General features: G+C 34.8%; 1 protein-coding gene across 1 annotated transcript; it reads right to left on the reverse strand.

Annotated features, from left to right (window-relative positions):
* Window positions 1-28613: 28613 nt before the first annotated feature.
* On the reverse strand, window positions 28614-56542 carry LOC145248801 (ubiquitin-ribosomal protein eL40 fusion protein-like). The gene is made up of 5 exons (XM_080110454.1): window positions 56479-56542; window positions 40105-40216; window positions 33475-33561; window positions 30311-30413; window positions 28614-28759 (listed from the first exon to the last, which is right to left on the reverse strand). The coding sequence occupies exons 2-5, from the start codon at window positions 40205-40207 to the stop codon at window positions 28666-28668; spliced, it is 387 nt and encodes a 128-aa protein (XP_079966580.1). The 5' UTR covers window positions 40208-40216; window positions 56479-56542; the 3' UTR covers window positions 28614-28665.
* Between the last annotated feature and the right edge of the window lie 15547 nt (window positions 56543-72089).

The following is a 72089-nucleotide window of genomic DNA, read 5'->3' on the forward strand; positions in this document are numbered from 1 at the left end:
TTTGCGAAAATCAACAGGACACCCGACACCATCTGCAAAAAGTGTGGCCTCAGCGAAGAGAACGCAGAGCACGTCATCTACCCACTACCCATGCATCAACCGTCCGTCCCATACTCTCATCCTCCCCACTCTCACTCTATCCATATGGGAAAAATGGGAAACTATGCCATAATCTCCCCCCCCCTCGATACATTCGCTTACACCTGCACCAGAAAAACTCATGCCATAAATCTCACTGGCACGACTATAATTTCACAAAGTTTCAGTTTTAAAAGGCGTAGCAGTATACCGTTACAGTATTACCATAATCGTCGTGCACAAATAAAACATGCCGTACTCCTCCACGACGTCCAATGAGCAATGTCGCCAAATTCAGCCGTCCCAGCATCTGGCGCTCACTCTGATGAAGCCTCTGGACGTTGAAAGGTCCTGTCCGACGACTCACCACTTCCCCAAGTTGTGTTATGATCAAAGGGGAACATAGCACGTCACTGGTCATTAAGGTCCGGGAAAAATGTTCGTTTCAGCCAAAAGAAGTAAAAGAACAACTGAACGCCTTAGTTTAAATAAGACTTAAGTTCTTATTAGTTAAAAAGGAAAGAAGATACATTTCCGCAAATCTTTTAACGGGTTTGAACGTCGGTTTCGGTAGAGGTCACCCATTCGTCTCCCCACTCCACTCATGTGCTTTGTTATCAATGTTTCAGGTCTGCTTAACACTATCTTACATCTTGTCAGTACTTCCTGACTTACAGTTACCATCACAAAAACGATCCATCTTACTGGCCGTGCTATTGTACTCATCGTAGCCTCACTATCTCTTCTGCCTGGTCTATAGTGATTCTACTTTTATCGGGTTAAATCTACGATTGTTCCTCCATTAAGCTTGTGTCTCTTGCTAGGGAGGTTAACAATTTTACATCTTTCTGATGATGTGCAAACTTCTAAATCACCTGGTCTTTGACTCTCCTGAATCTTGCTATTTTGGAAAACAATCCCAAATTGTTCTTTCATATCTCACCGAGCAATAGAAAAAGGTCAGATTTTATCCGAATATGCATTTTCTCATTTTCTAATTTGGTCAATCCCTGAAAATCTCCATTTCCTTCCGGCCGGAATTCACATTGGCCATGGCAATACCGCCACATTCCTTGGTCATCCCGTGCCATACAGCATCAGAGACTCTTATACAGCCACACTCGCTCTGCGTCCAATCAAATCCTTGACTAGTACATTTTCATACCTTTGACGCAGTGCACATTGCACTTTTCATACATCTTCTATCACAAAATATCAAAACAGCTCTTCAATTATTTACGAACTATCGTCTCGTCAGCAATCTGACCCTTCTCTCTTAGTGATTATTTAATTTTCTTTTTACATTTATTTATTTATTCACCCTGAAATTATTTTGGCGATAGTCTCTCTTACTAAAAATTCAGAATACTATCAGTACCTCCTTTTCTTTCTCCTTTTCTTTCTCCTAGCGCAATGTTCTCAGTTATTCCCTCTTCACCATTTGTCGCAAAATCGGTTCGCACATCGCGACCTGGCGGCGTATATAGCTCCCCATTCATAGGATTTGCACGGTGTTATATCTCTAATATTTTAATTTGTAGATGCATCTTACTCTCAGCATCTTTACAGCCACACTCGCTCTGCGTCCAATCAAATCCTTGACTAGTACATTTTCATACCTTTGACGCAGTGCACATTGCACTTTTCATACATTCCGTGTCATCATTCAGTCAATTCACGATGAATTCCAAAGTTGAGTACTCCTTATACTTTTCATACCTTCCTTTCAATATTATAAGTCGATTCACTACGACTTTCAGTGCAGAATTACTCATTACACAAACTCATAACTTACATTTCAAATCACTTCAAATATCAGTGCAAACTACTTATTGCACTATTCTGAAAACTTCTGTTTCATATGCCTTAACTATTTCACTCCGCTAAGCAAAGTACATGAACAATCTACGCCCCCCCCCCGATAGTTAGAATCTTGTGAAATCGACAACATCCAAAAGGACTAAAAACGAAAACATGCATCAATCTCACACACGGTGGAATTAATAATAATAATAATAATAATAATAATAATAATAATAATAATGATAATGATAATAATAATAATAATAATAATAATCACCTCAGTGACTTAGCGATAGTCACTGAGCCGATTATAATTATTATTATTATTATTATTATTATTATTATTATTATTATTACTGTTATTATTATTATTATTATTATTATTATTATTATTATTATTATTATTATTATTATTATTATTATTATGGTTCTTATCGAAATGTAGATGCTTTTGAATACAAAATATGGTGTGAAAATGTTCAATAGCAAAGAGGAATTTTGAAAGATAATAGATTTCAGCATCAAGCATGATAACCAACTTTCGAATTTAAAAAAATAAAGTTAGGAATTTAGTTTTAATAAATAACTATTTAAATAAAATATTACATTTTGCAAGTTTATGACTCAACCAAAAAAAACATAATTTATAATGTAAATATCTCTTAATTGTTTATAAATTGAACTTATGGTTGGTTAGTCGGCATCTGTCAAAGTTTGGCGACGTTGCTCATTGGACGTTGTTGGAGGAGGAGTGCGGTATTGTTCCGTGCAAGACGGTTATAGTATATTTGTACTATGCGGTGACGTGTAATGGCATATTGGTGCCGTGACCAGGATTAGAAAATGTATCCCAACCCACGTCGGGTTATTGTCGAGACACATGCCTATATTTTATCTACCTACACTGCTATTTTCTAACGGTGCATTTCTCTGGTTCTTTTCTCTTGGCTTTTGGTAGCACACTAAAATTTGGGGTCAGGATTCTCCATCTACAGTCACCCTCTATTTCGCTCTATAATCTCTCATGTTCGAACTGTCCACATTTGGTACAGTTGAGCTATAATGAGCAGGATGGTTTCCCATAGCCAGTGGGATACTCTCTTGCCCACTGACCTTCACTCCTACAGGCCCAGCATATTGATCCTCCTCTGCTTTGGGTAAGTTCATGCTCTGCTCCTGGGATCAACCCCCACTTCGCAATCTTCTAGAACCGTGGCCTTAAGATTTGCCCTTTAACTGTCTCTACTCTCCACCTTTCTTTCTGCACTCAGTGCTCCCATCTGCTCCTCGCACATTACTATGCGTTCTCGTAACAAAACAATCATATTCCTGGCTATCATATGCACTTCCTCTAAAGCTATTCTTAAAGAACTTCATCTTGATCGCCCATAATTCCATTTCTCCACTGTTAATACTACCATCCGTATAACAGAACTACATTTAACAAAATACAGAACACAAAACTGAGCATAGTAAAAAGGGGAACCAAAAATTGACTTACCGCATTACTGACTGACTCCCATTGCTCTCTTCTACTGCTTGATGGTTTCGGTGAGCTTGCCCTGACCGTAAAATCGATTGGTAAAAGTTCTCGGTCTGACAATGCTCTCAAAGTCCTTTTGTTAAATACACCCCTTCTTTTCTCTTTTATTTTCTTTTTCTCTTTTTCTTTCGAGGAAAAATTTGTTTGAATAAAGTGTTCGTCATATCCTGGTCACGGCACCAATATACCATTACACGTCACGACATAGTACAAATATACCATAACAATCCTGGTCACGGCACCAATATGCCATTACACGTCACCGCATAGTACAAATATACTATAACCGTCTTGCACGGAACAATACCGCACTCCTCCTCCAACAACGTCCAATGAGCAACGTCGCCAAACTTTGACAGATGCCGACTAACCAACCATAAGTTCAATTTATAAACAATTAAGAGATATTTACATTATAAATTATGTTTTTTTTGGTTGAGTCATAAACTTGCAAAATGTAATATTTTATTTAAATAGTTATTTATTAAAACTAAATTCCTAACTTTATTTTTTTAAATTCGAAAGTTGGTTATCATGCTTGATGCTGAAATCTATTATCTTTCAAAATTCCTCTTTGCTATTGAACATTTTCACACCATATTTTGTATTCAAAAGCATCTACATTTCGATAAGAACCATAATAATAATAATAATAATAATAATAATAATAATAATAATAACAGTAATAATAATAATAATAATAATAATAATAATAATAATAATAATAATAATAATAATAATTATAATCGGCTCAGTGACTATCGCTAAGTCACTGAGGTGATTATTATTATTATTATTATTATCATTATCATTATTATTATTATTATTATTATTATTATTATTATTATTATTATTATTATTATTATTATCCCTGGAACGCTAATAAAATACAATAATCATTCATTTTCACTTTTAAAATTATATCTCTTTGGTTTTAGTTTTAAATTTTTTCGTCGTTTGTGTTTTGTTTTTGAAATTATTTGTTTATTCCCTATGTTCATAATTTATTTTATTTTTATTGTAGCTTGTTTTAAACTTATGTAATTTTACATAGATATTTTTTTATTTTTATATTGAAGAAAGATCAGTTTCAGTATTAATTAAATTGTATTCCATTCTTTTCTTTTTTTTAATGTTTTAATGTTCTGTTTAAAAGAACTCTCATTCAGTATCGACAGTCTGATTGTTTGACAGATTTTACCTACATTGCTTGACGTCATTTTTTAGTTAACAGGCCTTCTCTTTCGATAGTTTCTCTTTACCCCATGTTACAGATAAACCGTTTTTATGGGGAATGAAACTTCATTAAATTAATCATTTCCGATCTTACATTATATTTTTTCGATTTTCAAGTGACAATCTATCCATCTCATTAACCATTATTCACGAGTTACTTTTTGGCCTGATACGTGCTGACTCATTAATAAAAAATGAAATAATGTAGATAGAAATCAATTTATATATTGAATGTTTTTAGTGAATTTTCTTTATTTTCTACGAGAGATCAAATAGGGACTCTTTTATCTAATTGTGACGTAAGCTAATATGATTAATGTATAACTTAAACTGATTAATACCTGTTTTATGGTTTCTTGTATTTACCTATTTACTTGCCAATATACAAATCCTATTTTTAATTTATTATTTTCATAAATATATTATTCGTTTTTACAAGCCTAATTTAATAAATAATTTTGTTCTTTTAAAAAATTGTACGAAAAAATAATACAAATAAATATTTTACCATTGATTTCTTTATTTTTAATTTTCACTTTCATCGCTTTCTAAATATTGAAGCATCTGCAGAAAAGTAGGAAATTTATTAATCAAACTTGTTTATCTTCTTATGGTTAAGAGGAAATTGCAGATTATTAAATATACAAATTTTTTAAAAATATATTGCTAAAATATTGATTATTAGCAAAGACCGAAAATACGTCGTTTATAATTTTTTTAATATACACAACACGTTTTCGTTTTGTATATTTGTAATTTTGTATTTATGGTCTTCCATACTTAATAAGATTTCGCTCGGGTTCGTCAACTGAAGAGGAGAATAGTGAAATACATGACTGAGGATAAATCTGCCTAAAAATAATTCCTTAACGAAATGCAGAAAGCAATAAATTTAAATAAAATTTATTGATAATTGTACAGAAGTGCATCATAGTTCTTCAGATTACTGTTCTCATCTTGAATTTTATTTTCAAAACATTTCGGTCGATGTAACCTCCGACTTTCTTCAGGTGTATCTTATTGAACTGATAAATCTTTCTGCCGAACTCGGGAATCTTTCTGCCGAACACGGGAATCTTTCTGACGAACTCGGGAATCTTTCTGTCGAACTCGGGAATCTTTCTGACGAACTCAGAAATCTTTCTGTCGAACTCGGGAATCTTTCTGCCGAATTCGGGAATCTTTCTGCCGAATTCGAGAATCTTTCTCTCGAACTCGGGAATCTTTATGACGACCTCTTTTTTTTACAAGGTAGTCACCACTTATCAAGGTCCGGAAGTCACTCGGGATAAGGGTTATTGTGTGTACAGTAATCAATGGGATAGTATCGTAGTAATCGTTAGTATTGGAGATTTGATAAAGTGTCTTACTTAAGGGGGCGGTTCATCAGGAATTTGTTTATGTTAGACTTGAAGACATCCAGGTTGTAGTCGAGTGGGAAACAGGCAAACGGAAAAGAGTTCCACAGGCGTGGACTTCTGAAGCTTTGTTCATGGAATCTACGTTTTGGTTTTGGCACAGATAAAGAGTGGGGAAAATTTTTGACAGTGGTTTCAGCTAGACGGGTGTTTATCTTGAAATATTGGCCAGGGGGACCACAGATTGGAGCTCAGACGAGCACTTGCCATGGAAGTAACGATAAACAAAGACAGGCATTTAATTTTATTTAATCATTTATATTTTTATAATATATATTTACTTATTTATTGAATTTATTTATTATTTAGTGGTTGTTTTCTTTTTTTGTTTTTAGGAGCGCGTCTTAATTCGTCAAGTGTGTGAGACGCAGCCGTTGAACATCACGTGAGACTGGACCGTTGATCGAGGTAGGAAACGCTGAAATCATTAAACGTCCAGTTTTTAGTCTATTGAACAGTTCAGTTAAACGCAATTTAGATAATAAGGCCTCAGAGCAGTGAGGGGGAACGATAAGCGAACAACCGTAGAGAGGTAGGCCCCGAAACGGTGCGTATTCTCTCCTGACGACCTGAAAGTATCTGTATACCAGACGAGAATCTTTCTGTCGAACTCGGGAGTCTTTCTGACGAACTTTCATTTGCTTCTAAATTACAAATAATTATCATCATATTGTCAGTTATGTATATCATTCCTATAAATAGCGAAACAATAGACTTATAAATATATTTACGTAGTATTCCCTGCAAAACGATGTACTTTTGTTTCACAAAATGTAAGAATTCGATTCTAAATTACCAATTTAAGTGATTTACGTTTTAAAACAGTTTTCGAAATATCTCACATCTTTTACTGTTTTAAGAATTTGGTATCGTCGTATGCTTTGTTGCTCAACTAAGAACACGTTTATTCCTTAGAGGCGTTTTTGTAATTAAACGTAAAGAGCATTTTCATGAATTTGTTGTCACGTGTGCGTGACTATATTTCAGAAATTCATCTGGTGACGTAACTTGACCATAATTTTCCAATTTATTAAAGAAATCTTGTCTATAATAAGCTATTATAGTGTATACTTTTAACTAGTACAAACGTTTTATTAAATTAAGTCTTATTGATATAGAGCGAAATTTCACTATGTGTTTAAGATGGACATAGACTAGCGAATGTCTTGATAAAGATTAAATGCAAAAAATTTGATCGGTCAAAATTTGTTTACATGCAGTAAAGTTTGATTAACTATTTTAGTTTCCGGAAAGCTTAATCGATTTCACATAAGCATGGATGTATTGAGACACTCATTCCAACTTGATGGCTTTTTCATTTATAATTTTAGCTCGATTAGAAATGAAGAATAAATTTTGCTAAATATTGTCTTTAAAATACCATCTTGATACCAAGATTATTTTCTGAAAGACGGAATAAAAAACGAAAAATATCAAATTCAACTATAAAAAGAAATTGATTGTCGAATAAGGTACTGACCAAATTTTAGTATGAAAATTATTTTGATAAAGAAAATATTAATGAAAATTATTTTGATGAAGAAAATATTAAGGTTCGACTATCCATCTTGAAAAATTATATTTGCCGAATTTATATTCTTTGAAGAAAAAAAAACAGTAAAAAATTGGAGAAAAGGGAAAATACTTCGCAATGGGCAGAAGCCAATTTGATGTAGGCATTGATCAATAAGAAAAGCTCAGGATAGAATTATTTTAGTTGATAGATGACGTAATTAATGAGTTTTGGATAAAGAAACTGATCACATGACAGGATAAATGCTCATCCTACATCCCATTCGATGCCATCTCCATATTTGTTTCAATATTAACAAAAGATTTTCGTATATAAATACGAGGGGCGTGCAATAAGTAATGCCCCTGACCCACTTCCAGTTGTCTGATCTAGTGGAAATTTTGCATGTGCAATGATTCATATCTCTACGGGTTATGTGGCAAATTACAGCTCTGAACTAATTGTGGTTTCTGTTTTACAGGTGTTTGAACTGAGTCAGGTGCGAAATGGAGCCTGTTAAAAGTCGAGCAGTGATCCGGTTTTTGTATTTGAAAGGACGCACACCACAGTAGACTTTTGATGAAATGGAAGAAACTTATGGTAATAATGCCCCATCATATGACCTTGTAAAACACTGGCATCGTGAATTCAAACATGGCTGGAAGTCTGTGGAAACAGCTTCCAGACCTGGTCGCCCCCCCCCCTTCTGCCATTGATGAGGCATCTGTCCGTCAAGTTGAGGCTGCCATTTTGGAAGATCGATGCATTACTATTCACCAAATAGCCCAAGATGTCAAGATTAGTACAGGGTCTGTGGAAACTATCATTCATGACCATTTGCATATGCATAAGGTGTCTGCCAGATGGATTCCCAGGTTGCTCACACCATTCCAGAAGCGAGAACGCGTCGAGTGCTCAAGGATGAATTTGGATATGTGCCAAGAAGATGATTCAAAGTTTTTCAAAAGACTGATTACACAGGATGAAACCTGGGTCCATCACTATGATCCAGAGACCAAAGCCCAGTGAATGCAGTGGAAGCACTTTGACTCACCACCTCCAAAGAAGGCAAGGGTGCAACCCTCCGCTGGCAAGGTCATGCTCACAGTCTTCTGGGACCAGGACGGAGTAGTGATGACAGATTTCCTGGCAAAGCGTACCACAATTACAGGAGCCTATTATGCTTCACGTTTGAGGAAATTAAGGGAAGCTATCAAAATCAAGAGGCGGGGCAAGATCAGCAAAGGTATCCTCCTCCTGCAGGACAACGCTCCGGTCCACAACTCGCATGTATCCAGATCAGAAGCACGGACGCGTGGCTATGAAATCCTTCCCCATCCTACTCTCCTGACCTTGCACCCTCTGATTTTCGCCTCTTCCCAGCCATGAAGTTGTTTTTGAAAGGAAAGCGTTTCCCAGATGATGCAGCCTTGATTTCTGAAGTCACATCGTGGTTGGAGGACCAACCTGGAGTGTTCTACAAAAACGGTCTCCAGAGCTGCATCAAACGATGGGAGAAATGAATAACTCTGGGTGGTTCCTATGTAAAGAAAGACTCATAACTGTGCCAAGTTTCGTTGCTCTACTTCTATGGGAAGTGGGTCAGGGGCATTACTTATTGCATGCCCCTCGTATAAACCTTTTCTTAAGCATATATAAATATATATAAAAATATAACTATATAAATATAACCCTTTTCTTAAGCAACACATCATTGAGAAGACTTTTAAAACAATGCTAAAACTTATTTTAATTCATGAGACCTATCTTTTTCATGAGTTCAGTTAGTTGCTTATATATATATACTAGCTGGACGACCGGCGTTGCCCGGCCGTACAATATGCTTAAACATGATAGTTTAATTTACACAGATTGCGTATGCGTCATTATAGAATCGATCCTCTATTGATTATTATATATTACGAGGAATAATTTGCCCGGTGGGCCAATTCGTAAAAAAATAATAATAATAATAATGTCGTTCATCAAATTCCGTCTGTGTTTGTTTACAATATCATGTCAGCTGATATTTGGGATTGACGATCTTAAGAATATTCTTTCTTCTCTTATAGATAAAAAAGAAGTTTTACACGGGAATATTTTCTGTTACACCGACCAAGGTTACATAAAATATTCTCCTGTAAAAACTATTTATTTCAATTTTCGATATCAGGCGTATCAATTACTTTTGTGTGAAATTTGCAAAAGATAGGCTCAGCCGTTTCGGAACCCATGAGGAAGGAACTCACACACAAATTGACTTATATATATGTTGTAATCATGAATGGAAGACTTTTATTTTTCATGATTAAAAGTAAAATACGTAAAACACGTTCTAAAAAATGGGGGAGGAGGAGGAAAGAAAAAATAATGGAGGAGTCAGCTGACCGGTTTCGCCCTCGCCTTTCAAAGCTGCATCGAGAGATTTAAAAAGGAAAAATCAAAAATATGTACATTATTAAAATAAAGTTACGTTTCGTTCTGTTCATGGATGAAAAAATGAATAAATAAGGGAAGCGATTAAAATAAAGACACTGACAATCGCCCAATTTCGTTTCAATTAGGTCATCCAACGTTCTTTGCGATACCGATGCTTAACACGATTACTGATTATTCAGTCTTTGAAAATCCACCGATTATCGATTAATCGGTCGATTAACAGATTTTCTAATGCCGATTTATCAACAAATTTTGTTGTCATAAATGATACTATTATTAATTATATTGTAAACGTAGAAAAGTTAACTTTTTCTTTTTTTTTTTTTTTTTTGCTTACTGGTTAAAATTCACAGAAGAGACATAACCGTATACACCGTACTTTAAAATAACAGGCATGGCGCGCCTTTGCAACTGGGTTGAATAGAGGTAAACAATTTCTCTCCTTTGCCTTATTATTTTGTACTTTACATCACTTTTCAAGAAAATTAATGTTTTATCTTTCAGTTTTCATGATGGGGGATTGTACGGTAACGTGCAACCATCTGTAAACCGAAAATAAAACATTCTTCATCAGTCATACTCGTGTTCCTCATTTTTTACCCATTCTACGATTACATATTTATTTTTATTTTTATGCTTTGTATAATGCATATTTTATTGAGATAAATTACTAATAAGTTATCAGACATAAGTAATTTAAATACATAAAAAATTAATTAAATATTGACAACAACCATCAACCATTATAGCAACCAGTTTCTGCTGGAAGTATTTTGATGTCTACCCCAAGAATAAGAATGCATCTGTCTGCAAGTTATGTCAAACCATCATATCAAGCGGTGGAAAATCAGCAAAATATTTTACAACGATTAATTTGCTAAACTACATAAAAAAAGTTCATCCAGGAGAAGCAAAAGTTGCAGGCTAGAAAAGAAAACACAATTAATGTTTAAAGACGGACATTCCAGGAACAATTGGTAACAATTATGATCCTTCAGCAAAACACTAAACTATTACAGAATCAATATTGGTCAAGAAGAAAATTTGGAATATTAATAAACACAGGTCACAAGAGATCCATTATTTGATAGAAGAAATGATTCCTGTTGATATTCAACCATGTTCTGTAACATCTGACATTGGATTTAATAAGTTTATTGCAAAACGTTGTCTTAATTATTGTATTTCATCCAAAAAATACTGCACTGATAAAAATAATTTCAGATATATTTATAAAGTTGAAAACAAAAATCCAATCGCGTCTTGATGAAATTAGCAGTATTTCTTTGACTACAGACATTTGGACAGTTACTACAAATAATGCCACCTTTCTGAGTTTGACAGGTTATTGGCTTTCAAATGACGTTGAACAGTGCAAAGCTGTGCTTAGAGCTGTTCCATTCCCTGGTACATAAACAGGCAAAGAAGAAGTGATGAATTGTGCAATGTTCTGGATGAGTATAAAGTTTTCAATAAAGTTTTTTAGTCTTGCGAAATTCAGAAGCAAATATGGTTGCTGATGTCAGGGAATTGTGTTTAGAGTCATTATCATGCTTCATACATACATTGCAATTCTCAATAAATGACTCATTATTTTCCCAACAAGTTGTTAAGATAATCATTTCAACAGAAATATAGTCTCTCACTTTAATTACTCTCTATTAACAATTAGCAAATTAACTGAAATATAGGATCAGCTTAATTTGAAAAAAAAAAAAAAAACTCATTCAAGATTTGACCACATGGTGGAATTCAACATATTATATGCTGAAAATAAATTTAGAACAACGAAGAGCTATTGTAATGTGTGCTGTTGATAATAAGATTCCTACCTTAACAACTTCACAATAGGGACTTGTTCAAAAATTGTCCAGTTACTGAATTCATTTAAAGAAATCATGAAAGAAACAAGTACAGAACCATATCAATGATAATACCTACAAATTTAGTTCTGAGATGATTTCTAACAAAGGCTGTCCAATTTACTTCTGATATTTCTGACTTTAGTGGAGCCTTTCTTACCATTGTTGAACAATTCAGTGAATCAATGGAAACAAGATTTTCTTCCGAGATAAAACTTGTGTGTCTACTTTCCTTGATCCAAGTTTCTTAGAGCCAAGATTCAAATTTAAATTTAAAAAAATGACATGAAAAACACTATTAAGAATTTGATTCTACATCTACTTTCTACTGATTATGAGAAAGCAGAAGCAGAATACATTTCTTCAAGCTCTGCTAGAAAAAATATCAAAACGAAAATAAAAATGTCAAGCCATTTAATAAATTATCTTCAGATAAATCCAAACTTTTTTAATTAATTGCAATTCTGTTGATGACTGTGAAGATCGATGCGTGATTTACCCTACTTTGCACAGGAAGACAGGATTTGGGTTTTGATGGTGAGTGTTCGCTGCTCGTTTGTGTGCGCCACTCTGTAGCTGCTCGTTCAGGCTCGTTGTTGAAGAAGGCCACCCCACTATCAAATATGGAGCGCCAAGTGTCTCTGTCCGCTGCCGAAGTCTCCAAAAGATTGCAGCACTTGAGCGTGAGTTTGATGCAATCTATGTAGCGTTTCTTCGGGCAGCCGTGAGTGAGCTGACCAAAGAGAACTCTGTTTGAGGGCATCCTGATGATGTAGTGACTCTAGAGGGGAAACTCCAGCTCTCCTGCGAATCTCTGAATGGGACACCTTGTGCCACCAATGTAGGCTGAGGACCTACTGTAGTCGTCTGATGTGAAATGACTCCAACAGCCTGATGCGATTGTGATACAGAACCCATGCCTCGGAACCATACAGGAGGGTGGGTATGACAACTGTATTGTACATAGCGACCCTTGGGTGTAATGAGTCTTGAGATTGCGGTGGGCAAACACTCGGTCATTCAGGTGGCCAAAAGCAGAAAAGGTGAGATTAAGGCAGCGCTGAACATCATTACTAAGGTCTTTATGAATGAGGGATTGTGAAGCTGATGATATTCTTTACAGGGATACCGTTGACGGTGAAGATGGGAGCATCAGTTGGAGACAAATTTAGCAGGATTTCCCTCTGCTGAAATCCGCTGAAGGTATGGCTAGGGAATGCAGCATCATCAGCATACTGTAATTCGAAAATGAGCTCTTCAGAGGTTTTAGTTTTGGTCTGAAGACATTTCAGGTCGAAGAGACTGCCATCAAGATGATACTGGATAGCAACAGCGTGAAACCAAAGTGACGACAACCAGGAACAGGTTGAAAATGACTGGAGCCGCGATACATTTCTGTTTCACTCTGACATTCATGGCGAAAGTGTCCGATTCTGCACCTAACATAGTAATGCAAGCATGCATGCTAGTGTGAAACTGCTAGAGGACTGACAAGAAAGTAGGATGGCAACAAAACTTCCAGAAAATGTTCCATAACAACTCACAGTTCACGATGTCGAAGGCTTTGGTTAGATCGATGAAGGACAAATAGAGATCACGATACTGTTTGCAGTATTTTTCTTGGAGGAGACGAGCAACAAAAATCATATCAGGAGACCCAGGAGGAAGTCAGTTTGCCACACTTGAGGATCTCAGTGGGTATACTGTTGGGATCAACTGCCTTGTCTTTTAGGCTGTGAATGGTCTCCTTCACTTCACTGAGAGATAGTGGGTTGATAGATGGTAGAGTGGGGAGATCATCAACAACAGAGAGATCGTGGCATTAATTTTATAAAGCAGCTCGTGGGTATTTCCATCTTCAGCCACCATTTATTCTCCATCTGATGCAATTCTCGCTGCACCATGGTACTAAGCGAAGAGAAACGACTGTGGAAGATGCTGGATTTCTAAAGAAGGGCATCATGAGCAGCATTTTTCTCACGTATGAGGGATCTGATGTCCCCTGCACAATCGTCGAACTAGTCCTTGTGTCGCCTCTCAGAGTAGCCAAGGATGGATTCTGAGGCACCATGAACAGCAGTGGAGATTTCTTGCCATTCTGCCGTGAGTGTAATAGTGGTTGGTCACTATTGAGACAGCAGTGGGGGCAGGGAGGGACTCGGCAAGAGCATCACACAATTTGGCTGAGATTGCCAGATCCCATAGAATAGACAGGTCGAGTCGTCAGTGTGGCTTCTACCAATGGGAAGGTGGACATATATTTAGCGAATCAGATGGTGATCATGGCACAGGTCAAGAGCACATCACGCAGATCACAGTCTGATGATGAAATCGATAAGATGCCAGTGTTTGGACCTTGGGTGCATACAGGACATCTTGTACATGTCAAGTAGCTGAAAGGTAGTGTTAGTAATGGTAAGACCCAGTTCTGGACAGAGGAACAGAAGTCGAAGAGCATTTCTATTTCCAACTCTATGTCGTCTAATGACTCCTTGCCATATCTCATATTTTTTTGCCAACTCTGGCGTTAAAATCGTCCAGCAGAATGATCTTATCGCTACCTTGGGTGTTCCTGATGGTAGCCGTGAGGTTGTCATAGAAACAGTCCTTCATGTCCTCCTCCAAGTCAAATGTGGGAGCATAGGCACTGATCAGGGTGGTATAACAACTCCTGGTCAGTAGAAGCTGTAGGGTCATGAGACGTTCATTGATAGCGATTGGTGTCTTAGGTAGAAAGCAAAGCAGAGATGACTAAATGGCAAAGCCGACACTGTGAATGCAATGGGCATCCTCCAAGAGACCTTTCCAGAAAAAGGTGTAGCCTTTGCCGACCTCCTCAAATAACCCCTTACCAGCAAACCATGTCTCACTAAGGGCAGCGATATCAATGCTGTAGCAGGCGAGCTCCATGGCAACTAGGGCAGTGCGATACTGAGGGCAATTTTCTGTAACAGAGTCTAGAAGGGAATTGACATTCCAGGTCGCGACTGTCAGAGGTCGCTGTTTGCTATTCTTTATATTTTGACTGCAAGTGGGATGTTCCAGTGGATGCAGTTGTCCACCCAGGAAATGTTGGGCAGACAGTGTTTAAATCACCTTTTCTAGGCCCCTCCTCCATTAGGAGGTGAGCAGTGCATTTTCTGAATAGGATTGCGTAGTCACCCTGATTGGACCAAAGGGAGATGCTGTTCCGGTCCCAAACTCTCAGTGACCATCTTGCCAGAGCTGCCTAACGTGCAGGACATGAGCTAGAGGCTTTGTCACCCATTATCTCATCACCGTAGATTTTGGATTTGAGTGATGAAGAAGATATCCGTGCAAAAAGAAATTGTAAGTGTAAGCGGGGGTGCACAAACCCCAGTCCACTATCTTGGCCGCCTTCAGAGGGTTCAAAGTGGCATAGATGAGATGACTGGCTTATTCGTTGACTGCAGCGTATTGTTGAAAATCCAGTCTGTCGGAAGTCCACCTTTGCAGGGACGCCCCACGGGTTGATACTATTTAGCCTATAGCTGGGTTAGCATTTCACCATCTCCAGGGCGTATCCACATGCTAATATGCCATGATGCTAGTACTATGCAGTGCTGATCCTCCAAGGTTTCTGTCAAGGACCTAACCTTTAGCCTTTGGCTCAAGAAAATAACCTAGACTGCAAGGCAGCAGGAAGTCAGTTACTTTCTAGAGCGCTGACCACTCGCCCATAGCCAGAACCCTGATTAGCAAAATAGTTTCTACCATGGGCAGGTAGGGATTGGCTACACATAACCCTGATTTGGGGCTTAAGTGGGTACTCGATATTGCCCAAGGATCTCCCACAGGGTAGTGGAGAGAAGGAGACACCTTACTTCTTCTGTTGATAATAATTTTCACTCCGCTATTAATAAATTAATACATCAATAAAAACAAAACATATCCAATAGAAACGATAGATGTAATGGGAAGACCCCGGTCAAGATCTTCTGTTAAGAAAAGTTCCTAAAGGAAAGCTGTTTTAAGGACGCCAGGTCTCTTTGATGTATATGACGATGGTGATGATGAACACATAAAATAAATTAGTACATACATAAGGGCAGGTAGAGTTTAATTAAACCTGGAGACTGCAACTGCCATTACAACAGAAATACAAAAAACACAATCTAAAAGCAAAAGGATTAAATCCTTCATTCATAAAATTTGATCATTACGTAACTTCACCACTACTCACAAGAGATGATGACGGTCCATTTCAGTGGCGGAAGAACACACCGAACCTTACCACTGCTGAGTAAACTGATTTCAAAATATTTAAGCGCACCACCTTCCTCCGTGGAGAGTGAGAGGCTCTTTACAACAGGTGGTAATGTATATAAACCTATGAGGAACTTGTCATGTCATGAGAACGGAGAAACTCTAACGTTTCTCTAATGTTTCTACATTAAAACTTGAGAGTATCTAACTTTAAATATTGATGAGACTATGAGAGTAGAGGAGGCAGGCAGCAAGAACAGAAGAGGAATTAGAGCACCAGCAGGTGCAGAGCGGAGATAATCACTGCAGCATGCTTCAAAGCAAAACTTCAGCTTATAGTCATTTACTTCAGAATTATAATTTTTACTTTGTAGTTTGTAATTTCATTTAATAAAATATAAAAAGGCAACAAGTCATAACAGCCAGACACTTAAAAAATGTCAAGTTAAATTGGCAGTTACTGGGTTCATGTGTCAAAGCTATCTGATGAGTCATTTGGCATTGATAAAATGGTTTAAATTTAATAGGAAAGAGAAAAGTAATTAATCAGCCAATTACCGATTAATGAGCCGATTATCTGCAATAAAGCCGATTACTGATTACTTGCTGATTAATTAGTACAATTCTAATTGAGAATCTGCATGGAATTTCTGAATGGAAGCCTTTATTTAATCGATGGGAGTAACATGTTCTCATTCCATCAGCTATGATCGAGTAGAAATCCTAAATAATTCACAATTTTTGAGTGTCGCCTGCACTGAGGATTGAACCTTCCATCTCCAGAAGAGTGTAACTTTACAAAAGAACTTTTACTCTATCCACTGCACCATGTGTTAAGGGAAGGGTATTGACAAATAATTTAAATCCTAACCAAAACAACAATTCACCAAGAAGCCTTTATTACTGTAGTTTGATGGGCATTAATTTGCATATCAATGACTTTACACACCGAAATAAGATAATATAAGGTCAGAAGTCAAGATGGCAGGGATTATGTTCGAGAGAACCAGACTGAATGGATCAGAACTAAGAATGTCATTTGAATGCTGATAAGAATTCTTTTTTTTTTTTGTTTTTAAATTAAAGTTACTAAACTTGATTCGTGAAACAAGATTATAAAAAAATATACTGAGTCTAGAAACTATAGGACTGTTGGTTTAAAAAGTTTTCTTGCGCAAGATTTGTTTACAGAGCCAATATGTGTGTGAAGGTCAAGGCCAAATTGGTGTTGTCCGAAATGTATCCCTTTGTTTGTTTCTGCACAGTTGGTTGAGGTGCTTATTCCCTACTTTGCCCAAATATAGAAATTGTGAGATGTGTTAAAACACTTCACCAAAAACCCTTGGAAAGCTGACTAGAGATCGACTCTTAATAAAACACCTTTAGCAGTGGTGCACACATGCTTGACAGCCCCAAGAACAATTTGAAGAGAAAATCAAGTCCTGGCAAGTTGTTGTAGCTGTCCTGCTTCAAAGCAGTCATGACCTCACACTCCATACACCTGCTCTTGCAACTAGCTGCTCCAACTGTGAGAAATAGTTAAATACTAGCTAAAGTACCAGATGTTGCCAGGTTGTACTTGATATATTTGAATATTCCATCCTCATACATAATTATCTTATTGATTAAACGAAACATTAATTCATAGTGGCTTCTTTTTCCACATCCCTTATGAGGTAGGTGCAGTAGGTGTGTTTTATTTTATAGCCGTCTCACTAGTAGCCCTAATCATCTTTTCTAGTTTAATCTTTTAATCTTCTTTCAAAATATGATGTAAATTTTGAAATTACTTTTTTATATCATAGTGCATATCTGAAAACTATTAAATCTTCATTTGTTTTAACAATTTTGCAATATATATATATATATATATATATATATATATATATAACTACTTAATTTACATAAAATTAATATACGAAGGTATAGATTTATGCGTAAACTAAGTATTTACTTCAAAAGTGCTCAATGCGTAGGTAGAGCTAGTTAGTAATTTATAAAATATATATGGCGATTAAGCTACGCTGAATATTCCACGTTTCATCCACTCTAGGACTCTTCAGAATTCGCGCATAAGCCTGAAGAGTCCTAGAGTGGATGAAACGTCGAATATTCAGTGGAGCTTAATCGCCATATATATTTTATAAATATATATATATATATATATATATATAAAAAAAGATGACATCAGTAATCTATTCTGTTAACAAAAAAATTAAAATTCAGTTTCAAGCAGTGCATACCTGAATACTAGTTAATGTACCTGTAGCATTAATTTTGAAGAACCTCTACATAAACAATATTTTGGGTGTAACATCTTACAGGTGTATAAAAGTAAAGTTTTTCAAGACTTCTAATGCATGAACAACTAACATGCTACTAACCATGAGAAAAGCAAGGTGTCTAAAGATTAAGTTCAACAACTTTTAGGCTTTGTCTTTGAGCTTTATTTATAGACATGGCAAAACTAATTTTGATTGGAAATTGTAAACGCTTGAACTGAAATGACATGTCAGAAGGAAGAAGGGGAATCCGAGAAATTAACACAGTTTTACCTTTAAAATGTCCAGTTATTATAATGGCTTCCAGGACATTAGTTATCAAACATTTTATTGATAACCGGGTGCCATTACACAGTTTATGGGGGAATAAAGATTTATAAATATTATAACTGGAGCTCCTTCCTTCAATATCATATGGTTAGGATTCCATATGATAGTAGTAGTGAATTCTACAGGACTGATCATCAAATAAATGTGTCCTCATAATAATATTCTCCAAACTTAAAACCAAAAACATGGTTACAATGCAGTATTGCTGAAGTGCTGGATTTTCATATTATATTTTAAATGGAAAGAAGGAATTTGGGATCGAATCAAACGTTCGGTTCCCAATGGCTGCAGTATTTTGTTTGATAGGACCCAACTCTTTTACTGATGTACATCAATGATCTCCCAAAACACATACTTGAATTTTGTTGACATCTATGCTGATAACACGACCATCTATGGCAACACATCAAAGGCCATAAATGACAAAGTTCTCTTTGATTCTCTCTCCTCTGATCTTGAGCACGTGGTACAGTGGGGGAAGAGGTGGTGGGGGAAGAGATGTACCCAAAACTAAGCTTCTAACTTTACATCATCAATGCTCTGATCTGCATCTGGCATCTATTGAAATGGATGGCTCTCATCTTGGGGAGGCTCCATGTTTTGATAAGCTTCTGGGATTGACCTTTACGCCTGATCTGAAATGGAACACGTACATCAAGGTTGCTAGAAAAATGGTAGGATCCTTCTACCGCTCCAGAAGATATCTCACTACTGATGCAATTCTCTATCTATATAAAAGCCAAGTACATCCAAGGATGGAGCATTGCTGCCACATCTGAGCAGAAGCTGCTAAAACCAGCCTATCCTGCCTTGATAGAGTAAAAAATAGACTTCATGGTTTAGTGGGGAATGCCCTTTTCTCTTCCTTGCAACCTCCCTCCCACAGAAGAGACGTTGCGAGCCTGTCTTTGTTTTATTCCATGGCAAATGCTCGTCTGAGCTCCAATCTCCTGTCCCGCCTCGCCAATCTTTCATGATAAACACCCGTCTAGCTGAAACCAGTCAATAATTTTCCCCATTCTTTATCTGTGCCTAAATCAAAACATAGATTCCATGAACAAAACTTCTTTCTTAGAAGTGCACGCCTGTGGAACTCTCCTCTGTTTGTTTCCCACCTGACTACAACTTGGATGTCTTCAAGTCCAACATAAACAAGTTCCTGATAAACCACCCCCTTAAGTAAGACACTTTATCAAATCTCCAATACTAACGATTACTACGATATTATCCCCGAGTGACTTCTGGGCCTTGATAAGTGGTGACTACCATGTAAAACAAAAACAAAACAAAAACCCACTTATTACAGACTATAAGTCGTTTACCAGACATGAAAACATATAATTTCCAACGTAAATGCTAATGTAATCCCTGGCAGCCATTTTGTTTTCACAACCACCTGTGTGTAACTGAAGCAGACGACAAAGTAAATATTTTTACAAAACTTTAGAATTTTAGTTTGAAATTACTATTTGTTTAATGGATGAATAAAAAAGAAAAGATATATAGGGATGTCTTCGTTTTGTTTATTTACAAAAACGAAAAGAAAAAATTATTTATAGAAAAAGAGAGAAGTTATTAAAAAAAAAAGAAAAAGCTTGTGAGAGAAAAGAAAATTATCTAAAAAGAACAGGAGTAATTATTTAATTAACATTAGCAAAGTTACACTAGACTATAAACATTTCCAATTTCAGAATCTAGACTAATATTTACGGATTACTTGAAAGAAAGAAAAAAAGAAGGAAAAAAATGCAGGAACCTGACAAGTAAGTTTTTCTATCAAAACTGTACTTAGAATTTGTCCCCTGTCGTGGAAAATTTACTTAAGAATAGTATGATTTTTTTTTTTTTATTAAATTTTGTCTTCGTAAGGAATTTCCGGCAAAAAAAAAAAAAATTGTCAAAAAATATTTAAGAAACTTAAAAGAAAAGTTTTATTTTTCAAGCCTGTAAATAAATATTTTAATTCTGCTTGCCGGAAAATATGTTTAAATATATTTAAATTCATACAGATATTCGCATATATTAATACAAAGACATGATAGCAAAAGTTAAAAACTGACTTGGTGCCATCAGCTAAAATCAAAACCAAAACATTTGACGTTCCAGCCGCCTTCTCAACCGACGTTGTTATCGAGAGAAACATAATAAAGTCTAAATATTAAAAAAAAATGAAGACATGGATTTTATGTGAGCATGTGCAGAGAGAAGCGAAAACATGTCAGCCATTTGAAATGAACATTTTGCATTTAAAGTTGTCGATATATGTCTGTACGCGTTATTCATCCAAAGATTTTACTCGTTATAAACCATCCTTGGTGTATAATTACTATTTGCTGTTAATTTCAATGTTATGTGACCAGTAGTTTTAGAGTTTATCGGTTAAATATTTACACATGCACACACATGTAATGTTTTATTTATATTTTGCTTCTGAATGAGTTTGGGAAGTTGGATACAACATGCCCCTAAATACTTTCACACCCACACCCGTACAGCTTTTCTTTTTTTTTTTAATGTATTTATCGAACCTGTGAAAGATCTCTTCTTTATGTTCATTTGTGTGCAAATTCAGTTTCGTTAGATATCGTATTTAACCTAACTATGACAACGCTCATTAGCTTTGCGCTACAGATCAACCTAAGCTAGTTCTAGGGTTAAGGAACTAGTTAAAGTGATGGAGATTAAACCTTGTGACGTGATCAAACTTTTCATTATATCCAACAAACTATTGTCACACCCATTCAACCTGTTAACTCCTCTGACCTTCGGGTTAGAGATGACATGTCAATCGTTTATTGATACTATTTGTTTTTGGTATGCGAGAAAAAAAAATCAAACTTCGCCCAATTATGTGCTTAAACTGTGATTACCCAAAATTCAAATTTTACGACAGCAACATCGGCCACATCAAACCTAACTTCCGCATATGTACTGACAACATTCATTATCGCAGACAATATTTTACAAGCACTCTTGACTCCGGAGGTTTCCATATACTGAGGATATATCGCTAGTTTGTGCACAACAATCTCCACACAAACAATGGTTGGTCTTGATTGTAGTAACATCTATTTAAAGAGACAAACATCTTTCTCAACACAATAAACATCATACATCTTGCATTCAAGCTAGTCAGTAGAAGGCCATGATCATTGAACTAAAAGTCCTCTGGTGTACGAATGTTGCAGATGTGTTGATTGCCATTATGATGATCATCTGCTTCGGACAATATTTTTGAGATTTCTGAGTAAATGGAGTTTTAAGGTCGCATAAAAGAAGGCACGAACATTTATGAAAACCCTCTCTTTTTCAGAAGCAGGCATTTATCTTCCTATGTTGTAGATCTGGCATCATCCTATTTATGGCCACTACCATCTTCCACATACTTTCTTGTGCTTGCATTTTTAAGGGGTCAGATGATGGTCGTTGATAAAGTTTTATGATTGTTCATTAACACCTTCCAGCCCAACAGACACTGCAATGTTTTGATGGTCTTCTGTTGTATTGACACGTTGGCAACTATATGCAAAGGGTCTGCATAAAACACAGATTTATAATGATGTGCGTCGTATATGATGCAACCATGGTATGGAATACATGTTTGGATCAAATGAAATAAAGTAATAGTGTGGCTCTCCATTCGCGATTGACATATAAAAAGGAAAAATACTTTTTTTTAGATATATATATATGCATATAAACATTCAAAACCAAACATATATATAATACTTATATTATTTTATAGTATAAATATATCTTTGGTTTGGAATGTTTACTGTTTATATATATATGCTGTGGAAGTGTAAATTCATGTTTATTGAGCTTAATAAATTATGGCAATTTGCATAATTATTAAATATATGCATTAAATGTATATATTTTTTTAAACCCCAGGATACAGCATTAATAATTACTAACAAAATACACTACAGTATATAATACACATGTATATAATCAAATAACATTATAAATAACACAGTAAGGTGGGGCAAATACTGTAACCAGGAGCCAGAAAAACATTGTATTCACGTCGTAACTTGGAAAAAAAAAAGAAAGTATCCTAGGGTTCTACTTTGTGTGTGTGTGTGTGTGTATATGTATATGTATATATATATATATATATATATATATATATATATATATATATATTTTTATTGTGTGTATATATATATATATTTTTTTTTTTTTTTTTTTTTACACATTATCAAGACCAAGAGGATAAGGGTTAAAGAGTGTACAGTAGAAATTGGCCAATATAGTAATCGATTTGGTAAATTTGTTAACTTATATGGAACGGCTCATCAAGAACTTGTTTATGTTAGACTTGAAAACAACAATATTGTAGTCAGCCGGAAAACAGGGAAACGGAAGACAATTCCACAGGTGTGCAGTTCTAAGAAAGAAGCTTTGTCCATGGAATCTACATTTAGGTTTAGGCAGATAAAGAGTGGGGAGAATTATTTATAGTGTTTTCAGCTAGACGAGTGTTTCTTGTGAAAGTTTGGCGAGGGGGGTGACCACAGACTGAAGCTCAGTTGAACACTTTCCATGAAAATAACGGTACATCAGAGACAAACTCGCAACATCTCTTCTGTGAGATAGAGGTTGCAGGGAAGAGAAAAGGAGATCTCCTACGAGGCTACGAAGTCTATTTTGAACTCTATCAAGGCAGGACAAGTCCTTTCTAGCAGCTCCTGCCCAGATGTAGCAACAGTATTCCATCCTTGGACGTACCTGGCTCTTATATAGATAGAGAATTGCATCAGCAGTGAGATATCTACTGGATCGATAGAAAGATCCCACCATTTTTCCAGCGGCCTTGGCAACAGATTTGATGTACGTGTTCCATTTAAGATCAGAAGTAACAGTCAAGCCCAGAAGCTTGTCAAAACTTGAGGCCTCCTGAAGAAAGCCATTCATTTCAATTGATGCCAGATGTAGATCAGAGTGTTGATGATGTAAAGAGAGAAGCTTGGTTTTAGATGCATTAAAAGTAACCAACCACTCCTTTCCCCATTGTAATAAGTGCTCAAGATCAGAGGATATATATATATATATATATATATATATATATATCATACATCTTCTCTACCTACTTATCTATTATTATATAAAATAAACTTTATCTGTATGTGGGTCTCTGTGTGTGTGTGTGTGTGTGCAAGTTTGTTTCCTATTGACTCCAAAATGGCTGGGCCAATTTTTATGAAATTTTATACTAGTTTTTAATGTGTCTGGCAGTGTTTTTCAATAGATTTTGTATCGGGATGTATGCGATAAGTATCAATAATCGAAATAATCCGAGCAAAGAAGGAATAGGCGATATATATATATATCTATATATATAAAAGCGAAAATGTGTGTTTGTATGTATGTATGTATGTGTGTTTGTATGTCGCGCAAAAACTTTCCACACGGGTCACGGATTTTTGCCAGATCGGTATCATTTTAAACTTCCAACCTTCGCCCGACAAATATCGAAAAATTGTCCAAAAACGTTAATTCCCCCCGAAATCAGTAGTTTTCTACAAGATGGGGTCAGCAAAAACCTCCTCTCATGATGAGTTAGCTTCTACGCATGCATCATACGACATCGTAACCTGATTTACTTTAAATATTTGAAAAGCGAGACATTTTGGCGACGTCATCTTGGCTCAGTCGCTTAGAGCGTGGCCTCATCTAAATGTTTTGGGTTCGAATCATGGTGTGAGATGGCTGTTTTTTTTTTTTCCCGATTTTTTAAATTTTAATATTGAAGCAGGGTTATTTAAGCCATTTTTCACATGTTTTTGGGTTTTTTATTTTTCACGTTCATTTTTGTTTTTTTTTTACTTTGCTTATTCTCATGTTTTCATTAACCCCCCCCCTCCCTCGCCCGACCACACACACCAAAAAACACCTAGGAAACGCTGGGTACCCCCCGCTAGTATATATATAAAAGGCAAAAGTGCCAAGCGCGCGTTTTTGTATGTCCAACAGAGGCTTTTTTTCGCGGGGGAGGGGGGGGGGGTCACTATATTTTAGAACTTTTTATATACTCTCTAGATTGTAATATCTACGATTGTGAACAGACGTCGTCTGCAGTTGTGATCAACTTTTATAAAATTCCCGCTATTCCGCCCTCTTATGTGTTTGTTCGGCTTTTTCATATAAAAGCAAAACAAAAACCGGAGCTAAGGCAGCCGAGTTGGCCTTCGTGGCCCGGACGTCCAGAAGGCAGTTAGTTTTGATCACTGTGGAGGAAACCCCTTATATCAGACAATTGCTATTCATTTGGACACTCCCCTTTAGTGGGTAGTCGTTTTCCCCAAATTGTGGGGAAAGAAATACGGCGGGCGGAAAGCTGTAACCTTAACTGGCTAACAGTGTGATCTCATTCACTTAACTTTCACTTTCTGTGACTCAACATTTTAATCGCTAAAGTTGAACGGATTTCACTTTCTCTTCAGTCTTAGCGTAGCGGTAAAACTTCAGGTTTTCTTTTCCTACTTTGCATCGCGTCACGAGTTCAAGCCTACCCACACGTTCTTTTCCTCCTTCGTTGTTCGGCTTCCAGCCTTCCTACCACTTTTTTTCCCTCCACACACACGCCCGAGCAACGCCGGGCACCCCTGCTAGTAAAATCTAAAAATAAGAATTAAAAACTCATCTGTTATCATAGGACAGGGATAGGATAACATTTCTCAATTTTCAATATTGAAGTTATTTAGTAAATAAGTGATTTCGTCAACATAATTTCATAACTTTCTCCAATTTCTTTTTTTACCCATCACAAATGATTGTCCGTACATGTCATGTGGAAGTAACCCAAACAACCTATTGGAAACCATTTAGCACTTGACTAAATGCCAGGGTCACCTGATATTTAACTAATTCGTTGATCCTTATAGCATGCTGCTGTAGAACAAGTGATATCCTGGTTCATCGTTTGCAACCAGGCTCACCTGTAACTTGCAGCTGATCTGACAGTTCAAAAGTGTTTGGTGAAGACTTGAACATTACGAATCAATACATGTGAAAAATAATTAACTTATTGAGACCCATAAAAATTGGTTCATAACAAATAAAATAAATATCATGATTCATGTTGAACAACTTAGAAATTTACTTGAAAAGATTTTATCTTTTTCTCAAACAAGTTTATTACTTGTGCTAACTCGACTTTTCTACTGAATCAAAGAACTCGAATCCACGATTTTAACATAACCATGGAAGATGCCAGTGATCTAGTGGTTATGACAAAAACCAATGACCTGGGTGTTCCAATCCAATTCGTTCCACAAAAACCACTTTCACTTAGGATGTTAGCAACCTTCATGTTACCCCTCCCATAATCCCTAACATGTTTCTAAAAAGAATTCCAACTAGAAAAATATCAGGGAAACCAATGCCGACAATAGAATCTTCAGATTCATACGATGTGATGACAATGATAAACATGACCATGCCAACAGTTTCCTGTTCTTCACAAATCTTACAATCTAGATTTCATCTTCCTCTGAGGTTATCAGATCTAATCCTACTTTTAAAATTCATGTTACACATTCATTGTATCATTCGTATATAATTGTTTTTCATGCTATGCATGTTCTCAACTCTTACTGGCTAGATTTTATCATGCGTTGTACACGTGCTGGATAAAACTCTTCCTTTGGTCAATAGTGACAATGCTCGGCTGGTTAGCAACTTTTTCAACATATTCCCATCCATTTCTACCTCCTACAATCAAGAGTATCACTGAAGTAAAAATACTTCTGAATGACTTCAATATCTTCAGCATCCAATTAAACTTTCTCCACATCAGTTCTCATCTTTACACACAAACTGGTTATCATCTCTCAACCTACCTCCAGTGCACTTGTGTACCCAACGTTTGAAAGCATCACAAAAGATGGAGTTGCATGCGACTCTTTCCACAAAAGCAATGTAACATATTTACTTCTAGAGGATTTCCAACACTACTGTTATGTTGTTAATCTTCTGGAAAACAAAAACTATTAAAATGGTCAATGAATGATGAAATAATAGTCGATTATTAGAATTGGTAAAAGTATAATTGTTAAATAAAAATGTTATTGATGCGAAAAGTTATGTTAAGTTATAAGTTTAATAATTTTTAATTACTTCATATGCGGGTCATGTGTGGAATACTCGTTTTTCTTTTGGTTTCCATTCTAATTAATGGCACCTAAATATTTTATTAACTTTTGAAATCACGATAATAATATATACAAAATGTGGACAAATTAAAACATATTTTACAACCGGGCACCCCTGCAAGTTCTAGTTTAATTTTAAGCCGGAATACGAGACTCCACTCTTAAAACTGAACAGAATTTATCTTTCACTAAAAAAAACAAAACATGCTTCTGCATTTAATGACCTGTCACCTCAGCATATCCTGGCAGTTTATGTAAACAGCCAGAACATGGCGAAAATATTATAAACATGCCAATGAAAATTTCAGCAGACAGTTTATTGGAAGAAAATATTAATTTTAACCATACAAAAAACATTTGTAGACATCAACATAAATTGAGTGAATAATATTTAGTCACCCCAACACAAGTTGGAATACTCTCACCGACTGGAAAAAATTTCTTAGAGACTTGGCAAGAATATTTCCTTATTAATCCTTGGCAGATCAGTGGGCCAGAGGACATTAATATGACCAAAGAGGGTTTCGCTAAGAGTACCAAATCGTAATACTAGCCATAATAAAGTACATTCTACTGGGGACCACAGTGTTAATTTCATAAACCCTATGACAAAAGCTACTAAGAATCATGAGGAGAGGATGTGGAATGAAGCGAAGCAAGAAATAATACAAAACCAGCCAGAAATCGCTTCACAAAATAAACATCACCACCCAAAATTACAATTAAAAAAAAAAAAAAAAATGGAGAAAAATCAATTTTATCAAAACTTTTCTTCCAAAAAAAAAAAAAAAAAAATCATTCATGAAACTTATGATAGATTGGTGTCATATTTTTATTTATTGTAATTACTATATGATAGTTCTTTCTTTTTTTTTTTTTGAAAATGTTTTAACATTTGATAAGTGTTTGGCATATTCCAGTGGTTTACAGAAGCTGTCAGTATATGCAGTGTCAATATCACAGAAAAACAGGTCACCAAATGCAAAACTTGCCACAAATAAAAATAGTGGAAAGGTGTAGGTCCTTTTTTATTATATTCACATGAAAAACTGATTCCTCAAAAATAGTTGCCCCCCCCTTCTACCAAGTTTTTCAAAGTGTCCCACTCAATTGCCTAAAAAATGTTACATTTAAATTGTATACACCATTTTTTTTTTTCATAAGTATCGACTGATGTTTTAACTTTATTTTTACTCTTAAATTCTACCAAAAATCAACATTAAAGATTAATTTGAAGAAATAAACATGGTCAAAAGAAAGATTCCAATGTGAGGGTAGAGGGACGACAAGGAATTATTTTTTGATTAAAAAAAGCTTCCATCTTTCCATATTGTGAGAAAGAGAAATAAAATCAGCCAAATGGTAAAAGATAAAGACGCACAGCTCTAGAGTTTGCAAAAATCTTTCTTTGCTAGAAAAAAAGATTTTTTTACGTCAAAGGGTGGAATACTACTTTTTACAATTTACTAAGACTGCGAAAAAAAGCCAATTACAGTAAAACCCCAGGATACAGCACTAAAAATCAGTAACAAAATACAACAGTATATAATACACATGTATATCATAAATAGCATCATTATAACCAGGGTCCGGAAAAACATTGTATTCCACATGAAAAAAAAAAAAAAAAAAAATCCTAGGGCCACTGTATCCCAGGGTTCTACTGTACAATATTGATAACATTTACAATTTACTTTGATAAGAATGAACAAAAACAAAGAAATGCTGTTAGTCACAAGGCCATAGATTTATTGCATGAATACACAGTGACACATCTACTTCAGCTTCTTTTTGGGGCGGAGATTGTTACTATGTCCACATTTCCTTTTACGGCAGTTGGTGGCACGAGGATGGAGACGGGCATAACACCTAGAAAAGAAAAACAGAATTTAAAATTTATTTTAGATAATAAACCCAGCAAAAGACTAATAGAACAATCTGTTCACTGTCATTACAAGAAGAACAACCACATGCCTAATAGGTGAGCAGTGACGCATTTTTAATTTCAGCATCAATTTTCTCGAGCAATGAATTCTTACGCATTGCATGAAGATACTTCACTTTTCGATTTCATAATTCATAATTGCTGAAGCCTTTCGATTCATTTTTAACACTTTAAATCTTTGCTATGTCTCTCGGCCACTTATTTTGGCGGGATGTTTGGGGGATGGGAGATGGTTTCATAGGCAAAACACCAGAAATGAAAAAAAGCTTTCGTAGTCTAAAATATATGTAAAAAAATTTCTCCAGACACTGTGCAATTTGTCAAAATCAGAAAAACGTTTCTTTTTTTTTTAAGGATTGTCCTTGTTTAAACTTTTGATATATTTACTATACTGATGAGACCAGTTCAAGTATTACTGTTTAAAATAAAATATAAACTATACTGATGAGACCAGTTCAAGTATTACTGTTTAAAATAAAATATAAACTATACTGATGAGACCAGTTCAAGTATTACTGTTTAAAATAAAATATAAACTATACTGATGAGACCAGTTCAAGTATTACTGTTTAAAATAAAATATAAACTATACTGATGAGACCAGGTCAAGTATTACTGTTTAAAATAAAATATAAACTATACTGATGAGACCAGTTCAAGTATTACTGTTTAAAATAAAATATAAACTATACTGATGAGACCAGTTCAAGTATTACTGTTTAAAATAAAATATAAACTATACTGATGAGACCAGTTCAAGTATTACTGTTTAAAATAAAATATAAACTATACTGATGAGACCAGTTCAAGTATTACTGTTTAAAATAAAATATAAACTATACTGATGAGACCAGGTCAAGTATTACTGTTTAAAATAAAATATAAACTATACTGATGAGACCAGTTCAAGTATTACTGTTTAAAATAAAATATAAACTATACTGATGAGACCAGTTCAAGTATTACTGTTTAAAATAAAATATAAACTATACTGATGAGACCAGTTCAAGTATTACTGTTTAAAATAAAATATAAACTATACTGATGAGACCAGGTCAAGTATTACTGTTTAAAATAAAATATAAACTATACTGATGAGACCAGGTCAAGTATTACTGTTTAAAATAAAGTTAATTCGACACAAAGTTTGTGTACAGCACCAACATCACTTGACCAATCACTAACCCGACGGTCATTAGAACTTATTTCATTTTCGGATATTTATCCTAACAGATCAGGGAAAAGACAACACTTTTGGTGCTAAGTTTGATCTGTTCCTTGTAACGACTAAAATTATTTTCCCAAATTTGATGGTTTAATCTGATTCAGATGAAAATGTTTATGAGTTATCAATTATCAATCAGGCATCACAACTGACTTATATTCCATGTTGTGTATTCTTAAAGTTACTTTTCAGTTTTAAATCAAAACAAAGGATAAAACAACAAAACGTGTAAACAAAAAATAAAACTTACTTTCGGCAAATCATTTTCTCACAGTTGTATTTGGAGGCTAACATACGTAAACTGGGTTCAATGATTCCTCCGGGCAAACGGAGCAATAAGTGAAGGGTGGCTCCTAAGGAAATGAGAAAAAATAATTAGGTCATAGAATACAAAGCACCATTTAAAAAGTAATTTCATTTTTTAGCAAATACACTCCTGACTTAAAAGCTTTTAATAAAGAAATGTTTCAAATTCCAAGAGAATAAGCACTTCAGAATTATGTACAGGGTAAAACGATACATGATTCCATTTCTGTTTGATGAAAACCGATTTTTTTTTTTTTGGCTGCAGACCATCTACTAGTTAACCAGTCATGTATAAATCCCAGAAGCGATAAAAGCCTTCTATCATCTTTGAAAATAATGTTCAACGAGTGAGATCGGAGATGCACCACTGTACAGCTCATGTTCTTTACCAATCTAAGTTATAACAACAGGACCATTGCCAGCACCCTCAAAATGCATCTCTGTATTGCCACGAATAATAGAGACATGTCAAGGGTGATGAAAACAAGTTTCCTGCTACATTTATAGTCTTTGGTGAGGTTTCAAGTGAGCGTCACATCATGCCACCTCACATCTTTGAAGTCGGCTTGAAAGTCAACACCAAAGTGTACCTGGATGTGCTGAAGAGTGTGGTGATCCTCTGGTGCAATCAAGTGGCAGCTGGCAGACCCTAAATGTGGCAGCTGGACTCTGCGCTGGCCCACAAGTTCAAGAGATGCAGGCTTGGCTTCAGAAAGAGTGCTACAACTTTCTACCATTCTCTCACTGCTCCCTATCCTTCCAAGAACTGAACCCGTTGGACTACTTCATTCGATCATACGTCGAGAACATCACCAACATGACGTCCCACAATACCAAAGCCATCCTGATCGCTGCCATCAACCAAGTATTCACTGAGCTCCTGGAAAAGGCATGCTCCCAGTTCTGGACCTGTATCAAGGTGGTGATTGAGGCTGAAGGCGGCTACAATGAATAGATGTCAGTTCTACTACATAATAAAGTTACCTGAATTGATTTTTTCATTAAAAGTTTATAATAAAATCCTTCCACCCTATACATACATGGGCGGCAAAAAGATAGTCCGCACTTGTAATTTTTTTTAAAACTGCAAATTTAAGCTAAATTTAATGTAACTGTTTAAAACTATACCTCATTTGATTCGCCTTTTTATTCTTCTATAAATTTACCTGTTCATATTTGACATTTAATTGAAATATTCTAGTGTTCAAGTAAATTTAAAAAAATAACTTCAAACTGAGGAGGCAAAAAGAAAGTCCGCACAATGGAAAATTGTTATTTAAATGTAAATTTAGGACATTAATGCAACACAAATATAGCAGGAACACAATGAACTAGTTAATATTTAGTAGCATAGCTCTTCTGCAATTTGACAGCCTGCAATCTTTTAGGAACTCCTTGAATTAGACTGCAGCAATACTCCGAGGAAAGGGCATCCCACTTTTCTTTAATTTTTGTCCAAAGTTCTTCCAAATTTGAAATTTTATCAATGTGTAGCTGTTGTTTGATGTAATGCCATACATTTTTGATAGGATTGAGGTCTGGAGATTCCAACCAAAGTAGGGTAGAAAATGTTCAGTCAACATAATTATGTACTTGGTCAAATTAATTTGACCTTGCAAGTGAACTATAGGTCCTCGACCATTGATACTAATAATGCCCCACACCAAAACTGAACCTCCACTACCTTGCAGTGTTGAAACTGAGCACCTTGGATTAAATTTGTCTTTCTTCCGACGGACATACTGCCTACTATCACTGCCTACCTTATTGAACTTGCTTTTGTCACTAAAAAGCACTTTTGACCAATATGAAGAGCCATGATCTTCATTGCATCTGACAAAGTCCAGACGACGCTTTGTGTTCTTTATAGAAATCATTGGCTTGCGTCTTGCAACATATCCTCGCAAATTAAATCCCTTTAATCTGTTTTTGACAGTAGAAAGAGACCACTTTTTAACTGTTGTTGGATTTGGGGAGCCGTTCAGATCCGTTTCTTAGTCTGCGGATCTTGATAACATTGTCTTCCATGTTAGAAGTAACTTTAGTACAACCAGATTTAGGCGCATCAGAAACACTGCTGGTGTTTTGGTACTTTTGCAGTCTTTCGTACCGTTTTCTCATCACATTTCAATCTGTGGCCAATTTCTTGATTGGTAAAACCAGAAAGGTGGAGATTAATGAGCTCCTGACGATCACTAAGAGAAAGTCGTAGCATATGAACTAAATGTTATGTTGTATAACCTGGAACAACAATTACCATTAGAGATGCTTTGTTGCCTTTGGGTGGATATTTTACACTGATTTAGGGGCGATAATTTCAGTTGGTTTTAAGCGAATTTGTTGTTGCGGATTTTCTTTTAGCCTCCTCAATTTGAATTTATTTTTTTAAATTAACGTGAACACTAGAATATTTCAATTAAAAGTCATATATGAACAGGTAAAATTATAGAGGAATAAAAGGCGAATCAAATGAGGTATAGGTTGTTTAAACAGTTACATTAAATTTAGTTTAAATTTGCGGTTTTTGAAAAAAGTGTGAACTTTCTTTTTGCCAGCACTGTATAATTATGTAATGTGTATTTTTGAGGGGAGGGGGCATTGTTAGAAGAGATTTGCTGCCCCCAGGAAAAAAACAATACATAAGGGACCGAAAATATTTTCTGTACACAAAGTGTATTAAATCTTTACAGTTTTTTTTCTTATTATGAAAACAATAATTATTTTTATTCTTTATTTTTTGGAGAATTGATTATCGATGATTTTGAATGTCAACCTCTATGAAAAAAAAAAAAAATAAATAAAATAGATCTCTACTCTGAATCAATACCGAAAGAGCAAATAAAATTTCAGCACAAAAATGGCATAAAATATAAAAAAAGGAACTGAAAACAAGAATTCTATACTGATGTGGCATTTTGGTTCACGAATAAAAAACAAATAAAAAAAAGTCCATATACTTGATTTTAGTAATTTAATACAAGCATAAGTATTTTTCCTCTATAACCGAGGTAAAAAAAAAAAAAAAAAAAAAAGAAGAAAGTATTAAATAGTAAAATAACCTTAAGTTGATGGATCAAGAATGAAAAGCTTTTGTAAAAAATTATTTACCTGCGGAGAGGCCGTATTCTGAAAGAGTAGAAGTCTCATTCAGCTGTTTGCCACTGTAGACCAATCTTTGGAGATCCTGTGGGATTCCTGGATTAAAAATAAATAACAATGTGAGGTTTACATTGGCGATTCAGAAATGTATTTTTTGGATTTTACTTTTGTAAGCGGTTAAAGATTTTTCAATACTCATTTTTTTAAAAATAAAGTGATTAAAATGGAGAAATAAATCACAAATACACAGCGTTAATGACTCACAAAAAACTAAGAAAACAGAAATAAAAAAAAAAACATCCTGCTCTTCATTTATATACAAACTGGTTTAATATGGCAAAACTACCCATCTCAGTTTCCAGTAAAAATGAAACACTTAAAATTAATAAAAGACTAACAAACATAATTTTATTCCCTCCACCTTCCGTGCCATTAAAATAAATCTCAACTTTTAATCTTGATTTTGAATTAGTTGGTTTCTATTGCATGCAGCCATTGCCTCATTTTCTTACCTATTTGCTTATATACCTGCATTACTAATTATAATGTCATTCACCCGGGATGGGTTAAGCTGACCCCACTGATGTTAACTGTATCTCTTGTCAAAAGCAATCCATCGTCGTTGGTCGGCAGCAGAGTCAACGGAATGATCCAGCCAAACACCAAAAACACAATCTCCATATCCGCTTTGACCGTTGCGAGGCAAGTCTTGTTGACCACCTAGACGCTTCCTCCAACCAGTGGGTGAATTGGGCGCCACCAATTGACAGACAAACATCCCTTGGCCGGCGCAGCACGTGACCGAACCACCGGTGTCTCCTTTTCAGCAGAGTTTCCTCCAAGCCAAGAATGTTACATCTAGTGCGGAGGTAGTAGTGATTGACGACTTCAGGTTTATGAAGATTTTATCTGCGCAGTGGCCAAGTCTCACATCCATAGAGAAGAATTGTTCTGACCATGGCCTCATAGATCTGCAACTTGGTGGAATGTCTTCTTTCCTGGTAAGACCAGTAGTTTTTGAAGACGGATGAAGTCTGCTCTACCAAGGTTGATATGGGTGATGATTGTGTCTTTCGCTTGACCAGTGGCTGTAAAATTGGCGCCAAATTATTTGAAACTTTCAACCTCTTTCACAGCTTCACCATCGAGGATTATAGCCACTTGGTCAGGTGGGAGTAAATTACTAGACATCATTTTCATTTTAGAAGTGTTAATTCTCATTCCAACCATTTTGGCCATGTGACTGACCTCATCGAGTGCGTGCTAGACCTCCATGTAGGACTTGCCAAAGATTGCAATGTCGTCGGCATAGTAGAGATTAGTGGTGGAACTCTGAAGCCAGCCAAACTCTTCTTTGGGATCCAGTTGATGATGTAGTTGAACTGAATTGGGAGACCATACATCCTTGGTGGATGCCCGTTTGGATGACAAAGGAATCAGATTCTTTCCCATGGAATGCCTTGATGAACTTGAAGCTTCGCAGGGAAGCCATCGTGGCGCATTATGTCACAGAGGCTTCTATGATCCACAGAGTTGAAGGCTGCGGTGAAACCAATGAAGCAAATGATGGTAGAATTGCATCATTCATCAACTATCAGCATCTACCATCATTATCACAAATGGTTTCTGATTAATTGTCAATGGTTTAGAATGATAGAACTACAAGTCTTAATTTTCATACAACCTTGTATTTCGTGATAACTAAAGAATTTTAACAGCAGAAATAGAAACCAAGTAACAAGTAATTTTTTTTAAGTATATTCAAATTTTGATACCTAATATTCTGAACATTTTTTTTTTTTTTTTTAAATTTTACTCACAAAAATGTCTAATTAGATAGGAAAAGGTATAAAAATAGGGTTCAAAATTTGTTTCAAGTCTGCAAATATCCCAGGGTACAAAATTGGACACCCATTAAAAAAAAAAAAAAAAAAAAAAAAAAAAAAAATCAAATCTTGTTTCATTATTTGGAGTGTAATATTAATGAAACTCGACATTTATGTAAAATTATTGTTCTAGTTATATAAATTGGATTTTATTCATCTAAATATTAAAGAAGACATCATTTGTAAATTAAAATATCCCGAAATTAATGCTACCCCCCACACACACATTACCACAGGATGATTCAACATATATTCATTTAAATACTGCAGCTAGATACACAAATGTAAAGTAATAATTCAAATGAAAAATGTACTTAACAAAAATCTGTCTTATCATTCACCAAGAAAATAAAACACCTATTGCCATGTGAAGTAAAAAAAAATCATTACAAAAGCTTTAAAATAAATTATTAAATAGATAAAAATGGAATTTAAAGCATAAACATTTGGAAAGATTATATTAATGTTTTTTAAAAATTGAATTTAACACTAATACCTTTGTGACATTAATACACTGCATCCAGGGATAGTGGTACCTTGCAAATCCCTAATTTTATTAGGTCAAAATGAGGAACATTAATTATCGTATTCATTTCTAAAGGCTTTCCCAGGAGTATTAGTTTGAAAGTAAATCTACACTTCTTTAAATTTGTTTTTTTTGTATTGATATTTATATTAAAAACCCTTTTTTTCCCTATTAGTTTTTCGGTATTCTTATTGGATGATCATCTTTAGTTAACTATTACGTGTAATTATCCTACATGATCTATACTCACATCAAAAGGTTATAGTAAACAAAAACCTCTTTCTATATATATATATATATATATATATATATATATATATGCGTCTATGTTTAAAAATTTTTGCCTAACAAACTCCTGTCAGTTTTTATTCTACAGGCATGGAATTTAACATATAGTGTATTCAAACCCATGCAAAACTTTATATTTGGGTTTTAACTGGAGAAAATCGGTGTAAAAGTGTGAAAATTAAAAATGGAATTTGCCATGTGAAGATCGAACGATGGCATTATGAATGCATGCATAACGTAATAGCTATTGGTTTGTGTTTTAGCTCAGGAAAGAAAAAGTAAATCGTAAGCTAAACGTTTTGCTTTCAATATTTGGTGCCGATGCACTAGCAGTGTCAGAAATTTCGTGAAAATAGTGAATAATTCCACCCCATCTTTCCAAGCTTATAACTCCTCGAAAAATGTAATTCAAGCCCTAATTTTTTTTTTCAATTAAAGGAGTAAGGACCAAGGTTTTATTTAAAAAAAAAACAAAACAAAACAAAACAATGTGTTTTTTTTTTTTTAAAAAGGTTTTAAACTTCGGACTTTACAGGTAAATTTCTAAAAAACTGATTTTTTTTTTTTGTTTTAAATTTGAATATATTATTTATTGACCTTTTCTCTTCAATTTGTGATATATAAAACTATTAAACATAAATTAATTATTTACTTTTTAATAGACATTTCAAAATGAGAGGCGTAAATTATTCGACCCCCTATCTTTCTAAGCTTATAACTCCTCGAAAAATGTAATTCAAGCCCTAATTTTTTTTTCAATTAAAGGAGCAAGGACCAAGGTTTCATTAAAAAAAAAAAAAAAAAAAAAGACAAAAAGAAAAAATGTGTTCTTATAAAATAAGGTTTTAAACTTCGGACTTTACAGGTAAATTTCTAAAAAACTGATTTTTTTTTTTGTTTTAAATTTGAATATATTATTTATTGACCTTTTCTCTTCAATTTGTGATATATAAAACTATTAAACATAAATTAATTATTTACTTTTTAAGAGAAAGTTGAAAATGGGGGGGGGGGGGGCGTGAATTTAAAAAAAACGTTTGTCTAAAATATTATATTCGGTTTATTGGAAAGAACATAAAATTTCACATTGACCCTGAAAATATCGTAAAAATAGAATCAATAGAAAAATTTTGATAGATTTTTAAAATTTAAAAATATTGAGTTTAAAAATTTAAAAATATTGAGTTCGGAAAATTCATTACTGTTTTAAAAAAAAATAAAAATATTTTTATTACTTTTAAAACAACTGTAATAGTTTATTTTGGAAGTATAATCCATAAAGAAAATAAATAACCCACTTTTAACAGAGAAATTATGAGATTTTTATATTGTATTCGCAGTTTCGTGTTAGGGGTGTCAAAAATTCCTACAAAAATTCTGATACTGCTACCGATGCACGAGTCTTTTTTTTTTTTTTTTGAACATTTTAAATCATTACTATATATTGGGTCCAATATAATATAATAATAAATATAAAATCTGTATAGATCAAAATGTAATTAAATGTATTTTATGACCAGGCAATGCTGGGCTGCCTGCTAGTAATCCAATAATACTTTATATTTCAACTTCATTCAATTTATCTATTCCTGCCTAGTACCATTACGTCATGCCCCCAGCCCCCAAACAAGTTATTAGTATTATGATGATTAATTATATTTATATTAAAAAAAATTTTTTTTTATGAGATATCGAAATAATTTGTGTATTTTTTGACGCCAAAAACGATTTCTGTATCTTTTTTTTTTTTTAATTTAATTGAGTTTAAAATAAAATCTTCCACTGCTGATAGTAATGGTAAAATAAATATCTTAATTTTAAACATAAAACTAAAATCTATCGATCAACCCGCCACAAAAGTGTGCTTTTACATTTGAAAAAATATCTGCACATTTGAGGTAATCAGGAAAAATAGCAACTCTATATTTAAATATTTAGATTTATCAAAATAAGAATCAGGAAAAAATATCGGAATCATGCCATCATTAAATAATATACATATAACAGTACCATATTTCAAGTAGTAAACTTTTTTAGACAGCAAAGTCAGATTTTTTTCTCTAAAAGAGTTTGTGCACTTATACAGACGTTCGATGATACAAATCAGTTTTTTCTTTTTAACATAGAGGTCACCACTTATTAAGGCCCGGAAGCCACTCAGGGATAAGGGCTATTGCGTGTACAGTAAGCAACGCGATAGTATCGTAGTAATCATTAGTATTGGATATTTGATAGGGTGTCTTACTTAAGAGAGCGGTTTGTCAGGAATTTGTTTATGTTGGACTTGAAGACATCCAAGTTGTAGTCAGGTGAGAAACAGGCAAACGGAAGAGAGTTCCAGTCGTTCACTTCTAAGAAAGAAGCTCTGCTCATGGAATCTAAGTTTGGATTTAGGCACAGATAAAGAGTGGAGAAAATTAATGAGTAGTTTCAGCTAGATGGGTGTTTTTTGTGAAAGATTGGAGCTCAGACGAACACTTGCCATGGAATTAACGATAAAACAAAGGCTCGCAACGTCTCTTCTGTGGGAGAGAGGCTGCAGGGAAAAGAGAAGGGCATCCCCACTAAGCCACAAAGTCTATTTTGTACTCTGTCAAGGCAGGATAGGCTGTTTTTAGCAGCTCCTGCCCTGCCCAGATGTGGCAGCAGTACTCCATCCTTGAATGTACTTGGCTTTTATACAGATAGAGAATTGCATCAGTAGTGAGATATCTTCTGGAGCGGTAGAAGGATTCTACCATTTTCCCAGCATCCTTGGCAACGGACTTGATGTACGTGTTCCATTTCAGATCAGGAGTAAAGGAGTTTGGCCCAGGATGGACCCCCTGAAGGACTCCATCATTAATACTGTGGGCCTCTGATTTCTGCCCATCAACCACTACTCTTCTGAACCTATCGGTGAGAAATGATTTAATAATTGAGAAAACATTTCCAGTGATACCGTAGCTGGAAATCTTGTGAAGTAGGCCCTTATGCCATACCTTATCGAACGCCTTTGATATGTCAAGAGCAATTGCCCTGGAAAGGAAGCCTTTATCAAGAGATTCACTAATCCTATGAGATATAACCGTTAGCACATCTGCTGTATATCTTGCGGAGTGGAAACCATAGTGCATGTCACTAAGAAGGCTGTTTCCGCTGAGGTGGTCGGCTACTTCTTTATTTAATATGGATTCCAATAACTTACTTACGACACACAGGAGACTTATTGGTCTGTACTGAGAGGGAGATGACTATCGCCTGAATTCTTAAATACAGGGCATATTAATGAGGTTTTCCAGGGTGTTGGAAAGCACTTCTCCTTAAGGCAACGCTTAAACAGTTTTGTAAGTATGGGGGCAAGTTCTGGTTGAAGCTTCTTCAGTACTATAACTGGAATACCGTCAGGGCCAGTTGCTTTACTGGAATCAAGGTTCTTAATTAGCTTGACGACCTCACGCACAGATATTTGTATATTGCATAGCGTGTTGTCTGTTATAGGAGGAAATTCAGTTCAATAAGTGTAAAAATATTTTTTTCGGGGAATTTCATGATACAGTTAGCTGAAATCACAAGGGTCTAATTAATGATTCCAAAGAGATTAAGTAGGAAGTGGACTTTCATCAGCCTTGTAACTTTTGCTTCCCTTGTCTTTTTAGTTCTCACATTCCACAAGCCATGTTTCTGACAAAGGGGAAACAACTACTGTTTTCTGGGTCGGAATTTATACATTTAACACTTATTAACTAATTTTTGTGCCTTCTCTAGTGCATACTCTCTATTAAAAAAAAAAAAAAATCCTTTTTGAATTAAGTCTAAATTGACTGATGATATATATCTATACACTTAAAAAATATTTTTAAGAGTTATTTTGAATTTCATTAAAATTGAAAAAAAAAAAAAAAAAAGTCAGAAGATTTACTTAAAATTCATCAACCAATTAAAAGTTAAAATGCATACCTTCTCTGGCGTAGATACTGTCCATAACATTGGCAGTTGTGTCAGACTCCTGCACCTCAAAGGTGAGGGTTTGTCCAGCAAGGTTCTTTACAAACAGATGCATCTTTGACTTCTGGGAAAAAAAAAAAAAGAAAAGTTCTCAGCAATTGTACAAAAAATGTTATTGAATGATTACAATGTAATTTGTGAACTAATCAACACCAAACTGAAGTTTATTATTGAAAATTAAAACATATGTGAAATTGCAGATAAACGGAATTGCAATTTTGAGTTTTGCTAAGCCTAGCAACATATACACATCTACCAACTTTATGAAGATTATTGATTAATATAAAATCACAAAGATAAATATATTTACAAGGGTACGTAATGCCTCCTATTTTTTTTATATTCTGCTCAAATGGATCAGAAAGGATTACAAGTTGCATTTTTATAACGACTGAACTTACACATTCATGACCGAAAAATTAAATCTCTATTGTAGATATTTACAATGTGAAACTAAGAAAGCAAATCCTGTCATAATCATGTGTCAGAAGCAGAAATAAGTCACTGAATTCCAGGCAAAAGCGCATTGAGAATGTTGGTGACAATGTAGAAAAATAAATTCTGGAGAATAACAGGTCACTCGTTTCAATGGTACCACTCCCATCTTTGTAGCTCTTTAACTTTTAGAGACCAAAAAAAAAAAAAAAAGGGCTTCACTTTCGGAACGATGCTCATTATGGACACGAAACACTAAAAATAATTATATCTGCACGTAATAAAAAGTCATGAGAAAATCCAAAAAACAACAGCGGTAGACGATTATATAACTAAATAAAAAAAAGAAACATTTTAATTAAAACAAACATTTTGGCATCTAAGTTTTAGAAAAAAAAGAGTTCAAGAAGATTTTACAGATGTCTAGACAATTTCAAAAGTTGATTATATGAAAGAAATTTTGATTTAGTGGTGCCACCGAATAAATCTTCTATTTTGTCATGACCAAAATGTTTGAAAAGTCATGTCATTTTGCCATGTCTCACATTCAATGACAGAATGCGTGTCGGTGTTGTCATTAAACCGATTTCAGATTAAAGACAAAAACACGACATCCACACCAATGATTTCTCGTAAGAACAAAAATTTTAATATCGTTTTTGTCCAAATGGATTTCATTTCTCCATTTTACTTTGAAATCAATTTTTGACTCGAAATTAAAATCTTTAAAAAAATGTAAAATATATTTTCAGATAAGAGAATCTCGATATCTAAAATGTAAAACTGTACAAATATTTTGTTTTTTTACTTAAAAATCATAACATTAATGATAAAAATTATACCAATCATATCAGTAAAATGCAATAGTTTTTTTCCTTAGACTTTAATAATTATAAGAATCTGACTGGAATCAAGACAATCTCGATGTTGAAAAACCTAATCTTTATTTACCCCTCAACAAGTTTTAGATGTGAGAAAAATCCAGCTTCTCAAGAATGGACACAAAATTGGGGTAGTTCTCTCCTACTGTAAGAACTTAGACATAAGAGTCAAAAAGTACAATTGAGAAGTCAGCGCCTCCAAGGAAGGGCACTCTGACCTACAAAAAGTGCCTGGGCAGCCCCATCAGCATTCTCAGATAAGGGTGCCCTAGGTGACTAGCAATAAACCAACTACTTCTCAAAGAGAGAAGGTAAAGCATGGGAGGGTGGATGGACACAGAATTGTAACTAAAATATAAATTGCCTTAGTCTAAAATGATTTCTCCACTGGAAAGAACAGATACCAAAGTATCAGCTACTTGACAGATTTGCCTTTTATTAATAACTAGCGTTATTTATTAATTAGCATTTATTAATAACTAGCGTTATTTATTAATTAATAACTAGCATTGCTCAAATCGACATGAAGTTCGATTTGGACGCACCTGCTACAACAAGGATATTGAACACTTACCAATACCCCCACAACAATTTAAAAAACAAAAGAACTGATAAAAAACACAAAAATGTAATCACCCCCCCCCAAAAAAAAGAAGTACGTGACAACCTCCTCACCAGCAGGAATACGAAGAGCTATTCTCCAGATATTGAGCACTTTTCGTAGCCCGCGTGCTACCCCCCCCCCCAAGTACATCAAAACTTTCTTTTGAATCAAAATAGCAATGAGTGTCTGGGCTTGAACATGAAACTTGGAAAAAAGTAAAAACTTACAAACTATTTTACCTCCACGGCCACAAGTGCGTATGCCATTATGACGTTGCAAAATAAGCTTTTTAAACAGTTTTCGTTTAATACACGTATGTGACATACGTCGTATGTCACTTGTGAAAAAGAGCAATATGAAAAAGGATCCCTTCCAAAAAGTGGTCCAGTTGATTGCCACAGAATCAACCTTTTTTTTTCTTCGAATTTTCACATATTATGCATCCAGGCATTTTGCTCTTTCAGGTGGTAACGTTTCGATCCGGTCGGATGCGGATGATAAAAGTTTTTAGCAGACATACAAACGACTTCCCTTTATATAATAGAATACCATACAGTTCAACTTAAGCATACATCAATTATCTCGGATTAAACATCGTGAGAAAAATTATGATATGACTAAATTTGTCAGGACGTCACTTGGGTGACCGACCCCAGCAACAAATTTATTAAGTTGGTATAGACAAGATGAATTCAAGTGTTATCTACTACTAAAAGAAAAAAAACCTAGTTGTTGGTTTAATTTTTCTAAACACAACACAGGAAAATCATGGTGAACATTATTTGATATTAAACTCATAATATAATTAGCTTTTTTTTTCTTCTTTTTTTTTTTAGCCAACTCCTAATATGATTATGTAGCCACTGGCGGCAACTGTCGTGACAGTATAATGTTATTTAGTCAACATTGATTTTAAGTTTATAGCATGCTAAAAGAGAATGGCTTTCGCTGAAAGGGGAATTCTTTCTAAGTAGTTGAGGGCTAAATTAGATTCTTTTTGCACCAATAGAGATTATGTTTATTGTTGCTAGTCGAGTGAAGATCTTTTCGATCAACACCCTCCACCCAAACAAGGCCAAACGGTTTGGGGCCAAACATTCTTACCCCCCCCCCCAAAAAAAAACAATAATTTGGAACTCTTTCCTAAAATTAATAACAAATTGTCTTGGTTAGGAAAACCTATTTTGAGAAACATCAAATAAAATGACGAGACAATTGAATTGCTGAAAAGAAAATCAAATTATCAACTATTTACTTGAAACGCAACCAAAAAAGTTCTTTTTCTTTCTGACCTAAAATTTAATAAGACATTGCTTGAAACAAATGAAAGAAAACTAAAGGTAGACATCGATTCATAAAAAACAATTTGGTACAATAAGTGAAAGAAAAAAAAAAAAAACAATACAAAATAAAATCTACAAATGTTTTGCTGTATATCACATAGTAGGGAATGGAATGCATATTAAAAAAAAAAAAAAAAACTTTATTAGCAAGATGTGAAACCGGATTGAAAACCAGCACCCCCCAGAGGAGAAGCACTCTGGCCTGTAAAAAATGTATGGACAACTCAGTCAGCATTCCCCAGTTGAGGCACCTCAGACAATTAGCAATAAACTAATCCCTTCTCAAAGAAAGTAAAACTTGGAAGGATGAAGCTCCTAGAACTGCACAGGACAGCAATATGTAATAGGATAAAAAAGAAGAAAGGCCATTACAAAAATGACCTGGATTCTTTTGGCTTTTAGGGGCTGAAGGGAAAAATCTTTTAATGTGATATTCATTTAGTTTTTATTGTCCGCAGTTGAAATTATTGTAAATATTTTTCTAACCAATGAATTGGTACTGACACACGAAGAATGATTAGTTGTTATAAACTGGCAACTTACAACCTGTTGACTTAGAATGCTTTATGCCAAATTGATCAATGAATGTTAATTTGGCGTTCATTAAATATGAATAACTAACTGTGCATCAATTGAATACCATAATACTTAGTTCACTGCACCTAATAAAGTCGATGCAAAATTTTATCCAGATTAGCTGAGTAATTTGAGAAAAAGTGGAACGGACAGATTAGAAATATAATATTGATATTTTACTTGTCCATAACTTTCTGCAGGCATGATCACATCTACTCAGGCATTTGAATACAATTAATACTTAATACCTTTATAATATCTTTAATTAATAAACTTAATACGTTATATCTTTAATTAAACAACAACTGGAATTGCCACTTCATACTTCTTGTTTTTACATCAAGATAAACCAATATATCTACCCTCTTAATAGGTGAAAAGCGAACTTGGGTGTCAAACCGCATCAAAAGCTTACGAGTTCGGTTTTAAATATTTAAAGATTGAAATTCTTAACTTTATACAAATCTAATTTTGTGAAACATAGAGACATAGCTAACTAATATAATCTTTCTATTTCTCTAATACGTTCCAATAAACTAAACTGTTTAAGTCCTTCTGCCTGCCGCAGACACTAACAACTATTTTCATCATATTACTATGCATTTCTGGAAAAGTTAGGAGTTTTGTCATAATTGGATTGTTTTATAGCATATCAACCAGTTTCAGGTTAGTTAATTCCAAATCCACTTAAATTTTATTAAAATTGTAACACTTGAAAGTTTTTAATTTCTTCAAATATGTCATAAGTTCTTGTTTGTAAAACAAGAACTTATATTTGAAGAAATTAAAAAAACCTTTTTTTCAAGTTGATTTAATATAAAATTTAATCATTTTCCTTTTTATTGTGAACCAACATTTGGTCCTTTGCCACAAACACCACAACGTTTGGTATATAAACGGTTTTATATTAATTTCTGAACTACAGACGATAGATTTGCTAAAACACACAACTTAGGGAATGACAACTAAGTATCATAGACTATAAAATGTTATTAGAAGAAACAAAAATAATTCATGTAGATTTGATTTACCAAAATTTTTTTTTAAATTGCAAATTCATCTTTAGTTTTTTTTACCTGGGAGTCAACACTTATCAAGACCCGAAGGCCGTTTGAGGACGAGGGTTAGTGAATGTGTGATGGTTGCCGAGATAAGTAATAAATAAATTTGCATGGTGTGTGTATGAGGATAATTCTTAACCTATATACTCAAAGTTTTCATCTACAGATTTGAAACTTGGTATCTAGGATATTGAGACAGGTGGAAAAATTTTTTATCTCAGAAAAAAAAAAAAAATGGGGGCTGCTAAGGGCTAAAAATTGAAAAACTGGTATGTGGAAGTCAAATTTTAATCTTAACTGTTTCATGACTGCGCATGTGTGAATAGGTCACATTACAGATTACTTATTCTTAACATAAGTAGTTTTAAAATATCTTTTAAAAATCGTGTCATGCTGGTGTAATGGTTATTGTACTCACTTTTTAGGTTTTGATTTTGATCTCAGCTTGAGTATTTTTTATTTTATTTTTTTACTTACAAGAAGTGAATCCATTAAGAAAAAAAAAAATAACATGATACTTGCATGCACATGTCTCAGTTTCAGTATTAATTAAAATATAATATTTATGCATATTTTATGATTGGGTGACCTGCTAGTATATATATATATATATATATATATATATATATATATATATATATATAAAAACTCACTAGTTTCAAAGGATTAATGGAGATGAATGGATTGTCAATTGAGTGATGAAAAATGATTGAAAATGATGGAAACGAACAAAGTTTCAGATGAAAGGGTTTAATCCCCAAGAGACGTTGCCCTAAGTGTTCTGCACTCAGCTGTGTATCTCGAAAATCTGGTCTCGCTTATATAAACATTTTAATCAATAGTTGTGGATTAAATAGTTGAATAAGATATACCAGTAGGTAATCTATGTTTTAAGTTAATCTTCAAAGGACCTACTGATTGAAGTGAGTGACAGTATGAAAACATTACAATGCTGTGCCAAACAGATGCAAAAAAAAAAAAAAAAAATTTTTTTTTTCAGCAATATCTTGATCTACATCTGCTTAATTTACTTGACAAAAATAAATTTTCTTTAATACTTATGTCAAACATTCAGTTTCATATTCAAGCATTTATAAAATAAAAATACTAAATTTCACATTCATATTTTTGAACCAATGCACATTTTCTCCAATAAATGTTAAACCATTCATTTCAGTAATTGTAAAAAAGGAAAAGATCCTATGACGTCAATTTTTATTTAAAAATACTAAACTTCTAATATAAAATTCATACGAGACAAATACACATTTTCTTCAAGAAATATTTTTACCAAATAAAATTTTTTTCTCAAACTTAATTATTTTTATAAATAAATATTTTAAGAAAAAAAAAAACAAAAAAACTTTCAGATTTCCTCATGTGCGTTTATCTACAATTTTGTATTTTTTCCTATTCCAATCTAGCTGAAAAACAGAATCACTCCCAGTTGAATGAATCAAAGATAGGTGACATGCGAGAGGTCAGATCAGACAAAACAGAGGTAAGAGTCAAGATAACAAATGTCATGTTTTTTGAGCTGAGAGAAAATAAGCAAGTATAAGACGCACTGTCGATAACACTGTTGGAAAACGTTGAATATCACAAAGTGCAATATGTTAGTCTGATGTATATTTCCATATGACCCAAAAATTTAAGTTAACTAAATTATCTTTTTCTGGCCCCCAAAATCAACAGAGATTATTAGACCATTCATGTAATGACATGGTTCCTGTTGATTGCAGTGTAATGTTGGTTCTGTGCAGTTCTAGGAGGCCAACCCTCTCAGCCTTTGCCCTTTCTCTTTGAAAAGGGGTAACTTTATTGCTAATTACCCGAGGCACCCTTACTAGGAATTGTCAACAGGGCTGCCCAGGCATTTTTACAGGTCAGAGTACGCCTTCTTGGAAATGCAGACTTCTAATCCCACTTTCCAATCTTGGTGTCACAAGTCTTGCAATGGGCAAAAACTAAATACTGTCTTTTCCAGTGAGTCAATTCTATCCAAAAATAAAACCTTTAAGAAACTTTCAGCAAACATCCCTTTGTGTCATTTCTGTATGAAAAAAAAAACTTATCTGATGTGGACGATTTCACTGAGCTGTTATTGTACAGTGTTGAAAGTCTCACCATATATTCTTTATAACACACACACAGTATAATCATGTAGACAAACCGGTTCCTGTCAGATCACCCAAGTTAAGCAACGTTGAGCCTGGCTAGTACGAGGTGCTGTATGTGCTCTCCACTTGTCTTGGCATTGTTTCCAGGCATTCTGTACCTCCAACTACGACTAGTATTTAACATCCAGGAGAAGTGTGGTTGGAGATTTCACATGCAGCCACCCTTACAGTGGGTATTAAGTCTGTCAAGACTGAAGGATACTACCACATTCGTTTGTAGTATAAAAAAAAAAAAACCAATCCTGACATCTAAAATGAAGGATAAAGAACATAAAAGATGCAGCATTCCCATGAACTTTGCTGAAAATTATCACTAAGTGATGCAAGATGAAACCCAATTATGCATCCTGTGGTGGTGCATTTCAAGATGAATGTATTTTATTAGGACTTATGATTTGGGATGTGACATTTTTTTGATTCATGAGCTGCAGAAAATAGTCAAACTTTGCAGCAAGGAAAATTTGATCAAAAGTGTTGATTATTTTAGTGACGGCTGTGGTGGACCATATAAAAACTGCACTTTTGAACCTTTGCCACAACAAAACAGATTTTGCCATTGATGCACCAGAGCGCCGTTTTTTCTTGCAACAAGCTACATGAAATTTTGTGACGACATTGCTAACACTGTCAAATACAAGGTTCTTCATGCCAGTTTCCAGAAACCTGGACAGAATTAGATTTTAATGCTCCGTACGACAAATCCTCTATACAAAAATACACTTTTCTGACCGTCGATGGTTACAATACGAACCAAGTTGAAATGCAGATGTTGAGTGATATCTATTACCAAGAGTTGTCAGCACTTTGTCCAAAATTCCGATTGAAAGAGAGCAGCCATCTTTGTCACAGATTATTTCTTGGTGATGCCAGTAACACAAAATGACTCAAGTTACTGGTAGTGAACAAGTTAGAAAACAATCTTACATGCAAGTTTATTCCTTAACATGTTCCATTGCGGCACTATATGTTGTTAGTGCCACTGCACTTATACAACAAAACGAAATACTAATAGAAATGTGCCCTATGAGTTTCACTGTGATATACTTATTAGGTGAATTTCTATCAGTATTTTATTTTCATGTTTTAAACGATTATCGTGACTTCCCAGATAAATGCTTGATATCGGCCAGCTTGTGGTTGTTCTAACTTACGAACTCAGCACTTGCATTTTGAATCAAATAACCTTTTTATTCAAGTAGTAACTTATCTTGCCTGTGGTAACATTTTTTTTTTTTTTGACAACTACTTTGTTTTATTGTATATACTGAAAACCCCCTCACAAATTTATGGTATTTTTATACAACCTGCCCCAACATAGTATAAACACCCCATGTTAAGAATGGCTTTCAATGTTGGGAGAGGGGGGGGGGCTTACTTCGAAAGCCGTCCTTAACATGGGGAGGTTGGGGTGTTCATAATACGCTGGGGCATGTCGTAAAAATTTACCAAATTTATTGTATTTTTTTAACCAAATTTTATGGGGTATCATTGAGAAGATTTTTTTTTGAGATGGTAGTCTTAAGACATAGATTAAACTGTTCCAGATTGCTCGGAATTAGGAAAATGAAGAAAACATAAAAATAAATTTTAGTTGGTCAAAATTACTTTTGATGTAGTAAACCAGAGGAAGGTACAGAATAGTTAACATTAAATAGACAATGACTCCAAACTCTGCATTGGTTGAGTTACCACTCTCCTGCTAGATTCGTTAAACATAGAAAATGGATGGCCCACTTCGCTCTGGTCACTTAATTCTATGAAACATTTTGCTTCTTATGCTAATTAAAATTCCGGCAAATGAATAGTTTCCAAGATATGAAGAAATGTTTTGAAACTAACAAACATTATTTTCGTTTTCAGCCCCCCCCTTCCCCAACCTATAAGAAACGGTTATTTTGAAGGATTTTTCTTGAGGGTGAAAAGTCGATTGACTGCCTTTGTTGATCCTACATTCCCGATAGGTATCGTTAGCAGCTTATTTTAAATTAAGCTGGCACACAGTTACTCTTCATTAAAATGTGTCATAAAATTTGATTTTCTTAAATAAAAAAAAATACTTGATCGATTTACGTGATTTTGGAATATGACATCTCCGTGTAGTTGACAGGTACGTACATTATAAAGATTTTTTTTTTATAGGCCCAAATGTAGACAAGCACCCAAAACTGAAGAGCCACTGCTGAAAACAAGGAGGTATTACAAAAAGGCTGACTGGGAAGCCATCAGGGATCTCATCAGAAATGCCTCATGGGGAAATATCTTTTCTCTTCCAGCTAAACAGTGCACAAATGAGACCACTGAATGGTTCAAAACTGCAATTGAAGCACATGTTCCTATGCGGAAATTCTATAGCAAGCCCCACTCTCCTCAATAGTTTACATCGACTTGTGCAGCTACCATTGCTCAAAGCCAGCATACTTACTGCAGATTTAACCGATATAAGTTCAGTTCAAACAGACAGAATACACAAAAACCACCAGAAATGCACCGAAGAACAGAAATTAGGAACACACAGTTTTGGGACTTCTACAACAGTGTAGTAAATAATGGGCAGTCAGCGATTCCCCTACTAACAATCATAAGGTTGTTAGCACAGCAACCAAGGCTAACATGCTTGCCAGTGGCGTTGCCTCAAACTCCACATTGGACACAGCAAACCATTCCCTCCCTGACACCACACTAGATGATCTGATAATCACCGCTTCTCATGTGCAAGGTATCAAAAAACCGCGACACCTCAAAAGCGTGTGGACCCGATCTCATCCTGGCTGTGCTATTAAAAAAATGCTCCACCGAGGTTGTTCCCGTTCTCTCCAAACTTTCTTGCTTTCCTGACTGCTGGAAAATTGCTTCTGGGGTAGCAGTTTTCAAGAATTAAAGCGAAAGAACCGACCATTAAATTATTGCCCCATTAGCCTCCTCCCCGCTTTTCGCCAAAATATATACTGTTCACTGGACAAAGCAGGGGAGGGTAGAGCAATAATCCTCAATATATCTAAGGCTTTTGACAGGGTATGGCAAGATGGTCTTCTAAGGAAAATCAGAACATATGGTATCACTGGAAGAATACATAATGTAATTAAATGCTTCAAAAGAGAAAAATCCCGGTTGTCCTCGATGGTTGTACATCAAAACAATATGTACCAGGGGTCTATCCTTGGACCTTTATCGTTCCTGATATTCATAAAGACCTCCCTGATAAAATTGTCTCTGAGATGAGTATATTTGCTGATGACACCCACTCTATGACAGGCACGAGGGGAAAACAAATTAACACATGTCTAAGGAAATGGCAGAAACACTAGAGGAAGACCTCCAATTTGTAGTGGACTGTAGACAAAAATGGATGGTCACATTTAATGCTGCCAAGACTAAGCTTGTTTCCTTCAATAATTACAAAAAAAACCTTCCCAACCACCAATAACAATGGCCAAAATCACATCATCTGAAAGTTTCCTCTGCCTAACGTTCCCAGGGAACATGAACTGGAATAGATACATTGAGAGTATTGCCAAGGCTGCTGCGAAGAAGGTAGGCTCTCTCTACCATGCTAGAAAACTACTTACACCTGAAAGCATACTGTACCTCTTTAAGGCAACCATTCGCCCATGTATGGAGTACTGTTGTCACGTTTGGGCTGGTGCATCTGCTACTTGCCTCTCATTCCTGGACAGGATTCAAAAGAGAGTCGCTAACCTGAAAGGTCCTGAACTGTCATCTAAGCTCCAGCCTCTTTCTCATCGACGAAATGTTGCATCCCTCTGCCTGTTTTACAAGTACTTTAATGGTGAATGCTCTCACAAACTACAAGTACCTGTACCCCCTCGACCTAAATACCCCTGACAGAACCGACAAACAGCTCAATCCCACCCCTACACAGTAGAGATCCCCGTGTAAGAAAGCCTTCTACTGCAATAGTTTCTCCCCTCAACGGCTAGACTTTGGATCTCCCTTCTGGGATTCTGCTTTCCCAACTGTACCGACATACAGAAGTTAAAACAATGAACAAACATCTTGCTACTCAACTCCCTTCATGATATTCTTGCAACTTATGTTCCCGATAGTAGCCTTTTACTTCAAAGTGGCACCGTCTTCTTTTATTAAATTGTTAAGTGAAAGTAATAAACTAGTTACAACTCTTCCAGTGTTTTTTTTTTTTTTTTTACATGGGGGTCACCACTTATCAAGACCCGAAGGCCACTCAGGGATAAGGGTTATTGCGTGTACAGTAATCAGTGAGATAGTATTGTAGTAATCATAAGTATTGGGGGTTTTGATAGAATGTCTTACTTAAGGGGGCGGTTAGTCAGGAGGGAAACAGACAAGTGGCAGAGAGTTCCACTGGCGTGAAGTTCTAAGAAAGAAGCTTTGCTCATGGAACCTACGTTTGGATTTAAGCATAGATAAAGAGTGGGGAAAATTGTTGACTGTAGTTTCAGCCAGACGGGTGTTTATCGTGAAAGATTGGCGAGGGGGGACGAGGGATTGGAGCTCAGACGAGCACCTGCCATGGAAATAGCGATAAATCAAAGACAGGCTCGCAACGTCTCTTCTGTGGGAGAGGGGTTGCAGGGAAGGGAAAAGGGCACCCCCACTAAGCCACGGAGTCTATTTTGTACTCTGTCAAGGCAGGATAGGCTGTTTTTAGCAGCTCTTGTTCAGATGTGGCAGCAGTACTCTATCCTTGGACGTACTTGGCTTTTATACAGATAGAGAATTGCATCAGTAGTGAGATATCTTCTGGAGTGGTAGAAGGATCCTTCTATTTTCCCAGCGTCCCTGGCAACAGATTTGATGTACGTGTTTCATTTCAGATCAGGAGTAAAGGTCAAACCCAGAAGCTTGTCAAAACATGGAGCCTCTCCAAGGCGAGAGCCATCCATTTCAATTGATGCTAGATGGGGATCAGAGCGTTGATGATGTAAAGATAGAAGCTTGGTTTTGGATGCATTAAAAGTGACTAGCCACTTCTTCCCCCATTGTACCATGTGCTCAAGATCAGAGGAGAGAGAATTAGAGAGAACTTTGTCATTTACGGCCTTTGATGTGTTGCCGTAGATGGTCGTGTCATCAGCATATATGTCAACGAATGATTTAAGTAAGTGTTTTAGGAGATCATTGATGTAGATCAGGAAGAGAGTTGGCCCTAGGATGGACCCCCGAGGGACTCCAGCATTAATACTGTGGGCCTCTGATTTCTGCCCATCAACTACTACTCTATCGGAGAGAAATGATTTAGAAAACATTTCCAGTAATACCGTAGCTGGAAATCTTGTGAAGTAGGCCCTTATGTCATACCTTATCGAAGGCCTTCGATATGTCAAGAGCAATTGCCCTGGAAAGGAAACCTTTGTCAAGAGATTCACTAATTCTATGTGATATAACCGTTAGCACATCTGCTGTAGATTTTGCAGAGTGGAAACCATATTGCATGTCACTAAGAAGGTTGTTTCTGTTGAGAATATTATTTCAGAACGGTAACATAAGTGCACAATTATCAATCATTTCATTTTCGTCCCATTCAACAATTTGCTGTTCATCTGCGCATGTAAATTAAAAATATTATCCGCACGTGTTAGCCTTTGTAAGGGAGCGACTATTAAATAAATATGCTTGCCGCCAATGGAACTCAACGCTCCAGGAGTACCCAATCTTCTTGTGCCCTAAATTTAGATATGATATTCGTTTTCAGCATATTTGAAAACATAGTCCACAGTAACTGCTGAGGTGGAAAGTAAAAAAAAAAAAAAAAAAAAAAAAAAAGTGCGCAAACACCAAATCAAATTGGGGTTTGTATTACTGTACACAGATTCGAAAAAGTTGTCAAAAAAACAAATATATAACAAATAAATGGGGTTTGTATTACTGTACACATAGATTCGAAAAAATTGTCAAAAAACAAATATATAACAAATAAATGTTATTAAAGGCAAGATAAGTTACTTTTCTACCAAACTGGATATATTTTTTGTGTTTTTATTCAATGTAATATATTTATTCAGCTCGAAAAACATGCAGTATTTACCGATGTATTGGAAAATTCAAAATGGCGCCCGACACTCTCTTTAACATGGTAAGTTTGGGAAAAGTTGTTATAAATAATAAACTAGACAAAATACTATTAAAATAACACCGAATATATGTCAACTTATGTCATGGTAACATATAATGAGCGAATTTCTAACAGTATTTTGTCTAGTTTATTATTTATAACATCTTTTCCTGAACTTACCGTGTTAAAGAGAGTGTCGGGCGCCATTTTGAATTTTCCAATACATCGGTAAACACTGTATGCTTTTCGAGCTGAATAAACATGTTACATTGAATAAAAACACGAAAAATATATCCAGTTAGGTAGAAAAGTAACTTATCTTGCCTTTGATAACATTTATTTGTTATATATTTGTTTTTTGACAACTTTTTCGAATCTTTGTGTACAGTAATACAAACCCAATAAATGTTATCAAAGGCAAGATAAGTTACTTTTCTACCTAACTGGATATATTTTTCGTGTTTTTATTCAATGTAACATGCTTATTCAGCTCGAAAAGCATACAGTGTTTACCGTTGTATTGGAAAATTCAAAATGGCGCCCGACACTCTCTTTAACACGGTAAGTTTGGGAAAAGGTGATATAAATATAAAATTGGCAAAATACTGTTAGAAATTCGCTCATTATATGTTACCGTGACATAGGTTGACATATATTCGGTGTTTTTTAATAGTATTTTGTCTAGTTTATTATTTATAACACCTTTTCCCAAACTGGATATGTTTTCAGTGTTTTTATTTAATGTAACATGTTTATTCAACTCGAAAACACTGTGTTTACCGATGTATTGGAAAATTCAACATGGCGCCCGACTATCTCTTTAACACGGTAAGTTTGGGAAAAGGTGCTATAAATATAAAACTAGGCAAAATACTGTTATAAACTCGCTCAACATATATTAGTGACATAGGTTGACATATATTCAGTGGTTTTTTAATAGTATTTTGTCTAGTTTATTATTTATAACACCTTTTACCGAACTTTACCGTGTTAAAGAGCGAGTCGGGCGCCATTTTGAATTTTCCAATATATAAACAATGTATGTTTTTCGAGCTGAATAAACATGTTACATTCAATAAAAACACGAAAAATATATCCACTTTGGTAGAAAAGTAAAACTTATCTTGCTTTTGATAACATTTATTTGTTATATATTTGTTTGACAACTTTTTCGAATCTTTTTTTTATTCAGCATAGTCGAAAACCTGTCAAAGTAATCATTTATTTAAGAAAATCGTGGAGGTAAAATGTAAAAAGAAAAAGAAAACACCAAAATATTTTTTATAATCTGAAAGCTTAATGTGGAAAAAAAAAAGTGTAAATTATAGAATTTAGAGATGTGGGGTCAATTTCCTAAACGTCCTCTCTCCCCAAACCACTAACTCTTTTTAAAAATAATTTTGGTAAATTTTTACGTGTCCCAGCGTATTATAAACACCCCAACCTCTCCATGTTAAGAACGGCTTTCGGAATAAACACCCCTCAACCTCGGAAGCCGTTACTATGGGAAGTGTTTATGCCAAAAGCCTTTCTTAACATGGATGGTTGGGGGTGTTTATACTACGTTGGGGCCGGTTGTAAAAAAAAAAAAAAAAAAGGTTTGTATTACTGTACACATAGATTCGAAAAAGTTGTCAAAAAACAAATATATAAAAAAAAAATGTTATCAAAGGCAAGATAAGTTACTTTTCTACGAAACTGGATATATTTTTCGTGTTTTTATTCAATGTAACATATTTATTCAGCTCGAAAAACATACAGTGTTTACCGATGTATTGGAAAATTCAAGAGCTGATTCTCTCTTTAACACGGTAAGTTTGGGAAAAGGTGTTATAAATAAAAAACTATACAAAATACTATTAAAAACCCGCCGAATATATGTCAACCTATGTCACGGTAACATATATTGAGCGAGTTTTTAACAGTATTTTATCTGGGTTTTTATTTATAACACCTTTTCCCAAACTTACCGTGTTAAAGAGAGAATCAGACGCCATCTTGAATTTTCCAATACATCGGTAAACACTATGTTTTTCGAGCTGAATAAACATGTTACATTGAATAAAAACACGAAAAATATATAGTTTATTAGAAAAGTAACTTATCTTGCTTTTGATAACATTTATTTGTTATATATTTGTTTTTTGACAACTTTTTCGAATCTATGTGTACAGTAATACAACCCCCCCCCCCAAAATACGATAATTTTTTTTTTAGGTTCCAGCAAATTAAAATAAAAACTCACGTTACGTCTTCTTGTCGAGTGTCTCTAATATGGGGGATCGATTTACTAGAACGTTGTAATTAAAAATCGAGTACCCCTTTCTAGACCTTTTTGCTATTGATAATCTGGTAAATTTAATCTGCTGAAAAAATTGCATAAAAACGAAAAGGAAAAAAAAAATTATACGGGGGTGAGCATTGTGCACGTTCGCTTTGACCCTTTTTTTTATTTTTATTTTTTTATTTATTTCCCCAACCATTCCATTATACGTGTGTGTGTGTGTTTTTCATTCGTGTGCTCAGAGATCGGACACGAGGATGATTTAAACACTGGAAAACGTCGCAGATCAGTTTGAGCGTTCCTGCTTACCTCCCCACGAGGGTAACGTAAAACACGAAGAAGGTTTTTAATGTGTGCGTGGGGGGGGGGGGACCAGAGTATTTTTCATTGTAACGACATTGCCTCAGTCTAGAAAGATTGAATTCCGAAGACAGTTATACAATTTAACAAAACGTTAAGAAAATTCCCTTAAATTTAAATGAAATGTTTTAATGGACAAAATGCGTAAGAAAAGAAAGATTTGGAAACGGGAATGATTGTATAAAATACCAAATTTTGGCGGTCCAAACTATTTAATTTTTAAGTTTAAATCGAAGACGAATTACTTTCGATTTAAGAATATCGAAAATATTAATAATTTAAAAAATATTAAAACAGACAAATTTGAACAAGTTTATTGATACAAAAAAAAAAGAAGAAACTAAAGACGATAGGTTTTTTTAGTAACACGTGGGAGATAAGAACTTCATACTAAAAATACAATTATAACGAAAAATAGGCAATCATTAATTTTACATATGTTGAAAAAACAATGTTATAAATTGTTTGACACGTTTTGCATCGAAAATTTGCATGTAAACATTGAAAAAATACATAAAATAAGAAAGAATTATGGCAGCAGCCATCTTACCTGGTGAAGAAAGAGCGAGAAAGAGATTGTTTCTACTAACTTCCGGCAAGAAGACGGTCACGTGATACTGTTTCATGTTGTCATTTCCGGTTATTCTCTTACTCAGAATATAGGAATATATTAACGAACACGAAGAATTTTGAAAGGAGAAGATAACTCTGCCATGTTAACATAAATGTATGTATAGTTGAAGCGGTTAGCTCCTAAAATAGGCTTTAAAATAAGAAATAAAACAAAATGTCACGGTAACATTTATTCTTCAAAGATGTCGCAGCCATTTTTTTCTTATTCTTCGGTAGCGCTTAATATTACTCGTTTATCGAACTGAATAAGCATTTTGCATTAAATATAGACACCGCCAAAAATGGCCGAAAAATCAAGTTGTTGTTTTTTAAAACGAAATTATATTTATTAAAATCCATTATTTCTGAGTAACTTTTTTTCCACAGAAAGATAAAACCCTGAATTTTATCATATAAAAAGCAGAATAATGTAAAACTGTTTCTACTATTTTTAATTGAATTTTAAATGTTAAATTTTCCCCAAAAGTTAACAATTGACATTTTTTGCCTTGCACAAAAAACGGGTAAATTTATACAAACACCGTGACAGCGAATTAACCCTAACCCTAACCCTAACCCTAACCCTAACCCTAAACCCTAACCCTAACCCTAACCCTAAACCCTAACCCTAACCCTAACGCTGTCACGGTGTTTGTATAATAATACCAAAAAAGGTACATAAATATTTAAAAAAGAAAAAAAAAAAAAGGGTTTTGAAATAATTAATTTATTTGTTTGTTGTTTAACTAAGATTTAGGGTTATTTTCTATGAGAATATGCAAAAATATTATAATATAAATACCTGGATTTCAAATAATTCCACTTATTCATATAGGCAACCAGTTACTTCGCGTCGATCTAGACAATGTTTACGTTTGTACTTAATAAAAAGCAAACTATGGAAAACCAAACAGGCCAAAAAAAACTTATTTTTCAGTGACGAAAATTTCAATGTATTATTAACGCTGAGGCTGGCCAGTACCAGATGGGTGACCATTTGTATGAGTTTGGTTTTTAATGTGTATGTGTGTGGGGGCCAGGCTCCCCAAAATGGGGGGGGGAGGCAATTTAAAGCAGAATAAAAAAAAATTATTTCAGCGCGTTTGGTCCACCGTAGTCGAAAGGTGGCAAACGTTTTCAAACGGGATCGAAAAAATGATGCTATTTTTAACACAAAGGGCACAATATTTATCGAATTTCTTTTTTTTGTATCGATTCTTCAAAGCATGCCCTGTTTAATAATGGTCATGCATTATTCGGCTCGCTAAAAAAAAAAATTGTTAATTTATTTATCAAAGATTTTTAAATGGCTTTTTTCGTATAAATATTAATTTTTTTTTTGTTTGTTTTGCTTAACTTAAACTAATTATTTTACTTAACATATTCACCGAATTTCACACTTCAAAACTCAAAAGCCGGATAATTAAACACAATTGAAGTTCTGATATTCAGACATCAAAATAAGGTATGCAAACAATTTTATTTTATTTTTTTAAAATCTATAATCCTGTCCCTTACAACAACACAATATGTTTTGTTCAGATTCAGATGATTATTTTAAGCATATTTGGAACCCCCTCAAAACAAGGGGGGGGTGTAAGCAAAAAAATATATATATATAAATATCGTTTATGAAAAATAAGTACACTGTTATAAAGTTCATTCTTCTCTTAATAATCGCTGAAAATTTTGTATTGATTGGATAATTACCTGATTTTTGGTAGATTTTTTAAAAGACGGTCCGTCAAAAAGTACTTACCTGCCCCCCCCCCCCGGTGCCTAATTAAATAAAAACACTAAAAATTTATCCAGTTTGGTCGAAAGGCACTTCTATGGCGGTTACCATAAATTACACTATTGGGACGAAATTTCGGAAATCGTAATACTGAATTTCACATGAAAACAATGGTATCTACGTATACCTCGTATTTTTAAGATGATCATATCGAAAAATTACGAAAATTGATGAGGTAGAAAATTATTTATTAAAGAAAATAAAAATTAGAATTTGATGAAAACGATTGTAAAGACACAAGAGAGCTCAAAACGGAGGTAATTTTCCGTATCGATTTAAACAAGATGGCGGAATTTTTCACCTGCTACCACGATTAAAGTTTGTTTTTTTTAAATAATTCAGTAATATTCAGGTAATTTCGACTGTATAATTTGGAAGTTACCATTGTAACTTATTAGATTTAGTAAAAAAAATCAGTTGAAACCATTGTTTTTTTATCTGAAGACTCCCATTTATCAACAACAAAATCTCGTTCAATAGTGTAGAAGTGTTGGTTGAAAATTATCTTATCTTGTTTTTATAACATTTATTTGTTATATATTTGCTTTCTGACAACTTTTTCATACCTCTGTGAATTGAAATACAAACCCGTTTCATTTTATAAGAAAGAAATATTAAAATAAAGCGCTGTTACTAAATTGTTGAGGTAAGGATTCATAATTTGGATTATTTGGACTACCATTCTCATCTTAAGTATTATTCGCATGTTTCGGTCAATGTAACCTTCAACTTTTTTCAGGCATATCTTGTCAAAAACTCAGAAATTTTTCTGTCGAACTTGGGAATTTGCACGGAATTATGAATGGAACACTTTATTTAATCCATGGGATAGCATTCTCTTGTTCCGTTGATCGAGTAGAAGTCCTTAGAATGTTACTGCAGAATTACTAAAGCTTTCTACCTGGTCATGGCTGATGGAACAAGAACATCCTCTCCCCCTGGATTAAATAATGGGTCCAGTTTGAAATTCCATGCAAATTCCAAAGTTTGGCAATAAGATTCCCAAGTGAACTATATATCTGAAGAAGAAGTCCAAACAAAACAAAATAAAACAGTTTTTTTTGTTGTTTTTTTCGTTCCACTATTGAAGTAGAAGGCTTTCTTACACCTAGTGATCTCTACTGTGTAGGGGTGGGATTTAGCTGCTTGTCGGGTTCGTCAGGGGTATTTATGTCGACGGGATACAAGGGCTTGTAGTTTCTTAGAGCATTTACCATTGAAGTACTTGTAGAACAGGCAGAGAGATGCAACATCTCATCCATGGGACAGAGGCTGAAGCTTAGATGACAGTTCAGGACCTATCAGGTTGGCGACTCTCTGTTGAACCTTGTCAAGGAGCGAGAGACTAGTAGCAGATGCACCAGCCCAGATGTGGCAGCAATACTCCATACATGGGCGAATGGTGGCCTTGTAGAGATACAGGATACTTCCAGGCGTAAGTAGCTTTCTAGCCCACCTTCTTCGCAGTAGCCTTGGCAATGCGCTCAATGTATCTGTCCCAGCTCGTGTTGGGCTGAGGAGTTTAAAAGAAGTACTTTCAGGTAATGTACCTTTAGTCATAGCTATTAATGGTAGAAAAGGTTTCTTGTAATTATTAAAGGAAACAAGCTTAGTTTTGGCAGCTGTTGCAATATTTTGGACTGGTAATGGGGTATGATCCCACACAGTCGGACGATTCTATTTATAAACGATGCTGCTAAGAACTGACGAATCAAATTAATTCACGTTCTACTACCAACCAATCAGAAACCAGAATTGCTTCATAAATATTAAACCTTTTCTGGGGCAATTTCACATGTTCTTTTCTCGGGTTTCGACACGGTAAGAATATTTTGTTCTGTGGAACTGTCTACTACAAACAAGTCACCTCCCAGGACTTGTGTGTAACAGCGAACCATCTGAAACTGTTCTGAAAGTCAAAATGGCTTACACTTCTGAATGTGACTATCGATTTTTGTCCCCATTCCATTACAGATTGAAGGTCTTCCTCTGGTGTTTCTGCCATTTCCTTAGATATGTGTTCATTTGTTTTCCCCTCGTGCCTGTTATAGAGCGTGGTGACATAAGCAAATATACCCATCTCAGAAACAATTTTATCAAGGAAGTCATTTATGTTTACCAAAAATGAAAGATTTGTGCTCAATCGAACATGTGCCATGGAAATATTAATAGAGCAGAGAAAGAGTAGCAAACGTTCTTAATCCTAGAAACTTCTATTCATAAAATTAATTTCTTTTATAGTTTTATAGTTATAGACTCAATCCTTCATTTTTGTCTTTCTTTAAATTAACATCAGAAATGCTCCTTTTGGTTTTACACACACACACACACATACACACATGCATATGCACACTCATATATATGCATATGCACACTCACACATATGCATATGCACACTCACACATACACACTTGCATGTGCACACTCATATATATGCATATGCGCACACATACACATGCATATGCACACTCACACACATGCATATGCACACACAAACACACACACACATACACACATGCATATGCACACTCATATATATGCATATGCACACACACACACACATACACATGCATACGCACACACACACACACACACACACACACACACACACACACACACACATGCATATCATTATCAACAGCAGCAGATCCATCTGCAAAGTAGTCACCACCTGGAATTGAAGTACTGGCTCACCAAAATCAGCAGGATGGTCAAGAAGTACGGTATAGGGGAAGAGACCAACTTATGATTATCCTCTCATACACCGTCCTCTAGCTGAATCACCACCTCTGGGCACCCTTTTGATAGACTCCGTCTTCGTTCTGGCTGTTTGGAAAAAGTGGATCTCCAAATTGGATTTTCCTAATGTGTCCAAACCAACTACAAACAACGAATCCTAACGCATTGTGTTACATAACAATGACAGCAGCAGTAGTAGCAGGGAGGTGACGGTGGCTAAATAGTAAATGATATGGACTGACAACCTGGGTTTGCCAAGTTTGAATCTGTTGAAGTGGGTTATAGTGATTGGATGTTGGTTGGCTATATAACTAAGAAAGTGGAAATGGGAAATGACAAAGAGGAGAGGATAAACACAGATGAACAAAGGTTTTTATTTCACTACTAGCAGTTCAGCCCGGCCTTGCTTGGGCCCTATGTACTGTTCATAACTTTATGTATGTGCATATATATATATATATATATATATATATATATATATATATATATATATATAAAAGTTGACTCATGTCCAGGTAACCTACATCTAAAGTTTCAAGTGTTTAGACCCAAAATTTGCAAAGGAATTTCTCTTCCAACTTTGACCTATTGGTAGTTAAATTTTCGCCCCAAAACTGATTAAAAAGCTTGCTGCATGTCTGAATATCCTTCTTGTAAAATTCAAATGTTTAGACCAAAAATTGACTGTGTAATTTGGTAGAGACAGCAGAGGTCAAAATTTTTGAAACTTTGACGCCAATTTTGATGCCTTAACATTTCAAATCAAATTAAAAAGTTTGATTCATGTTCAAGTAACCTACATCTAAAATTTCAAGTGTTTAGACCCAAAATTGGCAGAGGAGTTTGGTAAAGTTTTCAAAGGTCAAATCGTTAAACTTTGACCTCTTGACAGCCAAATTTCTGGCCAAAAACCAATGAAAAAGATTTTTACAAATTTTAATACCCCTTATGTCAAATCTCGAGTCTGTAGATTGAAAATTGACCAAGTAGTTTGGCAAGGAAATGCACACACACACACACACACACACACACACACACACACACACACACACACACACACACACACACAATTTCACTTTTATAGATATATGGATAAATGCGTGAGAAAAATGTAGAAGAACTAGGAAAGGTTGATTGGTGAAGATTCTGGAAACAGGAAGGTTGCAGAAACAGGAAACGTACCTGGAGAGTAGCAGAGACAAAATAGATTGGAAACTGGATAATTGAAAAGTCTGGAGATGTGGAAACTGGATCCTCGACTGCATTTTACAAGGAGATTGATGATGTTGCTGAGGTATGATGAGATGTCTCAGGTAGGTTCAGTTCACACAGAAGTGAGGAAACTGGATTTTGGATAACATGGAGATTGATGTGGATGTCCCCAAGCTGTGATGAGTAGTCCCGGTTCATGTGAATGTTACCAAGGGCTGGATAGACAGGTCAGAGGTTGAAGAAAAGAGCTGGATCCTGGAGCCAGATATTAATGGTCACTGAAACAGATAGCCGGATGCTTAAGAGCACTGAAACAGAGAGCTGGGTGTCAATGGACACTGGAACATGGAACCAGAGACTATAGGCAGGACCACTGGAGCTCGAACAGGAACCACTGCTGCAGGAAGGAAGAGTTAGAAGTTGCAGGCATGAACCTGAGTTGGGAGTACAGGAGTGAGCTGGAGCTGCAGAAGTTGGAACTGTTATGTTCTGTGTGAGGAGGAGATGATGTGTATATATTCTTGTATGTATATATTCTTGTATGTATATATTCTTGTGGCTGTGGTGTCTATGTAATTGTGACATGGCCATGACCATCTTTCTTCTGTGTGTGCATATGCATCCCTACAGTCATGTGTGTGTGTGTGTGTGTGTGTGTGTGTGTGTGTGTGTGTGTGTGTGTGTGTGTGAAGATCTCAAAACACATACCTTTTTTCCTTCTTGGTTGGTGCCCCCTCACAACGATTCATGTCTGCTCCCCAAAACACAACTTTTTTTTATTATTTGGAAAAGTTTTCATTTGGATTTCATCATTGACAAAGCAGCCTCTGAGTTGAAGACTGAAAACTGCGGACTGACTAGAAAAAGCATGTGTGTCCCTATTTTTTATATTTAGGGATAGGGTGTGTGTGGGTGATCTCTGACCAGATGCACATGCAAACCAATGCATCCACAACATGTCAGAGTGGTGTCATTGGGTTTGAACCTCCATGACACTCAACGCCACCCCGAACTAATCATGCTATTCATGTCATGGACCCTATAAGAGAACTGCAGGAATGTGAGCAGGAACTGGAGAAGAGAGTTGGAGTCAGGTGGATGAAGCAGTAAAGTGTGAACGATTTGCTGCTGCTGGTGTCTTCTCCTCCTGGTGCTCGACGACTGACTATGCAGTTGAGTTGAGGAATCTACTAACTCTCCAACTGAATTGGTGTACTTATTTCTCTCCCACCATAAGAAATGTGACGCAGAGGAGGAGCACTTTGACCTTGCAAAAAATGCTTGTGCAGCCCTGTATTGTGTATTCCCCAAATGGATGCCTCAGACAATTAGCAATAAACTAAACCCTTCTCAAAAAGACAAGGCAAAGTTTACTAGTGTGGACCTCCTAGAACTGCACAGAACCAACATTACACTGCAACCAACAGGAAGCAGGTCATTACAGGAATGGTCTACCATTTGTTGATTTGGGTCCGAGGAAAAAATTACATTATTTACATTGTTCGCACTGCAGGAAGATGTGAGCCAAGGTCAATAAGGTGGAAAAAGTTTATTTGAAGTATTTAAATGTACACACATTATGCCTACTAAAAAGCTTTAAAGTCTGCCAAAGAAAACATGATTTTGAGAAATATTTGTTAATTCATGATTTAATACCAAATTGTTAGAATTTCACAAAAGTTGACTATATTTGAATTTTCATGAACAATTTCCACACGTTCTTTTCTCTTTTGTATCAGTAAATATAGCCCATATTATATGCTGTGCTCCAAAATTCATTATGATCGACTAATTAGTTTAGGAAAAATGCATAGATGCTAGATGATTATCCATCCTAAAACACATAAAATTAAACAGAATAGTTTTGCACCATTTTTTTAAACAAAAAAATAAAAATAAATACACCACCAAATAATCTATCTATAAATATAAAAGTGAAAATATATGTATGTATGTGTGTTCGCTTTTTCTGTGTGTCTACAAAAGGCTTCTTTCAGAGAAACGGTCGCTCGCTTCACAACTTTTAAAAACTTTTTATATCACATATAAATCGTAATATCTCACAGTTAACAACGAAGCTCACCTGTCTATTTAATTTGCTCGATTTCGGGAAGATAAATATTCAACATTTGTCGCTCACCGCATGTGGGTTAGTCTTTTTCCTATAACATCTTGGGGGGGGGGAGCGTTCAGCAGTAAATGAAATCCCGCAGTCAAACTTGACCTCATTAACTCATTAAAACTGGCACCTGCTAAATCCAAGTAATTAAATAAATTCAAGCGTGTTTCCGTTAGCATGTCGCGGTGGGGCAATGGTTAACGTCACACGTTTTTTTCACACTTTAATTTACATCTTTGCCTCAAGGGTTCGGGTTCGATCCTCATACTTACTATTTTTTTTTTAACCCCTCCACCCCCGGAGTTTCCACACACACCTCCAAACACCCAGGAAACGCCGGGTACCCCTCGCTAGTGTAAAATAAACTTTTGTTTATTTTTGTATAAAAAGAAAATAATTTTTTTTGTGTGTGTGTTTGCAAAGGTGGCAGTCTGTATAAAAGAAGGAAGGGAGGAAGAAGATGAAGACTTGAGAGCGTGAGAGAAAGAATCCGATTATATGTTGTGGGGAAGTAAGAGAAAAAGAGAGTCAAGCAATGTTCCTTGACGTGTGAGACAAGCTGTCATCTCAGCTACTGAATTTCACTCAGCAAGCGTTCCTGTTAGTGTCTGTTGTCCTTCTCTGACGAGAGAAGTTCTTCTTATCTTTTTATATTTTTTTAGAGGCTCCCAGAGGCTTGACAAAAAATAAGTTTTTAAATCGAGCCTATCATATTTTTTACGAAAAAAAAACAAAACAAAAAAAAAGGGCTTTCAACTACGTCGGCCACTTCTCAAGTGTCTTGCTTTTTGATCCAAGAGGTTTGGTGTGGGTGAATGCTGTAATACCCATGCAAATGAATTTATAAATTTTAATGCATGCATGTGTCTTGGAAAAATAAAATAAGAAACAGCACATCCGTTATGAAAATTAAAATTAAAATATAATGAAACTAAACCTGATGTCTAGAATCCTTATTTTAATTTTGATCTCAAAATTCATTACATGATTTGGATTCTAGAAAATGTCTCAAAAAACATTGAAATTTGAGTTTGTTTCTGTTTATTTTCAAATCAATATTTGTTCAAATTAAGAAAACTGAACATTTTTTTGAAACCTCCCTTTTTGCTTTTTAGTTTTTGACTTTTTGATTTCAACGAACGAGTTATTGAAAATGAAAAATAATAGAAATTGACACGTGCGTCTGAGCTCCAATTTATAACTCTCCTCTGTCCAGACTTTCACAAAAAAACACTCAACTAGCTACAGTCACTATCAACAATTTCCCTCCATTCTCTATCTGTGCTTAAATCTAAACAAAGATTCCATGAACAAACTTCTTTCCTAGAACTGCTTCCTGGCTGACTACAGTATGGTATCCTTCAAGTCCAATGTAAACAAGTTCTTGTTGAACCATCCTCTAAAGTAATCAAATTCCAACCAACTTACACTATTACTGAATACTACACTACTTACATTCATTAACCTTATCCTAACTAGCCTTACATTCATTAAACCTTATCCTTGAGTGGCCTTCAGGCCTTGATAAGTGGTGGTCCTCTTTTAAAAAATGTGTAATTCACCCCCCCCCCCTCTTAAATTCATTCAGTTTTCTCAGTTTCCAACAACATGTTATACTTCAGTGTGGCACGTGTGTACAGCTAGCTCAAAATGTATACAACCTAAGATTGCCTAATCTGCATACGATCATCGAGAATTCAACGAGATTTTGACATTAATTCGCGTGAACATTGAACACAAAATCACCTGGGCAGCATTTTGGTTTCTTCTATCATTCATCTTACAAGACGTGTCAGTGTTTTTGAGGCAAGGAATATTCTAGAGAAAAGCATCGTTGAAGGTTAGAAATAAATTGCAAACAATAAGGAATATAAATGAATTAGTTGCTTTTTTTGTTATTAAATAAAAAAAAAATGTTGATAATTTACTTAACTTATGAAACTCGAATTCCAAGCAATCTTTCACTTACAGAGTAAAAAACAATGGAAGGCTGTGTTAGTCAGAATTGATAGGTGAAAGTCCCCCCCCCCTCTCGTTTTTTTTCTTAGAGCAATTATTTATTTATTTATTTTATTATATTATTCATTTTATTTATTTATTTTATTTAATTATTTATATATTTTATTTATACTTATTTATTTAATTTACTTATTTTATTTACTTATTTATTTTATTTTATTTATTTCTTGAATTTATTTATTTACTTTATTTATGTATTTTATTCTATTTTTTATTTTACTTTTGTTTTATTTATTTTATTTTATTTATTTTGTTTATTATTATATTTATATTATTTATTGTATATTATATTATTTTATTTATTTCTTTTATTTATGTTTGTTTAATATTATATTTATTTATATATTTTATTTATTAATTTTATTTTATCTAATTTACCTTATTTATTATTTATTTATTTAATTTTATCGTTTATTTATTTTATTTTATTTGTTTTATTTATTATTATACTTATTTATTCATTTTATTTATTTATTTTATTTATTTATTATATTTTATTCATTTATTATATTTAACAAAGCACACTCACACTACTGTGAATTAGGGCTGTTTATAAATTGGGAAATTTTCAAGGAGGTGTAGTCATTTCAGATTAGTTTGAATTAATCCTTCGCTGATCAGATAGCTGATCAATATGACCATATCAATAGCACAGGTACTTTTCTCTTTGCTTTCAAGCAATTTTCAAGCTGATATGATGGCCCTTCCTCATTGAATAACAGATTGTTACATTATCCACGTCTTCCCTGAATCGGGTGAAATATGCAGCTGATCTACAAGTTGATCTGGGTTTAATTTATCGTTTTCATTTAATCCTGTTAAGACTCGGCTCTTGTCTTTCAATCGTAGGTATGTCCCTTTTTTTCCTGAGATTCTTATAGATGGCTCTACCTTCAACTAAAAATCAACACTAAAACTTCTTCCTCATCAAACCTATCTTCGAGCTCATATATTTAATTCATTGCTCTTTCTGATTCTCGTAAAGTCGGTTTTCTCTGTTGCTTTTTCACACTTGAGGCTTTTCTCTATCTCTACAAATCTACTAACGTGTATCGAGTATTGTTGTTATATTTAGTCTGGTGAATCTATGTCCCATTTAAAGGTTCTTGATAAATTGCAGAAACGTATCTGTAATTTAATTAACTCTAACCCTTTTTTCTTCATTGCAACTTCTCTCTCACAGATATGATGTTGCTGTTACGATGCCTTATTCGAACTGCACCAGAATAAACGTAACCTATATTGGGGAATGGTGTGAATGTTATATCCGATGCATATATTTACTAGTTAAATGTATATATACGTATTTGGGTAGTTGCATCATCGTGTGTTTGAGTGTATACATTACCTAACTGAATGTCTGTGGCTCTTCACTATTTGAACCATATGTTGTATTATGAATATATATATATATATATATATATGTAACATTCTATTTTACGGCCTGTGACTAGTCTCGTCTAGGTGTGTTGATGCGTGTGTGTCAACAGAATTACACATAACATATACATTTGATGACATACCTGTTTCCTGCTGTCTGCTGCCTCTGTCTTTTTGGACCTACCTAGAGATGCCATCTATTCTTGGATGGAGCTGGAATCTGTTGGACAAAGATGTTTCAAACGACCAAAGATGATGATTAATTTTATATAAAGATTTTGTTTCACTTCTCAGGTGTCACTATGCAGAAGAATGGGAAGTGAATATCTTGCCTCTAGGTTTCTCCTAGTTTCTATTTTGAGAACGTCACTTCCCTTTCAGGAATGCAAGACCAGTTTAATCCATCCACTCTCTTCAACGTCTGAAATCCAACTCAACACTATGCTTGTCAAACCGGAACATGTGACATGTGACCCATCAACTTCCAGTCACTTGTTCGGATACTTTTCAGTGCAAACTTGATCAGTCACCGAGTTTGACATGTTTTGATAACCTATCAAAACATAGCTTCACATCTCTTGGTTACTTCGCCAGTTAGATAATAATTGCATGAAACGATTCCAATATTTTTACCGATTCCGGTACAATTACCGATTCTGATTCTTTATAAATCTGTCAATATTTAACTATATAGTTGTTATTTTGTTACGATTACAGTAAAACACATGGTTAATGTGTAGATATTTTCACAAACGTAGAAATCTACTTGTGGGGGGGGTGATCTATGGATTTTAGCTTTACTGGTAGTTTAAAAATTAATAAATATTTATTAGTTTATCATTACTATCAGCAGTGAAATGTTTTGTTCTACTCCAGTAGTTTCTTCCCCAGAACTGCTAGACTCTGGAATTCCATTCCAAGTTCCTGCTTCCCCAACTGTACTGACATGCAGAAGTTCAAGTGCAAAGTGAACCGACATCCTGCTGCCCAAATCCCAACATAGCGCTCCAGTAGTTGCTGCCCCTGATAGTAGCCCCCTACACCAAAGTGGCAATGTGCCTTGTTTGGGGTGAAAAAGTAATAAAAAAAATAAATAAGAAAATAAAATAAAAAAAACAACTAAAAGAATTGCTTTCGGCATCAGAAAAAAGGCAAAATCTTTTCTGATTTCAATACCGATTAATCGTCCCCACATAAGTTAATAACTATCTTAACAATAATCATCTTTTGTTCTTGTTAGCTCTTTACAACAAGTGGTTCCACGTCTTGTCTCGAGCGATCTTCACAGCCTATCCTTGTTTTATTGTTATTTTCATGGCAGGTGCTCGTCTGAACTCCAATCTCTGGTCCCCCCTCGCCAATCTTTCACTAAAAACACCCGTCTAGCTGAATTCACTGTGAAAAATTTCACCCACTCTATATCTGTGCCTAAATCAAAACGCAGATTCCATGAACAAAGCTTCTTTCTTAGAACTGCACGCCTGTGGAACTCTGTTCCGTCTGCCTGCTTCCCTCTGGGCTACAACTTGGATGTCTTCAAGTCCAATGTTAACAAATTCCTAATGAACCGCCCCCTTAATTAAACACTTCATCAAATCTCCACACTAACGTAATGTACTTGCAATAACCCTTATCCCTGAGTGGCTTCCGGGCCTTGATAAGTGGTGATCACTGTGTAAAAAAAAAAAACAAAAAAAAAAAACATAAAAAGCTATTATATGCCAAATTCGGGATGTGTTCAAAATGCATTAAAATATGTTTCAGCAAATTTTTAGATGAAGATAATTTTTTTCGTTCTCATCTGAGTTTTTTTTTTATTGTAGAATAGAAAGAAAAAATCTCATTTTAACATTTAAAATAAATGTTAGCTTCTATATAAATAAAATTGGAAATGTAGGTGTGTGTATCTGTAAATATTTAACCGATAAACTCTTAAACTACTGGTCATATAACACTGAAATTAATACAAAATAGTAACCACACACTAAGGTTGGTTTATAACGAGTAGAATCCTTGTTTGGATGGATGAATAACGGGTAGAGAGATATGTTGACAAGTTAAAATGAAAGATGTTTATTCTAATTTGCTGATATATTTCTATTACTTTGGCGCATGGACAAATTCATTCATAGTTTGAAGTGGTTTTATTTTTAATCTTTCTCATCTATCTGTTGATAGCTTAAAAAGTAGGGAATCTGAAAAGTCCGCATGTACAGTGATATACTAATCACCTGAGTATTATTACATGAGTTTGGATATGCCTGTTTTGGCCAACTGAACCACAAGAGATTACATGTAAAAACGAAAGAAAGTAGAGAGAGTAATTGATAGACATTTAGCAAGAGATAGATCACTATGAGAGTTAATTGCAAAACCAAGTACGTCCAAGGATGAAGTAATGTTGCCACATCTGGGCAGGAACTGCTAGGAACAATTAATCCTGCCTTAACAGAGTTTCAAATAGACTTTGTAGCCTAGTAGGAGATGCTCTTTTCTCTCTCCTGCAATCTCTTTTCCACAGAAGAAACGTTGCAAGACTATTTCTGCTCTATTGTTATTTTCATGGCAAGTGCTCGTCTGAGCTCTGATCTATGCCCCCATCCTTGCCAAACTTTCATGAAAAACACTCATTAGTTGAAACCACTGTCAATAATTTCCCCCACTTTTGATCTGTGCCTACACCTAAACGTGGATTCCATGAACAAAGCTTCTTTCTTCTGCATGCCTGTGGAACTGGAACTCTCTTCTGTTTGCCTGCTTTTCAGCAGCATAGTCGTCTTCAAGTCCAACATAAACAAGTTCTTGATGAGCCGTCCCCTTAAGTAATCCAATTTACCAAATTTCTACTACTAACGATTACTACGATATTGTCGCATTGACTGCCATACACTCATTAACCCTTATCCTCAAATGGCCTCCGGGCCTTGATAAGTGGTGTCTACTTTGTAAAAAAGACAAAAATAAAACATAAAAAAATGGAAGTTTTTTAAACATAACTCAATCCCAAGCTTTAAGAATATTTTAATATGGATTAGAATTCATTTAGAATGCGATTGGAATAATGTGTATTATTACATTGTTCAAATCACTATTTTCAGGTCCAATTGAAGAGGCAGTCATGAATAAATGAAAGATGAGCTAAGATGAGACAAACATAGTAATTGTCTGTGTTTTTGAGGTGTTTTCATTTATTGAGATTGTCGGACTGACTTCCACATTTTGGCCGTTAATACAAAACATCTGATGAAGGCCGAAGGGCAAAATGGCCAAAACGTTGTGACTATAACAACCAAGATGAGGAAGTCAGTTCGACAATCTCAATAAATGAGACAAGCACTTAAGAAATCAATCTAACTTTTCAAAGGAACAAGTATTTCCCATCAAGTCACTACAAAGTGATACTATCAGAATACTACAAGTGGGCAAAGGCAATAATACTACGGTGTTAATGAATCCAGATAAATTTTAAGATTCTGAAGTTTTTGAGATGAGGATCAATTATTTGGATTATTTAAACTACTGTTCTTATCTATTTCAATTTATTTAGCACTAAAACGGTTGTACACAGAATTGTTGTTTATGTTTTTAGTTGTGGAGCATACATAAATGATTATCGATATTTCAATTAAGCTGCTTTTATATTATATTGTAGATACTATAGATACATACGTTGGACTTCCTTCATAAAATATGCGTAGACTGGCTATTTATCTGTCATATATTGTTTCACATACACATGCAAACACACACGCACATTTATATATATATATATATATATATATATATATATATAATTATTTTTTTACTATAATAATTAAATACCTACAGACACTAGTGTTTCATCCTTTCGGGATTCTTCAGTGCAGGGTGTCACAATTACTACCAGTCGAACGATTCGAACCCCGCGACACGAGACATCTCTGGCTCGATTAGCGGAGACCGTATCCATTCGGCTACCATTAATCGTGTGAAATAGCGTTGAATTTTAAACATTTTAAATTTAAATGTTCATTACGTCAGACAGACAGTGATCAAGTCGTTATACGACGATCTACGCATATATCTTTGATATAAAGCTGAATGTGTGTGTGTGTGTGTGTGTGCCTGGTCACGACTAGGCCACCTCCGTGGCCTTCGGGCCAAGATCAAAGTGTAGTATCTGTTCCGACAGATATTGCAAGCAAAGACCATATGTGGGGGAAACCCCACAGATAAGACCTTGGTCAATGTAGGGGCAACCCTTCATACCAATTGCCACTATCCAGCTCCCCTACTCCCCGGGGAG

Source organism: Euprymna scolopes, chromosome 27 (assembly GCF_053919585.1).
Source record: "Euprymna scolopes isolate OS-2025 chromosome 27, ASM5391958v1, whole genome shotgun sequence".
NCBI classification, from domain to species: Eukaryota; Metazoa; Mollusca; class Cephalopoda; order Sepiida; family Sepiolidae; genus Euprymna; species Euprymna scolopes.

What these genes read in the sequence shown, in the direction of transcription:
- LOC145248801 (XM_080110454.1), bottom strand. Translation starts at nt 40,207, where the DNA reads ATGCATCTGTTTGTAAAGAACCTTGCTGGACAAACCCTCACCTTTGAG. An exon ending in CAGTATCTACGCCAGAGAAG is followed by an intron (nt 33,562 to 40,104) that starts GTATGCATTTTA and finishes TTTTTAATCCAG; the next exon opens with GAATCCCACAGGATCTCCAA. An exon ending in AGAATACGGCCTCTCCGCAG is followed by an intron (nt 30,414 to 33,474) that starts GTAAATAATTTT and finishes TCATTTCCTTAG; the next exon opens with GAGCCACCCTTCACTTATTG.